Below are 72089 nucleotides of genomic sequence, written 5' to 3'. Positions count from 1 at the left end.
TTAATGTGCCTGTCGGACCTGTAAAGGGACAAAACATGGACCAAAATTAACAATATGTACTAAATTAGGTTATGGTGTAAATGAAAAAAATGTCTTTAGTATAGATCGAGCACTATAATATCCAAGAATCAAGGATTTATTTTAATTTGACACTGAAATTGCATAAAAACAACTGAAGGGATCTCTTGCGATGAAACACTGTCATCATCCCTGTAACCACGTAACCACGTCTCGGGAAAATGTCAATGATTTTTTTAATTGCACGCGCTCTGTTTTTTGACAAGCGCTCACCTTGTTTTATTGTATTGTTACATCCATGATCTCATTAGCAACATAGCAATATTTTGAGTGCTGTCCAGTGTGCCTGTCAATAAACTGAATCCAGCTTCAGCAGAGAGTGGCCTGGACTAAATTTGGAAGTCACCATAGGGTCACGAAGAGTCGGACACGGCTGAACTGAACTGATCATGCTTGACATAGCTGAATTAGCCTGAACGTCTGTTTTGGTCCAAATCAGACGAAGTCAAATTTTGAGGGTAGTTTAGACCAAATTTGGGTATCATCATAGTGTTTGCCATAGCCAAATTTTGTCAGTGGGACAGCTCAATAAAATCTTTGTCCGAGTTGGCTGACAGTGGCGTTGGCTGCTCACTTTGAAACGGCGGGTGTGTATGCTTCATTGATTCGAAATAAAAAGAAAAAAAGACAGGCTTTCCGGATTTACAGCGTGGGCGGAAGCCGCATACTCATGAAGAGGATTCTGTCATTTTTCATGCAAGATAAAACCTGAATTCAGATAATTCAAACTTTAGCAGAGCAAGACCGCAGTCATTTGGTATTTTCTTTTCCTTTCATATTTGCGCACTTTGTTTAAATGCTGGAAAAAATCATGCAGGAAGTATGTTAGTAGAAAAAACTGGGTCATTTGTACTTGAACCCCATCTAGAACTTAATGAAGAGTACTTGGGCCTAAACTGAATATTAAAAAAATTAGAATTAATCTCAGCTAATTAACCAATTACATAAAATATAAGGAATACTCCAAACAGAACTACACGAAGACGAATAATATGTCGTCTGTTTCAGTCAGCTGCAGTGCTCCGCCTTTTTTTTTTTTAATCCTTGGTTCACATTACATAAAACTGTGTGCGTGCGAGTGTTTGGTCTATTCACCAACATGACAGTGGCCACCATTTTGCTGTTCATGGAGTGTTGCAAAAAACTGCTATGCATGTCTCATCGGCTCACCACAATTTACTCCGGATTTCTGCGCAAAAGCCATCTTCGGGGCAATAAAACGGCACATGTGAGCTCATGTAAATACCCCTCCGTAAGCTTGTCCCCCCCCCCCCCATGAATAGCGAACAAAATAATAGACAAATTATGAATAACCAAATTTATTGCTATGCACAACAGCACTTGCAGTCTTAAAATTTGAAAGTGCTAAGAAAGATAAGGACGAGAGAGATGGACAGGACAAACGCTTTTGTCTCGTCCACTTCTCTTGTCCTTGTCTTTCCAAGCACTTTCAAATTTTAGGATTCTGTACTAGTTAACCCAGCAAACAACTTTGTTAAGCACATGCAATGCAGCTCTAATATAGACCTTTTTCCAGTCACGCCTCTTCTTGCAGACGTCAGGCAAGGTATGTTTGGCAGGGCGGGTTACCGAGGCTCCCTCACATAATTTCTGCAGAAATTCTTTCACAATAGTAGGGTGGGTTTATTTTCCAAGCTGCACTTGATCTCTTAGAAGGCAAACCTGGCAGCGTCTTTTCGTTTCTTGCAATAGCAGGCAGGGACAATGTATGTGGTCCTGAGGGCTGATTAATTACATTACATGCTTTACATACATACATGATTAATTACATGCTAGCAATGCATGTAATTAATGCGCAACAGTTTGTCGCGTCAATGACCCAGAAGACGTCTTTTATGGTTTTCGCACACGCAGTGAACTTGTGCCCCACTATGTAGAAATAGAGAAGGAGGCTCCACACATGTGCAGTAGCATTACTGAAAATAAGTCCATTGGACCTTTTTCCATTTTATCCTGTCTCCAGCAGCCACCACTTCTGCAGCAATGTACTAATACTGGTTTCCATTGGACGAACAGGAGCACTTCTAGCTGCACTGAAAGTGCTCTCGCGAGTTTTGGCACCTACCAGTGGTTGAACAGGAGCAGTAGCGTTGTGTTCTGTTGGCAGAAGAGGCACGCTTTTGGGGTCCCGAGAGCAGCCGGGAGCAGTCCTCGGTGCTCCGTTGTCAGCGGCGGAGTACAGGGAGAACGGAGGAAGTCACGTGACCTTTTTGACGTCACTTCTGGTTATTCGCCCGGAGCCCAGGCACATCCCAGGCAGGACGGACGAGAAAAATGGCGGATGACGGCATCGGTGTCGTTCGGCCGGCGGATACGGGCAACGCGAACGCGGGAAGAGTTTCATCACATGACGCCTAATGTCACGCTCCACCTCGCTACGCTGCTCTCCGAGCAGAATGTTCCGTTGGGGAGACGAGAACACGCGTCCCCAGTGCTCTTGTGCGCTGCTCTGGCTGCTCGTTGCTCTTACTCCTGTTCGCCCAATGGAAACCGGTATAAGGTCACTCAGGATTGGAGTGCCTACTGAAGAGATCAGAAGTGAATGGCCCACATACTAGGGGCAATGCCTGACAACCCTGAGTGCTGGGAACAGTTCATGAAGAGCATTTTCATAGGAAGTTTTGTTGTAGGAAAAATAAATTGAAGGATTTAAGGACGGTTAGTTCGAGTGACTGCAGAAGAAATTCACTCACCAATGTATTACTATTCTCATTGTGCACTGTGGTGGCTTGGTTATTGGGTGCTTGACTACAGAGCCTGGAAACCCAGATTCGATCCTTGCCATGTTACAATGGAGACAAAATGCAAGGTGCCCACGTGCTGTGCGATTTCAGAGTGCATACATTCAAGAACCTCACTTAGTCATAATTATCTGCAGCCCTCATAGCCCGAGTCACTTTGGAACATTTCAACCAATCCAATTTTAATTCCATCATTTTTTTTCACTCTCCAATTATTCCAATCCTGATTATATTCTATTTCTATTCGTCATGGCTTTTGGTTCAACTTTGCTGCATCTTTCTTGTCCAAATATCTCCCTCCTCTCCCATAAATGGAAGGCAGGAAATACCTCTTAACATCACCTGCCACAGTTACAAGGCGAAGGCTTCGCATGGACACTGACACTGAATGCCTGACATTCTTCACGGTCAGCAAATGCTGTCGCATCAGTACTCGCATTAGGCGGATGGGAGAAGAGATGCCAAGTAGTGAGGAGAAGTGCAGTAGCATGCCAAGAGAGGGTGTGCATGTTCTGCCCCTTGAACGATTACCACCGCTAGGCAGACCGCAGTATTGTGACTGGCATGATTGTAAATGAAATGCTAACCTCCATTTCCTCGGCTTATCACAGCTAAGACATTGAAGTTGAGCCCATGTCCTCTGTGGCAACAGAGGCACCATGTGTCAAATAGGTATGACTGCACAGGGCGGTAATGCTTTGTCACTACCATTTTAATGCGTCAGCATTATGTAGGTATGTCGGCAGTTTCATGTCACCAAAATTGTCATCACAATTACATGTGAACGAAATAAGTTATAAGAAAAAGAATGGTTGCATTAGATAGAGGACCAAGAAATCTTGCTGGGGAAATAATTTGATGCATGTGGGTTAACTAGGTAATTAATTAGAGGGGTAATGGCGACATCCAAACGGGTCACGTGGTACTGACTTCCAGTGGCGGTAAATTTGAAATGTTTGAAACGTGAACGAGCAGGAAAGGGCGTGATTTGCGTGCACAAATGGTAGGAATGGTTAGAAAGTGTGTAAATGTTCCATTCCAGTGTTCGATTGAACACATCACAGTTCATCACCCTTCTATAATTGGTTTACAGGAAAGGAAAGGCGCAGTGTTTTCGAAAATGTTCTGCTAAAAGGAGTGCAACAGTAATTATGCAGTGTTTTTAATGTCAGGCGACGTCCTTCAAACTTGTTTTTGAAGTGCAGCCTGGACTGCTCTTGACTGTTCTTGGTGCTAAGAAACTGCACTAGTTCTATCGCTGGATGAAAGTGTTCCAACCCCAATTCTCCCATTGGAAGCAGCATCTCTTGTGAGAGAACTTTTGGGAGTGCTCCTGCTCATCCACTGGAATACATCATTAATCTGTCCTCTCCCTCTTCTCCTATACAAGTGGAGAGGGGGGATGCCCAGTGAAGGCACCTGATTGCTCAAATGTAGCAACAGGATATTAAACTCTTAAACATCTTATTTTAATTCAGCACCATTAAAGTCTTCGTCCCCCAGAAAAGCCATTGTCCGCATTGTGAGCAAAAATTCATGGGCATGGCTCTGGCAAGTGGTAGCTGGCAGACGACATGGTCATGCATGACTAGTCATTGAGTTGTGTGATGGCATGAGACGTGGCATGGCTGAATTGGTAGGCGCTGCCAACACAGGCTTCGCCTGTGACATGGAAGGGTGAAATCTGAATCCAGCCCTTCAGGACCCCTAGATCTAGAGTTAAGACATTCGAGCCCTAGGCCACGAAAATACCTTTGTGTGGCTTGGTTAAAATGGTGGTTTAGATCTTTGCCGCGGTGGTTTTATAATGTGGTATCTTGCGACTATGTATGGGACAATGCAGCCACAAGTTAAAAGCTTCTGACAAGTGATTGGCAAGGTCTGTCTACACGACGGTCCACAAAGAAAACCGGCAACTGGCGCCATTAATGCTGTCATGCCATGACCTTAAAGGCAGAGTTTAACTCATCGCACGTTCATGTCATGACCATCGAGGAATGCAATTTCCTTTTCTGACAGATTCACTGATGGAAGTACCAATTAACGCACACAGCTGCATTCTTGAGAATCAAAGGTGCCTCATCGTATTTTTTTTTAGTGCTTTCCTCTATATATATGTTTATTTGCTCCAAATAAACTTGATTTGCAAGTTAGCGTTGTGTCTCTTTCACGTCACTGAGTAAACCCCACTAACTAGTCCAAGAAACAGCCCTGAGGAGTTATGTATTCATTTCCCTTTTTTTTTTTTTTTTATAAATTTGTCTCGTTCATGCAGAGAATGCAGAACTGTAATAAAAAAATTTGTTGAATGCTGCGACAGTTATAGTACTCTCCTCTGAGTTCCAGAAATTTCACAGAGTACAGGCTCAACATAAAATATCAGAAAAAACAAACTGGAACAATTGGTTAGAAAAACTACCCTTGCAGCATCCTCCTTTGGCTGTGCCTTAAGCGCGGCTGCACAAGAGGAGGACAACAAAGAATGCACTGGGCCGGAGACACGTGCTGCCACAGCTCAGTTTGGTTATGCCTTAAAATGTGTGGGAAGCTTATTTTTCCTTGCGGCCTGGAGCACCGCATCTACAACTGATTACCTAGGACTAGAGGATGACTGAAGCCGGCACCTGCTCTACAGAGCTGCCCTTACTCTCGCAGAACTTTTCATTGTTGCAACTTTGCCTTTCACCCTTCTGACCCCAGAACCCGCAAGTGTGGTTCTCCAGATTGAGGCACAATTCGGCCCTCACCGCTAAAGGTGTGCGAGGGCTCGGTAAAGGCACGAATACGGTTGTGGTGTGCTAGGAGTCACAATACAGCAGTTTTTTGCAGCATCCTTTCCAGACAAGAGTGTCAGAATTCTCTATACAGATGTTATGCACCTTTACACCACACACCCCTGGCATGAACAGATCTTTGCTAGCTGTCAACGACCAAGCAGAAGGGCTGCTTGTGGGCTATCGAATTTTTAATTTTGTCTCTTCCTCTTCGGCAGATGTTTAGGTATCAGTTTCCAGATTCGCGGTATGCTGTCAGCTCTTCCACGTCTGTGTTGTGCCAGGCCTCGACAAGCCTCAGTAGAAATGGGCCGTAGCACCTAGTCAAAGCATCTGCGGTCCACGGCCTTGTCGGTGCCATGAAAGGCACACAGTGAGCAAGATAAGCTTACCGAGTACTTGGCCACAAAATCAACCAGGCAGGCACGAAGTTCCTGTGGTGTTCACGGCACCCAAAAAGCTATCGGGGTTGTGCGTAAAAATAAACAGACTCGATGAAACACCCAAACTACGTTGGACCACCAACCATGAGAGGAAACACGTCGAATGCGATACAGGCGTGGTTTATTCCATCCCCCCTCTCATGCGGATTGAAGTATGTCGGCCAAACGGGTCGGTGCATAAACAAAAGGCTAAATGAGCATGCTAACAATTGCAAATCAATTGCGCATCCAGGGAAGCTGGCTACGCATTGCCAGCACTGCAAATGTAAGCCTCAATTTGAAAAAACCGCTGTTATTTCGCATTCTGATAATAAAACCGAAAGAGAGATCACAGAAGCGTTTGAAATAAAATCCGTCGGGGCCGATATGTGTATCAGCAACGTATCACTGTCGTTGTCTGCGAAAGAAGTTGATTTGCTTAGATTATCGCGATGAGTGTGTCTAGCTGTATGCCTTTGTTACCTGCGATGACTGTTTCCTCATGTTTCCTCGTTGCTTATGTTTGTTTGATGACGACCACGTTTTGTGTATAAAATGACTTCCGTTTCATCCATTAAAACCAGTTGTTAGTTCGCGCTCCGTGGTGTTTGTCTTTTCTGTCGTCCAATGTGTTAGCGCGGTGAAACCAAAATCAACCCCTTGCTCAGAGGTGAAGTGAGGAAACCATGAACCCAAGTCTCGCCTTTCTTGCTAAGAACACATAATTCATTGCAGCCACAAGTTACAACAGTGAAAAGAACTTCAGCGTTGCTGGATTCACAATCCAGGAGTGCCACAAATGTCTTAAGCATTCATCAATGATTAAATTGTTCTTGCATAATAACATTAAAAAAAATAATAATTCTATGTTGTGCTGTGCCTCTATATATTCTACAAATTTCAATCTTAAACGCGACAACTGAGCATTTCAAGGTCTTTCAAGGTCAACTCATTATTTGGAAATTATTTCTTTCCTTCTTATCTTCTTCCTTACACTGTATCATTCTGGGCCGTAAAGGGCCATTAAAATGATATTTGCTCTAATATTCTAGTGAAAGAAATCCATAGAGATGGTCTTTGTGAGTATTCGAGTCAAATTTAAACACTTTGCATGGAGACAATTAACTAATTTTTAAAAAGTGCTCCTGGTTAAAGCTCTCAACTGATTAGGGCGACACGTTCCCCTGCGCAAACCTCCCAAATGATGTCATCGGGGCTTGCTGGTTGTGCCCGCTCACTGGATGCTCCCAGGTGACCCGGGCGGAATGGAACGTGGTGGGGTGCAGTCTCAGCTTTTTTTTCTTTTTTTTTCTTCCGCGGTGGCGTGCGTCGGGTTAAGCGTGCAGAGGACGAGCGTCATTTTCAAGCGCCAATATTTTCGGTATTACTGACACTAGCGTAAAAATTTGCGTGTTGCAAAGAGGACTGATAGGATACCTATATCTAGAGTGCGTTTTCTAGCTTTCATAAATAGCTCTTCGTGGGCCCTTTAAGTCTGAACACGTTGCCATGCCAGACTCTGGTCTGGCATGGCAGCTATCCACTGCTTCACATCATATCTGAATGGCTGCACCATTTTTAACAAAGTGGACCTGGTTAGGTACATCACCAGATACCCACTGTGTTTGCCAGCATACCTAAAGCAGCCCTTCGGACTTAGAACCCAGCTCAAACCTTTCAGCAGTTTATTGCTAAGGTCACAAGAGGCCTCCCAGCTGTGTTCACGGTGCACAAAGATTCCAAGCTAGCTCGGGCTCAGAATTTCCGCCCGTGCACATCTCTACTGACTGCATCACCTCACCATTTTTAACAAAGTGGACCTGGTTAGGTACATCACCAGATACCCACTGTGTTTGCCAGCATACCTAAAGCAGCCCTTCGGACTTAGAACCCAGCTCAAACCTTTCAGCAGTTTATTGCTAAGGTCACAAGAGGCCTCCCAGCTGTGTTCACGGTGCACAAAGATTCCAAGCTAGCTCGGGCTCAGAATTTCCGCCCGTGCACATCTCTACTGACTGCATCACCTCACAAGGTGATTTAGTACAATCATGTCGTATCTGCGCCCTCTCCTGACATGATCAGTGACCTGTAGGATATTCTTATAAACTCATGGGAGATGCCCTCATCAGCACCTCAAGACCAAAGTACCCGAGAGAACTATGGCATAAGAACGCTCTCACCTACAGCAGCTCCTTACTGGTGGACCTTGGTGACTGTCGCCTTTCACAACAACTTCACCGGATTTGGCAGCTCCTCGGTGAGGACTCACCACCCATGTTCCGCTGCTTCGAGAGCTCTTCTTCAGCTCTTGCTGATGCCCAAGCATCTGCATCTTACCTTCCCAGCGGCCAGTGACACAACCACGGAGCTGACCAACCAGGTTCATGAGGTGGCCTTCCAGCTAGTCACAGCTGTCTCACCACTGGCAGACTCGGCAATTTCCTGCCTCGAGGCCTGTACTGATGAGCTTACTACCTCAGTTGACACACTCAGGAGCCTGTCCCAAGAGACCATTCACCATATTCCAGTCACCACTTTCCATCGTGCACAAAGAGCCATAACTTAACACTGCTGGTATGACTGGCAATTCCTACATCCTGCCATGAAGTGCACGTCTCGTAGTTGGGAAAAACCCCTCAAGACCATTAATGGCAACTCGTGGCTCCCCAATGCGGCCACCTTTCGTGGTTTGGTTTGTGGGGTTTAACGTCCCAAAGCAACTCAGGCTATGAGAGACGCCGTAGTGGAGGACTCCGGAAATTTCGACCACCTGGCGTTCTTTAACGTGCACTGACATCGCACAGCACACGGGCGCCTTGCTTTTCGCCTCGATCGAAAAGTGGCCGCCGAGGCCGGGAGTCGATCCCGCGTCCTTGGGAACAGTAGTCGAGTGCCGTAACCACTGCGCCACCCTGGCGGGGTCCTTTTGTGGTAATTGACAAGACCTGTCATTCTCCGTTCCTTGTCAACAATGGTGCAGAGGTCAGCGTGATCCTTAAAAAAAAAGCCATCGTGCCTAGCTGGCGGGGCAATCTCAACGGGCTGCCATCTCTTCGACCATAGTGACATATAGACTTCGCTCCCTCACCCTCAACTTGGAACCCTGCCACACATTTTGACGAGTGTTCGTCATCGCTGATGTTGACCCAATCATCAGCGCATATTTCTTATCATACTTTCACTTGGGCTTCATTCAGCATGCAGCCCGACAGACAGCTTCACTCGGCTATCTATATCTGGCGTTGAGTCTAACCTTGTCCCCACTGGCATCGGCATGCTGATACCATCGCCTCCTTTGAGAACATCCCGGTGTGATTTCAGTAACTGGCAAAGCTTTTCAATCTCACCCAGCCACCAAAGCATATGGTGTGACCACCAACAGCAGCACGATCACACCTCTTGTTTGGTGGTCACCCGCTAAACGGGAGTTCAATCATGATGCAGCTCGACATTATACACCCATCATCCAGCGCATGGGCTTCATTCCATCTCATATCTAAAAAAAGATCCAAGTGACTGGCGTCCGTGCGGTGACTATGAAGTGTTGAATGCCAAGACTGTCCACGACAGCTATCCACTGCTTCACATCATATCTGAATGGCTGCACCATTTTTAACAAAGTGGACCTGGTTAGGTACATCACCAGATACCCACTGTGTTTGCCAGCATACCTAAAGCAGCCCTTCGGACTTAGAACCCAGCTCAAACCTTTCAGCAGTTTATTGCTAAGGTCACAAGAGGCCTCCCAGCTGTGTTCACATACATCGATCATTGATGTATGCGAACACAGTCAGCAATATGTCTGTAGATAACGAGAACTACCTGCGTGCAGTTTACAGCACCTCCAACAGCACGGCCTGGTTGTGAATTCCGACAAGTGCGTATTCGCCATTTCCATGCTCACTTTTTGAGCCATCACAACTTATAGCTTAATTGCCAATTGCTAATATTTACTTATTTTTCAACTTTTGCAAGAGTGAAATTCTCGCGGGAACAAAAAAAAAAAAACAATTCCTTTGCAGGTTTCTTTATTGCGGGGTTCGACTGCATGTGCTCTACATTTTGACCGTTGAAAATGAAACTTGCAGTGCTCCGCAACCATTATGATCTGCTGAAGTGGACTAAAGCATAAGTCAATGCAATGGGTGCCAGAGGTTTATATGTGAAATACCCCATTTTTACTTTCAAATGAGGAAGTGCTTGCTGAGGAGTTCGAGGAAGAGAGAGATGCGTGCAGACTGTTCTGGGCTTTGGGCCGTTTGCAAGCAGCCTTCATTATTCAAACGTTGCCTACCCATTTCATCTGCTACATTTGGTGGAGGTGCTGGGTAAAAACATCCTGGGAATCCAGCCAGTACCTCGTCGCAGCCGCCATGTGGCAGGTGTTTGCCACCTTTATCTTCTCAAGAGTACCTTCCAATAGCTACCATCCAAGCGATGCAGACTCGGGAACAGTGAGCTGAAGAGACGACGACTTAGAGATCAGCAAAGCGGCTCATTTGAACGGCTCAGCTTACTGAAGTGAGCCGGCTCATTTGAACGGTTCACCGGCTCACTTAAGCCTGGGTCGCTCAGGAGCGAACAGTGGTCTATTGGAGAGAGAGAAAGACAACTCTGCCTCTCTCTCGTTCACTGATACGCACCCATTCGACCTCCCGAAACTAAACGGAACCGTGGAAATATTTGTGTGTCCATCCTATCTCCCCTCATGGTGACTACAAAATCCCAGTAAACAGCAACATCCATATTTTTTTAGACTCGATTCTTACTCTTTATGTCCACTATATTTACTGGAGGTGCACCCATTCCCCAAGAGAGGATTTCGTTCTTTTGGTACCCTATCGTTTCAAAATTATCTGAATAACACTGGCCATCATTCAACACACTGAGAATTAGCCTTAATAAATACTTCGGGCCATCAATCTCTAGCCCAAAATCTTGTGTGGACTGTTAATAAATATTGATAGTGACAATGTAGACAAATATAGATAGTGAATTATAAATATAGAGAAAGCAGATTACCTGATTCGAGGTCCCTCTTATATTCCCGGAGACAGTGAATTCAGGAGGAGCCTAAAGTATAATGTAAATGCATCATTATTTTTTAATGCAGTGTTCGCTTTGTAGCTCGAGTCCGCGTTAGTCCTTTTTCACTTTCTAACCCCCCCCCCCCCCCCCCCTCCCCCCACACATGCTTTCTCTAGCTGATTCGTTTTTCGTATATTCTTATAACCCTGTTGTTCAACTTTGCGACAGTTTTTCTCAATGCCCACAGCTCTCAGCACCCCGGCTTCTCCCATTGCTTCTTTTATTCCTGGCAACAGGTTTCTGGCCCGGTCCCCTAACCCAAACTTGTTCAACCTTCCCGTTTTTGCCGCCACATACATACGCAGACCGTATTTAATTCGTTCATTTTGTGTCTACTTCAAGCCGAATCGCTCCCATTCATGCTGTGAAGTGTGGTTTTAATTTTCTTAAAGCATCTGTTCCCATTTAGAGCACACGACGTGCTGCAGTCGGTGCTGTTCGTGACTGAACCAGATATTTTTTTTCTGCTGGGCTGGCTGCGGAAGGGGCTATGCATTCCACATTCACCCTGTTGTAATGCAGCTTGAGAAAACTATGCATAGCAATTATTGAAAGCAAAACAAAAGACGCACAAAAACAGCGGCGACCACCCGAAGCATACAAACATTGCGGCTGCCAGGTCGCCAGCGTGCAGCCTCGACACAGCACCGAAACAGCCGACCGACGACGTGCGAAGGATTGTGTAGAGAGCACACTTTTTTCTTTTCTTTATATGCCGGCCCAATCCACCTGTGCCTGCCCACTGGAGTTGCTTTCTCGTACTGCTAATAGATGGTGCTGAAGTTGCAGCAAACAGAAGATCTAACTCTGGCAGAACGGTTCCTAACAGCACTCCAAAAGAAACGCTGCTCACAGTTCCCGATGGCTCACTGAACCAGCGGCTCTCCAAAAGAGTGGCCGCTCAGTGAGTCGCCACTCATTCTCGCTCTTTTGAAAAAGCGGCTCAAAAGACAGTCAAAGGCGAGGAGATGTTTGCGAGGAAGGGCGGGAAGCACGGCCTCAGAAATCACCCTCGCAAGCGTGGCGATGACCTCGGAGGCAATGTGGGACAGCAGACTCTTTCTCGCAACGCTAATAGATGGCGCCGAATTCACAGAGGATAGGGAGCCTACATGTTGCGCCGCGGCGCTCGGCTTAGGGTGGTGACATCTCATGCCAGGGTTGCCTATTGTGGCTAAAAACGGCAGTCAGGCTTGGTGGGCCGCCATGTTGGTCCCCAGTTAGTGCGGAAGCACTTAAGCAGGTATGACAGCGATACCACTTCTATAAAGGATGATCATGCACAATGAAGAAAAAATACAGAACTCCGTGGCGCCGCGAAGGAGTCCTTTGTTCTCCTTACTTTTTCTTTCGTGTGAGTGACGCGACTTCCCACACATAGTGCAAGTCTTAGTGCAGCAATCTCAGTATTTGGTTTCTAGGGAGCTTCGCAGGACGAAGGCTATCGATCGAACAGAGCTTCAAAGCAGTGGAGAGAATGCTAAAGGTTTTGGAGGATATGCAGGAGGTGCGCCTGCCAAAGACACACCCTAAATCTGTGTACCAGGCTATTAATGGAAGGCTGAAAAGAGTTGACATGCTGAATAGGGTTAATAAAATCTGTCGTGCTCCAAGCAGTTAAAAAGGCAAAAACAACCTCTCCCAGGCCTCACAGAGCAGAAGCGGCTTGGTGCCTGAAAATCCAAAAATGATGAGCGGACAGCACACAGGGGTGCAACAGCTGCGCCAAGCTGTGCATTAAGTGTGAAATTTGTGCCACACTGTGCCAAAATGGCCAGACTATCCGCAAAAGTTTGCCATACTCAGGGACAACTTTCTGCGGCCGTGATATAACCAGTCACGATGCTACAGACACTGTAGCATGCGTCACTGGCCTTTTAGTTCTATTTTGAGATGGCGTCATGGCATTCTAATGCCTACTCATATTTTTCTCTGCGTCCATGTGCTTTCTCCGCTTTCCAGTTCGGTCACTGTTTGTGCGCTGAAGGAACCCCATAACGCAAATGGGCTGTTTGTGACAAGGCATCACTGCTATTGCTTCCATGGTGGGCCGTGGTGGTACTTGTGATTTTGGAGCAATACTTCAACACTGTATTTTAAGTGCTGCATGTTTTTATTGGATGTATCTTAGTTTTTTATGCGGCTCATGGAAGTTTTCGATATCCTGTTGGGCCATTCATGTACAGAAAGGTTATTTTTATGCTGCCTTGTCGATAGACTCACTTTCCCATCGTCAGATAGTGTAGGAGGTGCATCAGTTATGGCTTCTGTGTTTGTGCTAATACAACTGGAGGTGGAACATGTGAAATTTATTTCGAACATCAGAAGGTCGAGAAACTTACAGCAGCCTAGCTATTGAATTCCATAATGCCGCAGTGGAGCCAAGGACTGCCAAAATTAACATTTATGCGTGCTGCAACATTGAAACACTATAAAGTATGCTTTGTGCATGAAATACATAACCTAATAATCGTCCACCTCTCCTTAATCAAAATATTCTGACAAAACCGCCGCCAGTCCACAAGAAGCATAATTCACGAGCCGAAGATGCGCTCGTTCGTCAGTTTTCTTTGCTTAAAACTTGCTTTCGGCATTTGCCATTTCGCCTTTTGGTCGGCGTTTCTTTTTGTCTTTGTTTCTGTATTTGCTTTTCAATCAACATTTTGTCTTTGCACTGCGCTCGCTTCTGGACAGAGGCTGATCGCAGTCACTGCTTCAAATTAAGCTCTTTTAGAGTTGCCCTCGCACGACACAAGCTGTGGATTTCGCAGAGTAAAACATTGTTTTTTGAGCCTTGCAAGCAACATAAGATCCCATGATTAAGGTTGTCAACCACACTAATTGAAAAAAAAAAAAAAAAACAAAAAAAAAAACATTCTCTAGCTTTTTTTATTTAGCCTCTTCCATTTTATGACTCATTTTTTTTTTTTTTTTGTGTGTGTGTGATAGCATGCCTAGCAGTACAAAAAGCTTATTTACAAAAATAAATACACGCAGCATCGGTGATAATGGCCCTCGCTAGATTTTCTTTGGATCACATTCATACAGTCCGATATTCACACCTCTTCATTCTTTTGTGCCGAAAGTAAGATTTCTTCCTTGTTTAACAGCTCCAAAATTTGAATTAATCTTTTTTTTTTGTGAGCTGATCCAAATATGAATTTTACTGCTCTAAAACGAAGATTTTGCTGCTCCAAAAATCGCTACAAATCTTATTTGAGCTCTTGCACCCCTGAGTACAACCCTTTAATGAACCACAGTGTGAGTAATCAGTAGTCTTTCTTGAATGGTTAGTAATTGGGCTGGCTCACTATTTCCTTATCTCAGCATCATTCCACATTACAGCAATGTGGTGGGTTCGACTTCCACTCCCAATTTTCTCAAATGTGTACCAGCTATGACCCAGACTGGTGCTTGGCTTACCAGGGCTCATGGCTTAGGAAAGGAGGAAAAAGGAACTGCATATGGGCTTCTGCTGCACGAAGCGGACTTAGGGTTGTCTAATGGTGGAACGAATTGTGAATTTTGGTTCATGACCCTTTTCCTGGAGTGAACTAGAATACCTTTCCCAAGCATCTTATCCCAGAAGAGCCGAGAATCAGGCCAGGAGCAATCTTGTACCCACCGGCACCAGGATCGAAACTGGTACCTCCTGAATGCGAGGCAGATTCTGTCACAAGGCCATCATGTCTTGTCATGTACAAGATACAAGGCACAAGGCCATCATGTACAAGATACAAGGCCATCAAGGCCCTCGTTCTAATGGTGTTCAACGTGGCCTTGGAAGATCTAAAAAAAGCTTAATGATCATTCATGAATTCAGAAAGGCCGTGGTCAAAGGTGCGCTGGTGTATGCAGTACATTTTCGTCTCTCTCTCTTTTTTTTTTCAGAGCGCTTAGGGTGAATTCACACACCAGATCCGTGATGATTATGGTTAAATGATAATAAGTTTGGTCTTGAAAGAACTGACCAAGCTAGAAAAAATTTCATTGCAAGAAGACATCAATGCTCAGCGTACTCACAATGTTCTTAAAAAAAAAATTATATACACTGGGACGAGCTGTCTGAAAATTTTCAGGAACCTATAACTGTGCTTTTTATTTCTGAAACTTAGCCTTTGTCAAATATGCATGTAGAACAATGTTTCTTTAACACTGATAGTCTTTACCGAACACACACACACACACACACACACACAAAAAGCTAGATCGGTGATATTGTGCTTAGCTCTACACAAATTTAGTTAAGTGGCAACAAATTTCATGGATATATATTTTATAGACAAACAATGATATGAAAACTAAAATAACAGTGGGCAATTAGATTATGTACTGACCAAAAATATTTTGTAATTTTTGTTTTCTTGGGGTATTGTACTAAACTTAAATTTAACATATTGGACCAGCCAAAGACACGGGAACACAAGAAAAAGAAATATAAGGAATAATATCTGCTGTGCATTCAGAAGGTACCAGGTTCGATTCCAGGTTCCGCCAGGTACCCAACAGTTTTCCAACTGGTACAGGATTTCCCCTGACCTGATGCTTGGCTCTTTTGGGGTGAAATGCTTTGGAAATGGGTCTCAGACCAAACAGTGTTGTCCCATGTACTTCTTTGTATTGAGTTCCCATGTCCTTGGCTTCCCATGTCCATGTCCAGCAAGTTAGGTTTGCACCAACTGGTCTGCATGGCCACTATGTAAAAAAATATATATCAGGAAGCACTACAGATATGTCGCAATAATATTAGCTGTGCCCCCCCCCCCCCCCCCCCCCAACAGAGTAGGCACCTGCTACAGTGGTAAATATGCTCTCAATGACCTCATTGGATTTTCTCCGTCTTTATTGCCCGGACAGACTGTTTCCATATTAATGGGACATAAATACATGCTTTAGTGAAGGCCTCCAGAAATTTCTACAACCTTGTCTTTAAATGTGTGCCAACATCACACAGTTCACGGCATTGCTTTTCGCCTCCATTGTAAAGGGACTGCCGCAACCAGGATTTCATTCTGTGTCCTTGGGTTTAACAATTGAGCACCCCAATCCTGAGCCACCGCAGTGGCTATTACCTATGTGGAGACGAAATCAAGATGATGGACAAAAGATGCAAATCGCCTCCAAGAGATTCCTGTTCCAGCACACGCATCAGACAGGGAAGGGCCTGGAAATCAGAAAAATGCAATAAATGCCGGCTCCTGGGAAAGGTAAGACATGAATGATCCCGCTGCAACACAGAAGGAAAGTATAATGCTAGTAGCTGTCACATGGCACTCATATGGAAACATTTAATGTTCTATCAGTAAAAGCAGTGCATTTGCTGCTTGCAAGATAACATATAGGAAAGCGTGAATATGATTTGGCAGTATAAACCGAAGAAGCACGGAGATGAAGAAATGATAAAACAAACTTGGCATTTCCATGCGCGTTCTTTTCGTCCTTGGCCTGTTCGCACAGCCAAACCACACTGCAGTGGTGTGCCAGCTAGCCCATCAAAACATGCTACTGGAAAGCTCTTTGAGCAATTATACAATTCTATTTCCTACCATGACAGGCCTACGTGGGCACTCCATATGGAACAGACTGGCTCAGCCTAGTTCTATTTTGTGCACCTGAATGCCCTCTCACTGTATTTGACAGCTACTGGAAAATATGCACCAGCATTTATTTTGGTAACGCGCTACAGCTGAAAAAAGCGATTTCACCTGCTCTAGTCAGGAATACAAAAAGGATCTATATAATGGCCACAGAAATAGCACTGTCACCGAGTAGATTTGCTGGTGAATATTGAAAAACTTAGTTTTTTACCGTGCCCACGAACAGCAATTATCTTGTATGGTACACAAGACAATATACAGTCATAACTAGAAACAGAATTTGAATTCACCTAGAGTTGATGCAAAAATGTCAACATTAACATCATCACGGTTAGCTAAAATGTTATACAAATGTAGTCGTATGGCCGGGTTAGTCCTTTCTAGTGGTTAGAACAACCCGGCAGATATATAATACAGGCACGCCCCCCCCCCCCCCCCCCCCCCCTTCCTACTGCTTTGGCTGCGACGGTGCTGACCGAAATGCACGCCCAGTGCCCCAGCTTCATAAATAAGGTAACTTCTATTTCATATAGTAGCGCTCTTGTGGAGCAACCTGTTTTTGCCAGCACACATTTTGTACCCACCTTTCATGAGGCACAAGGCATTCATGGTGCAGGAGAGCCCATGAGCAGAAGCTGCGACGTAGCCAAGATCCCAAAATCGCTGTGCAGCAAGATTATTTCGGCACACACTGAAACAAAAAATAGAAATGGTTGCTTTTGCTAAGACAGGGCTATTCGGGAGCAAAACGGAGGCGCACTCGAAAATGAGCCGCCGGCGACCGATCGAAGCATGGGTATTGAAGGGACTGCTTCCTGGCGCACGGAAAAGAGCTGCGTAGATCCTCTACGAAGCCACCGACTCACAGCAAGATCACTAGCAATAGCGCATCGATGCAGAAAAACTTTGAGGAGAGCGGCGCCATGAGCTCTCCTAAATTGGCGAGGAAAGTACGGAGTGCCGCCGTAAGTGTTTTGCGCTGCGTTTTCGCTGTACTTACGAAAGTCTGGAGAAACTTGCAAGGATGGGTGCCACCCAGTCTATTTTGCAGAATACATTCCAGTCCGGTCAATCTGAAACAACGCGGCGCGAACAAGCCTCCCGCTTGCTTGTGCCACTGCGCGCCAAAATTGAAAAGGAAGAAAAAAAAGCACCTGGAGGCGGCGATAAAAAAAAAGCGTCTGTGTCCGAGAGTACACGCAAACAAAAAACAAAAATAGGCAATTCATTACGTCACATCTGCCAAAATACAAAAAGTTCCTCCTCGCCTGCCTTCTTTCTTCTCGCGCATGCGCAGCTTAGCAAGATCGCGCGGTGGCGACCGGACTAGACCTTCTTTATTGGAATGCTCCGTCGCTTCTGCGCATGCGCCAGTTGAAAGAAGTGAGGAGAAATAGTTGCCGGATGTGACGTAGCCTTGTTTTGTTTTGTTTGTAAAATGGCTGCCGCTTCTCGTCGCCGTTTCAAGCGATAGGCCGATAGCTGGTCGCCAGTGTCGCCGGCTCCGTGATCGCTCGCAAGCCGGACATGGCTGTGGCGATGGTGGCGGACGGGTTTCTTGGCATTGTAGTTTGAATATCGTAGCCGTGTGGCCGTACGTGTTCCTTTCCACTTGTTATAATACTCCTTGAGCTTCGGCCTCGCGTACTGCTGTTCGTCAAGCAGCAAGCTGTGATATTCCCATGCGTTCTCTTAGTTACAGATAGCACCATCTCCGACCTGTGGACTCTGCGACGCTAGTTCTGCAATGCGTGTCAGCCCGCCCTTGTCGATGGAACATGCCTGCAGTATGTCGCAAGTACTTACTTGCATTTCCCGAAATTTACACGAGTCACTGCCTTTGGATCATGCGGAAGTAAGGTGTACAGCGCAAGTAGCACAACACATGGGATGCGAAAAACTCGTATCCGATCGAGTACGTAGTTGAATGGAATCTCGCTGTCATTTTTATCGTTGTCCTCGACTTCGACACCACTATTTAGTAGCAGTGGTAAACTTTAATCACCTCGAAATACCAGTATAAAAAGGGGCGTCGTTCCGGTTGGTGTTCCTTCAGGAAGAACGTTACTACTTTCCTGAACGTTCTTCCTGAAGGAACGACTGTTCATGTCAGTTCTAAATCCCGGATCCTAAGACGTGTGTATCGTGGAAGCTGGCCACCTGCCGATAATGCTCAATGTATACATATGGCTGGACCTTGTTTGCAACATTTCTAAAATGTTTTGTTCGTTGTAAAGTTCTGCATGAAATATATGTGTATAACCTTTCTTGTATTTAAAACAGCATTTCGTGCACCAAAATCATCTACTACAGGTCATTGCTCCATAGATTCAAAATAACAATTCTCTCACCTTTTAGAACACTGCAGTGCCGTACATTTATGACCTGATTTATCTGCAGCTATGAAAATAACTGCTTTGAAAGGGCTCGTTTTGTTATATACCATTCGCGTAGTCCTGTGTAACTTTGATGTCACAGTTCCTTATTGCACATTTTCTTGACTCCTCCTTCAGTTTAAAGCATCTGAGCAGTTAGTGGCGATGTATGTACCGAACCATCGCGACCCGCCAAAGCTTATTAAGACGAATAAATGACTGAACCTCATTTTCAGTGAGTAGGATTGTTTTATTTTCTCTCAAATAGTCTGTCTGGTAAAAAAAAAATAAAAAAAATGCACACCTCATTCTCCACTTACCAGAACTACGAACTAAGAAGAGAAAACATTCTCCTCAACATTTTTTAGTCACAGTGGCTGTTGGCTACATAAAGAGCTGCTGATTTCCTTTCCGTTGTCTGGCCAGTAACTTAATGACAGCTTCTGTTCTGGTAGTCTTGATGCCATTGGCACTATAAGGAGGTTCTCACACTGCTTCGCTGTTTCATCACATTCCACATGACAGATACGGTAATGCTGGTAATTCTGCATCCGTTGCTGTAGTCAAGGGTGGCACTGATGAATACGCTCAGTGTTAAGATGGATGTCTCCATAGCTCAGTTGGACGATCCATGTCTGCACTTTGGACTTGGATGTAGGACAAACTGTTTCTCAGGATCGAATGCAGTCGGTACTCAGGCATACTGCCTTTGGCAGCATTGCATGTTGTGTATGAAATGGCATAGTGTGCAGAAGTCCAAAGCATTTTCTGTACAATGTAGCAAATGCTTCACATCTGAAGGACAGTCTGCTGACTTTTTTCAACTATATTTTCTTTGTGGCAGTCGAACACTCCACGTCCAGATAAAAAAAGTATACCTAGCTTTAGGGGTAAGAAACACGGCAGGACATTTTAAAATGTAAATTTTCGAAATAGGAATGTTGCTCTGAATATCTTTGAAACTTGACAGTAAAAGATGATGTAACTGCCCGCTGCCTAGATAGCGGGCAGTAACGAGCCCACCATTAAAATGAAGGTCAGTGATGCAGTGATGCCCAACACACAACCTAAGGGGTATGTACAGCCCCCTTGTTTTTCTAAGATATTTTTTTTTTGTTTTTCACACTACTGAGAATTTTATTAATAGCGCTGGGAGACGAGCATGTATGCAAAGGGACACATTGTCTTTAGCTGGCTTATGGTGGAAGAAACTATGACTTCCTCATGAAAGAGAGTACGGCGAATACAATAACAATCCTAACTTCAAAGCGACAGAGCCACGGTGCAAGTATAACAATCATGCCACAAGATGGAAGCGACGCTATGTGATCCCCAGCGGAAGCCTTATGCCTTGCTGTTTCACGGCGGCATAAGGCAGTATGTTTGCAGTTGTAAGGATTTCGCAATGTCACGCATACAATATTGCATCATTGGATGCTCAATGCACCTGCGTGAAGTGCCCACCAGGGGTGAAATTCTACCGTTTATTCCAATAGCAGCAGGAGCACTGGGAATTTCTGTGTGCATTGCATAAAAGGCTGCACGTGTATAGCTTTATGTTGATCTGTTATATCATGGTGCAAAGGTGCACATGTTTTGCAGCATTCTTAGGTTTGCTAGTAACCTGAAATGCCATATAGTTTCTCAACACATTTTATGTAATCCTTGTTCTTTAGTTTCTTTTTTTTTTTTCATAAGTACGACCTCTGCCCTTGTGTAAAGTGTTCATTTGCAATTTCTCATCAATGTCGGAGTCATAAATATTGCTTGTCCTATGCGACACATCAACAAAAATAAATATAACAACTGCTTCCCCTCTATAGTCTGGGATACAACTTAAGTCTGCAGCAACTGCCATGCACAATTTCTTCGTCACAGAAAATAGTCTGTTTAATGTCTTTCTGGTTACCTAAATAAGAAGCTAACCATCAGACAAAATTACCAGCTGAAGAATACCATCAATGCTTCTTGCTTGTTTGGTGTACTTACACATCAAAAACTGATTGTTTACCGTTCAGTGGAGTAAAACACATGCCGGGAAACATTCGTTGTTCATTGTTAGCAACTGCTGTTTTCTTTAAGTTCTATCCTACTTATACCATCCATGTCACGCCCCCAAACCTAGATGTTTAAATGAAATCACAACAAAACAAAGTCTACCACCCATCACAAAAAAAAAAAAAAAAGAAAAAAAAAAAAAAAAAAAAAACAGGCGGCCGATACCAGAGCTCCGAGAACTTCTGCTCGCTAAGAGGTGACATGCCCGCTCCAGGTGGAACCAGACCTCCGTCCATACTTTTGCAAGCACTTCGTGAATTCCCAGGTTTTGACACCTCTCCTCTCCTCCAATGTTAGTTCGTGGGGGAGCCCCTGAAGGTGATTTAAATAAGACGAATAATGTTTCATTACAGCTATAGTTTAAAGCACTCAGTTACTAATTTAAAAATAGCTATTAGTTAAATAAGGCTGGTGATATCTATCACAGCTAAGAAAAATATTTTGGCCATGAATGCCGTCACCGTCCCTAGCTTAGAGAAAATATAATTCCTGCAAAACAGATATTCTGTTACTATTGTCATCACAGGGAAAGATCTACAGAAATGTGCCAGTATTTTTACTCTTCTCCAGCAGCAAACTTCCCCTTGTTGTATGGCTAAGTACTATTAGAAATTTCATATGTTTAGTAAGAAAGCAGACAGAATTAGAGAAAACACACCCACAGTTGCATTTCTTGAGAAATTGTAATGAAAGGAATGCCTTCACTCAGTTCCTTGGCTGTGCTGTACACAGCTGAGAAATTTCGATGGGCAGTATGTAAACAAAAAAAAAAAAAACAAGAAAAAAGAAAGAAAGTAGTAAACTTCGGAGGTTCACCGAAGTACAGATGCCTATGGGACTAATGTGCAGCAACTCAATTTTTTTGTCTAAGTTATCGATTAGATATAGCATAGCTTCTCAGCTTTTACATCCTTCATTTAAGTTTTGCACTGCTGCTTCCCTAAAGGGACGCTGCAGACAGCTTCATCCTACTCATCTAAAAAAAATTGTTATGTGCGTTCTTCCAGGTTGGTTGATATTTTTTTGGCAGCAAGAGGTGCATTTATTACTCCGAAAACAATCAAAATGCAACATTTGATTTGCACCTGTGGTGCCATGACCAAAAGAACTACTTGTAGAGTAAAACCCATTCGCAGCACGAATAAAACAACGACAAGAAGGCAGTAAGCTTTGCTCTCACAGAAATGGCGTAGAACAGTCTGAAAAATTGTTGTGGCCTGTAGCACAGCATGGCTGCCCAAGAAGACAGAGTTACGGACTCGGCCGATGGAAGCCCCCGGCGTTACCAAACTACCCCCTTCCCCTCTGACCTACAAGACTAGTGGAATAAGGGAGTAATTACTCATAAGCATCCACCAAAGCACAGCGATAAGGCTGCAAAGGAAAGCTATGCAGCTTTATCAAAACCTCTTTGGTTGAAAAAGCTGCATATCTTTTCTTGTAGCAATAGGGCTGCCATCGGTTGGATGGCAGTGAGTAATCACTTTTTATTGCAAGTCTGCTTAACCTTGGAGGGTTTCCCTAAGGCATATGAAATGAGCATTAGACGATTTTTTTTTTTTTTTCAGTAACCACATGTTGAAATGTTTTCTGTCTGCATGGTCTTGCTTTGTGACTAAACTGTGCACAAGTGGAAGTTGATGAAGACAGTGATGCGCAGCATGAGAAAGTGGCTGTATAATGCGTGCAATGTCAAGGTGAAGCTATAGCTTAGTTGTTTAATGCAGCGCCCAGAGAATCTGACCTGTGTAGCTTGCCATGGGTACAAATCACATTCGTAGGCGTGTGCCATTTATATGCTTTTTATTATGCACCCATCACATGGTGCGTGGCGTCACACTCCTACGACAAGAGAGTGGCTTTAGTGCCTCAGACCAGAAATTTGCTTGCAGGCAATTTTTATTTCTGCGCATGCACCATACTGTTGTACATGCACAGACCACATGGTCACAATTCAGAAAATGTCATGTAGCCATCACAAATTTCTCCAGGAGAGTCCCCTTAATCCTTACGAGATGCAGCTCATGCTGCAAAACACTTATCATCAATCAGTAGTGAACGGCTGTGTAGTCGTGCATTGGAGATCTGCCGGAGTAAACATTAAGCAACGTCACCGCGGTTTACTTACAAAAGTGGCCATTGGTGGCTTAGCTGTATTTTAGTTTCCATACTTTTGTAATCTATAAAACTTTTACCATAGAAAAAGCCTGTGTTTCATTATTAGAACACAGTAATTTATTGGTATAGACCAAGTTCATTTTGCCCTCACTATTCCCTTAAGTTGTTCTCATTTGGATGTGGATAGGTCAAGAGAGCTGTGCATACAGTACAGGCAGATGATAAGAGGGGAGGGTAAGAAACTGTAATGACATTCATGGTGAGCTTTATCATATTGATCGTATTTATATGCTGTGAGCAAGAACGTTCTGATGCATTCTAGCAATGCGAGGAGGAGAAAGCTGTCTTATTGAAAGGTCAGGACACTGATTGTGGGAAGGTGCTGCTGAAAGGTTTGTGATGAGCAGAGCCTGTTTAATTCATCAGCAAGCCTCACTGCACCTTAATTACGATATGACATAAACGGCCAACACTGTTAAGTTGCGCTGACATATTCATGCGTTGTATGCATGCACAGTGTATGTCATTTTTGGTTGCTGAGTGGGCTTACACATATTTTTGATGTGATACCCAAAATGTGAGCTCCTTTTTTTTTTTTTTTTTCCTTCTTTCGTGCAGATGTCCGTGCTTAGGCTACACATGACCACCTCTGTTGCATATGCTCTGGTCGACGGCTGGCAGAGATGCCCGTTTAGGTAACTTTTGGGTCGTCGAACATCGGACCTTCACGTTTGGATGAATCCACCGTCAACTGGTTACAGGAGAATGATTCTCTCCTTGCTCCTCCAGGAGAAAAACCTAGCACATCTAATCTGACCTCTTTCCTGGCACCTACACGCCCTTTTTTTTGTTGACCAAAGGTGTTGCCGTATATACGAAATAAATAATTGAAGCAACAAATAAATCTCGGCAATCTGCAAAATATGCTTGCACATTTAATGCTATTACATTTAACCTAGCGACCACATTTCGTGACATTCTGTGAATTGCAATGCATGTCTGCTAATTATTGCGATTGCTGTATGTGCTGTACCAGTGTACCTGGGCAGCTGTTTTCCCTCTTTGTGGTGAAGTTGCCAGTCTTCTCTTGGAGCAAAGATTGTGTTACCTCAGAATATTTTCTCACATGCATCAGTGCATACTTTGCTTAAATGCTTCAGTGCACCCTTTTAAAGGGACACTGAGAACAACTCCATTGAGTCATTGGTCTCAGTAAATATTTGATTATTTCTCTCATTATGGCTGTGTTGTCCGGCAGCAATTGTGGCATATAGTATTTATTGGTGAGAAAATTTAAATTGGAAGCCTTCCCAGAATCGATTCATGATGACCTTGCTGAAAAGGACGTGTCACTGCCACATTAGAGTGGCTCACGACACAATATATCTTGCAGTAATCTGCACCAAAACTTCTGTGTGGAAGCATGCATTTTACTTGCAAAATTGGCCGGTAATGGCAGCATCTTTGTTCTGTTTCTTGGTCTTTCCATCCTTTTAAAACCTCTGCTTTCATTTTAAGTGGTCTCTTTAATGGTTTGTGGGGTTTAACATCCCAAAGCGACTTGTGTGGTCTCTTTAGGATTAGAACACTGTATCTTAGCGATACAGGAAAACTGCTTTCCATCCTCCTTAGTGTCCCTTCAAAGGAATCCGACAATAAAACACAATTCACAATAAGTATTTCAATATGTATTGCCATTTGCCTACTTTGTGCCTGTGGATAATTTTAGCTTGTTTTACTCCACAAAAGGAGCTTTGTTTAACAAAATAAATGCAGTGTAAATTTCACTGGTGACTAATTAACCATATTAACAACTCCCTCTTGTGTAAACTCACTGAACATCTGAAATATGTTTCGTCAGCACTTCTTTACTTCTGGGCTGCCATGAGGTTTTTATGGTAAGCAACCACCTTGGCAGGAATGTTGCTTTGTGAGCTGCGTCGATTAGTGTCTGCCCAAGACTTGGACATCACTTAGGAATATACACGGTCAGCAGTAGGACGGTGTACATCGGACCTGTGTTGGCAGTCACTTTTTCAGAATTGCAGCGTTGGAACCAAGGACCATATGGCATTACCTTGGCCTGCATGCATGACAACACAACAAAAACAGGACATAACTCCGCCTAACGGACAGGATTAAAATCTCTATGCAGGCCTTGTGCTCAACACATCACTAAAGGCAACAAGCACTGTTTGCCATGTCAGTCACAGCAATGGTTCTAGCAAAACTACTTTCGCTGTGTAGTGTTTAATATTTTTAACAGTGCAAATTTACGCAGTTTTGTTACTCTTGCAATGATTTATGTCCATATACCTTTTTTATCCCATAGCTGCAGTTGGCTATCATGACATATGGAGTATTTTGTGACCACCCGAGGGTATTGTATGACCTGAAATCGAGATGCATGTGTGCATTTTGACACTACACAACTAATATGCAGTCTGCAATAAATGTTCCGTCTTGCGCTGGCAAGCAGACTGCTTAGATCTTTGAAGATGCAACACATCATTAGCATGATTGTGTGAAAAAATATGAAGGGATATCAGTCCATATCTTTGCAGCTTTCACAGCTGGCCTTTTTTCCCTAAGGCAGAGGAAATAATTACTTGGCAAACTTTGTTTTTGGTGCATGCTGCAACTAGTCACAAGGGCAATGACTGGACAAAGATGGAATCACGAACGCAGCACTGTTTATTTATTGTTTTAACACTAGTCTACATGCTTGTCTACAATGATAAGCACAACAGGGCAGGTAGAAATAACATCGATCGAATAGGACGTCGTGGGATGTTTTCTGAGACAAAAAAATAAAAAAAAATACAGGAATTAGATACAAGAACTGTCTAGAGCTAGAGCAGCTGGAAGATAATGTGCAAAAATACCAGGACTTTCACAGCTTGCGCTTCGAGCCTTTAACTTTAGGAGCAAAACTAGAGGCAGGACTGCGTCTGGAGATGTCGAGAGCATTTTTTCTTTACGCGGGCGGTCTACCTCCTGGCACTCCTAAGTACAGAAGTTTACTTGAAAATATACCTGGATTCCACGGTTGCATGACTAGTCCAGTAGGCCGGCAGCAAGTCGCTTGAGAGCTGTGATGAATAGCTGGCCTTCCCGGTTGAGGTTCTATTTCCCGGTTAGTCCCGGGCTGGCTACCGCACCGGAGCTTCATAATAGATTAGCTGTGCCAAGCTGCCTGCATCAATTGGACACCGAATTCCGTGTTTGTACATCCGATAAAGGCAACGAAAATGGCAAAACAATTGCCCTGCGGATACACTAACCGACCTCTTGAAATCCAGGATAGAGAGGCAATTTTGTCTCCAACCGGCCTTTTTATACTGGTATTTCCAGGTGATTAAAGTTTACCACTGCAACTAAATAGTGGTGTCGAAGTCGAGGACAACGATAAAAATGACAGCGAGATTCCATGTTTTTTCGCATCCCATGTGTTGCGTAACTTGCGCTGTACACCTCAGTCCGATTGTTATACGTACTACTTTCGGATGATCCAAAGGCAGTGACTCGTATAAATTTCGGGAAATGCAAGTAAGTATATGGAATGCTGAATACACCAGTTACTTGCAACATACTGCAGGCATGTATCATCGACAAGGGCGGGCTGACACGCATTGCAGAACTATCGTCGCAGAGTCCACAGGTCGGAGACGGTGCTATCACAGCATGCCGCTTGACGAACAGCAGTACGCGAGGCCGAAGCTCAAGGAGTATTATAACAAGTGGAAAGGAACACCTGGGAACACGGCCACACACGGCCACTCGGCTACGATATTCAAACTACGATGCCAAGAAACCCGTCCGCCACCATCGCCACAGAAAAGACCGGCTTGCGAGCGATCACGGACTCGGAGCCGGCGACACATGGCGACCATCTGTCGGCCTATCGCTAGAAACGGCGACGAGAAGCGGCAGACATTTTACAAACAAAACATAAAACAAGTTTTACGTCACGTCCGGCAAGTTATTCCTCCTCACTTCTTTCAGCTGGCGCACGCGCAGAAGCGACGGAGCATTCCAATAAAGATGGTCTGGTGGCGACCGGCAGGTGCAGTGTTGCCAATTTAGCTACTTTGTAGCTAGATTTAGCGACTTTTGGACTCAGCCAGCTACCAAGAAAGGTAGTTTAGCCAAGGGCAGTGATGCATTCGCAGCTCGTCTTTTCTTAGCGCGCAAGTCTTAACGCTTTGCGAAAACTACGTATTATAGGAATCGAAACCTGAGCACATTTATCATTCGTTATTCGTTATTTAGCACTTGTCACAAGCTTGTCATGCGTAGTCGCGTGCAGGAAACCATGTCGACCATGTCTTGATAGCTGCGTTTAATTTTTACAATAATACTGCTGCCAATAAATGCGTTATATATCCAAAATATAAAGTAAAAATTCTTGGGGAAAAATTAGCTACTTTTAGCTCCTTGCTAGATTTTTTAGCTACTTTTAGCCACTTTCACGCTTCCATTTAGCGACTTTTGCTCACTGACATTTGGCAACACTGGGCAGGTGTCCCATGCTTTCAAATGTTGAAACGGTTAAAACCGTTGCAACGGTGTGAGCGTGGAGCGTGTGTAGCGCGTTTGGTCGCACATTCTGTCAATACAGGACAATTTGTGTTTTCTGTGGCGTCATTACTCTGTCGTGTACGTGATTTTAGTAACTTTGACTGTAATGAATCGGCATTCGCGTGACTGCTAGTGCGCAGTCTTCGCCGATTTCGCGCGCTCTGCAGCAAGAGTCGCAGAGTTCTTTTGTTTCAGCACAGTCATTGTAAGTACAAGTCCTGCATCCGTACTGCATTTTGCTGGAGAGTGGAGGCGAGTGTGGGTGCTGTTCCTAGCTCCTGCGGCACATTATTTCCTAGCGTGAGTAAAAGTGCTTCCATATTTTCAGTTTGACCTGTGTTCACTCTCATATGGGGAACTTTGTAAGCTGCGCTTTTTCCCCAGTCGGCCCGTTGTGTACGCAGCTGAAAACACAAGTCTCGTTCGCAGTTGACGCAAACAGCTTTAGTGGCTTACAACTCCCTTTTGATTAAGGCGAAACTACGCAGCGACAGAAAGGAAAGCCTATATAATCGCTTCTACGCATTTTTCTTTTCACAAGCTTGTTTCGTCACTAGGCATGCAAGATTGCAGCTAGTATTGCTTTTGTCAGTCGCTTGTTCAGTGAAGGTGAATAGTGGGCTTGACATACATGTGGAAAAGCACTGGAGAGTTGAGAAAGGCAGACAGCAATTCATGCTAACTGCATGCGGTTTATATTTTGCATGATGAAAGCTGCTTGTCAAAGGGAGAGGTCAGAGCTATTAAGTCTTTCTCAATTTTGATTTTCACTATAGCGTTGGTATGTTAGGAGATTATTTTGCTTGTCACATAAAGGAAAGGACTATGCACCGACTAGCCCAGCAGTTAGTTTTAATTTACTGTATCTTGCTTGGTTTCTTACATATTTTTGCTTTCTGTCTTAAGCAAATATCAAGGTATGTTACAGCGTTATATTGTGTCCTTTGTAGATGCTGTCTGGAAAAATGCCGACATGTATTCGGCATCAAACATGGACCTTCGTTCTGCGGTTATGGCTTGGCCCAAAAGTTGCCCCGACATGTTTGACTACCACCATGAATAGGCACGTTTTTCTGTTTCTCATAATTTATTTCTCACTTGTTTATTTTATAGTGATTTGTAAGCCCAGCCTTCATGTTCATTGTAAGCCTGTTCACAGTGTTATAGTGTTTATCAAAGTCTGGAATGCCCCGATAATTAATTTATTATTTATTTAAAAATGCTGCATGCAGTTACACATAGGGTTTTTCAGCGTAGGGGCGGGAATATAAGAAGAAATAGAAGTACAGGACACGAAATGTCAGGGCGAAAATCAGAAGTAAATGTAATAAACTCCTCTTTGGCAGTCAACAGAGGGAATAATAATTTAAAAAAAATGCAAACTAGGGCTATCACAGTCAGTCAGTGACAAATGTTGAACAAAATGAAAAGTACAACCCAATAATACAAGAATGCAGTTCTTGGCAAAAACTTCACTTCTTGTAAATGAATCCTAATATTGCTGTAAGGTTTCATTGTTGATAAGCTTATTCCATTCTGTTACTACTTCTTAGAAAATGACTGGTCAGACAACAGTAGCGAATAAAACATAGCTCTTGTGCTTAATCATTTGCAAAATAGGCTTTTAGATTCTGATGAGCATTTAACTTTCTAAAAAGTGAGAAGGCAGTGTACTACAGAGCTAATTAAAGTTCCATTTGGTAACTGCATTAAGTATGATGAACTGAGTTTTTTTATTTATTTATACTGTAAGCCTTTTGACAGGCTCATACAGGAGTGGGAAAAAAGTCACAATTTCACAGACAGTGTACAATATATCCTAGAAGACAAAAAAAAAACAACAACAAAGGAATAACAAGGAACATTGGACAACAAGGAACATTTTCGTACCGACAATCTATGCACATGAAATACACTCAAAGCACTCCGTGATTTGCTAGGGCAATCCGCATAAATGCCTCTGCTCACATTGTTGCAGTTTGCTGGGCAAAAAATATTTCCACCTTGGTGATGAATTCATTTGCAGATGGGGAGACAATGTCGAGTGGCAGATTATTCCAGACTTCTATGATGGACGGAAAGAAGGAATGTTTAAACGTATTACAGCGGGTGATAAATGGCCTAATCGTCCTGTCATGGTTTGTTCTGGCTGAATGTTTGTATGGTGGTTTTAAGTATTCTTGTTTGTTGATATTAATACAGTCATGATAAAGAAGGTAAAAAAATTTTAAAGAAGCAATGCTCTCTAGAATTGAAGTGATTGCAAAAATTTTTTGGAATAGTTATTGACTTCATAGGGCTCTGCTCCACTCCAGTTGTATGTGCTGTACTACGGCCGATGAATAGAACAAAAATCAGGTTTGCTTCAGAAAAGATTTTTTTTTGTATGGTGGAAGTTCATTAAAAAGTTGTTCTGGCTTTATTCACCTTAAGTATAGCAGACTTAAAAAGAATATGTAAAAAATTGCTGAATATAAATTAAAATAAAATAAAGAATACTGCATCCAGTGGAGACGTGTGTTAAACAGGGTGTCAGCAAAGAAAGATGCTGGTGTCATATTCCAGTTATGAGCAGAGGGCAGTTTGTGTGTTTATGGCTAGTAATAGTCGAGACCTGGCTACCTGCGATGCCAAATGCTTTAATGCTTTCTAGTATCTGCCTGTGGAATTGTCAATGAAACATCACTGTTGAAATGCATGCTTGTTGCTCAGTCTATCATGGTCTACAAAAGTGCTCGATAGACTAGTAAAGTGTCGTGTTCATTTTCACTTTTTCAGTTATTTTAATTTGATTTGGGACTTCCAGCTTCCAAGAGCATGGAAAGATGTCCGACAATGATGTACTGCAAGGCAGCAGGGCCGCCGTGTGCACAATTCGCACAATTCATGCTGAAACATATATATTGGACGATTGCAGCAGCAAGCCTTCATTTTTGTTTACAATAGGTAAGCAGGCTCATGCATTAATTAACTTTTCGTTATTACTTCATATTCTTTTTCATGTGTGCAGGCATCTTCGTAGTTAGAGATGGAGCAGAAATAAGCAATTTATGCAGAAACCCTCATATTGGATAGTATCTCCTGTACCAAGGCTTCATTTCTGTTTACTTGAGGTAAACCAATTCATGTGCATTAATTAGTTCTGTTAGTACCTCGCATTCTTTTACATGTGTGCAGGCATCTTGGCGACAGCTGCGTCCTGCTTAAAGGGACACTAAAGAGAAAAATAAAGTGGGCTTGCATCGATAGAATGTCAGTTCCCAGTTACATAAAAGCCACTCTTTCTCAAAACAGAGCTGTTATAAGGTAGTAAAGAGAAAGAACAGGAATACAGGTATTGCCGCCACAGCCGAAACGGCTGAGGCTCGCAACTACCGTATAAACTCATGTAAGGGCCGCACTTTTTTTTTTTTAAATTCGGGCGAGTGTTTTGAAGGTGCGGCTCTTACACGAATAAAAAATAAAACTTTTTGCGTTGCCAAAAGAAAATGAATGACGATTGTATGCATAGGATTGAAAATGCCTTTATTTTGGCTTTAGGCTCTTCCTCACTCACTGTCCGTGTTCTCGGAGCTCGAGGCTGGCTGGTCCGTTTCCTCAGATGCTCGGTCTTCAAACACGAGGTCATCTTCGGTGCCGTCAAGTTCGTTCGAAATTCCGGTTACTTTGAAACTCTTAAAAATGACTTCAGGAGAAACAGAGCCCCGTGTGCTGACAATCCACTCTGCAACAGTCGCCAAGGGAGCTCTCTTGAGCCGTCCGGTAGGAGTCTTTTCATGAGTAGCGTTCGCCATCCATTCCGTATAGCACCGACGGAACGCAACCTTGAAAGGCCTATTGACGCTCACATCCAGGGGCTGTAGCATACCAGTAAGCCCCCCTGGAATGACTGCCATGTCCGTTCTGGCTTTTCGAAGCTCGTCTTTCACCCCCTCAGTCAAGTGCCCGCGGAAGCTATCCAGCACAAGCAGGGATTTTTTTACCAGCATGGCACCGGGGCGCTTATTCCACACCGATCGAATCCAATCGGACACGAGGGTGTCGTTCATCCAGCCCTTTTCTTGAGCGCGTACGACGATGCCTCGAGGGAACTGCTCATTGGGAATATTCTTCCGCTTGAAAATAACATACGACGGCAACTTGCGGCCGTCTGCCGTAATGCATAACATCACTGTGCAACGCTGCCGCTCTGCACCAGTTGTACGCACAGTGACACTCTTGCTCCCCTTGAAGTCGATTGTGCAGTTTTCTGGGCTGTCAAACCATACCGGAGTTTGGTCTGCGTTTTCGATTTGCGATAAGCAATATTGATTCTGCTGTCGCACTGCGATAACATACTTCTGAAAATTCAGCAGCTTGTCTTCGTATTCGTGAGGAAGCCGCTGACACATTGTTGTCCTTCGCCGAATGGACAAATTGTTGCACATCATAAATCTTCGCGCCCAACCAGCACTTGCTTTAAAATCTTTGCGAGGAATACTCTTTGCACGCGCCAGCTCTAGTGCCTTGAAACGCAGCATGTCGGTAGACAGAGCATACACGTTGCTTCGCACCTCGGAGACATAGCTGGCGAGCTCTACTTCAAGCTCCGGGAATTTACAGGGCTTACCCCTGAAGGCGCGTCTAGTGCCCGACGTGCTTGCCAACGAATCTTTCTGGTTGCACCAGCGTCGCACATTCTTCTCGTCGACGTCAAAGTGCCTTGCTGCTGCGCGCTTACCGTGCTTCAGGGCATAGTCGATGACTTTTAGCTTGAACGCTGCAGTATAACTGTTCAAGTACTTGCCCATCCTGGCCAGGTAGAATGGCTATGCAGACACGCAAGTCGAGCAGGCTTGAGCCACCAAGCAATCCCCAAAGGTGCACGATAAACACGAGGATGACGAGACGAGGCCTGACGAGGTGCCGATGGGGCTGACAAAGCAAGGAAGAGAACAACCGGTTGTGCCGCTGTTTAGGGTCCGCTGTTCCGATGCGCGCGCCGCGTTTCGGACTGCCACGTAAACACGGCGAGCGCGGGCAACGTTGAGCGCGGGTGCATCTGGCGCGCGCTTTGAAAAAGTGGGGGTGCGGCTCTTACACGAATAAATTCTAGAATATTTTTTAGCAATTTTATCTAGTCAAAAGTGGGGGTGAGGCCCATACACAGGTGCGGCCCTTACACGAGTTTATACGGTACAAATCACGTGACGCGTAAGGGATCCCGGAGGCTGACAAATGCGAATTGTGTTGACCGCTTGAATGCGTAGTCTGTTTTGTCTCGAATATGGTAACATGGTTTTATCGCACGTAAACGACTGCGAAAAGACGAAAAGACAATGTAAATGCTGCAAGGCAAATCTAAAAATATACTAATTTCGTCCGCTTGTTGGTACATGCCGCTAGTCTCTCGTCATCACGTAGTAGGAGAAAACAGTTTGAATTCTACTGGCGGGAACAAAAAAACCTAGACTTCTTATCGGAATATCTCAGCAATAATTCAATTTTTTGCTTCCGGATATGCGGCGACAGTGTCACCAAAAGCCGTTTATTAGATTTTGATAGCATATTTGGGTGTCTTTAGTGCCCCTTTAAGACTGGAGCAGAGAATGGCAGTTGTGTTGATTGTTCCTGGTAAGCTGGTGTAAATGCATTTCGTTTTTATTTGTTCACTTTCTTTTGCATCTAGACAGGCATCAGGCTGAGCATAAGTCTCCTTGTCTCCATTCTGTTTGGCTAATGATGAATTCTACCATCGTTCTGGTTTAATGAAGAGAGCTGCCTGCTAGTTCTAATTAGCATTTTATTTAAAACATTAGTGAGTGGCAAGTTGGTTTTGCATACTCTAGATTGTAGTGCTCTACTAACAGGGATGAGTTAAGAAGAGCTCTGACTAGCAACTGTATTTTATTGCCCTCAACCAGATTATATAAGCACTAGGTCCAGAACAACAAAATGAAAAACCAGCGCATCACTTTACGCATCCATGGTATGGTTATCACATTTTTTTCTCATTCCTCCAATCTTGCATCCTATCATTGGCATTCAAAAATCAACTTTTTTTTTCGCTAATGCACACAGAGGGGTTACTGACACATTTATCTGCGCATTTTCATATCGCCAGAGCGCCTACTATCACCCTTGCGATGGTGCCCCAGCACTTGCGAAGAATAGCTCTTTCAGCAGGGGTTCAGCATTAGCACTGGCTACAGTGTAAGGCAAGTTCTCCTAAATTTGGGCCCCTTAGGTGTCTTTTATGTTCTTGCAATCGTGTTCAGACACCTCCCTGTTTGGTCTGTGTAGATGTTGCCGCACAGCAGGGGAACTGAATACACCGTATCTTTGCAGTCTACGAGACGCAGATGGTGCCTCATCACGCAGTCAGGCTCATATTTGATGTCGGAATTCACACCTTTGCACAACTGATGCAGTTTTTCAGGGCCAAGAGGAAAATATCTGCCTGCTGTATTTCTTATCTTTTTAAAATTGCATGATACCACATGTAAGTAAGGTATTCAAATTTCAACATTATTAAGGTATCACAGCTACCTTTGTTCAAGATTCATTTGTGGTGGGCCCCTTTTGCATTTGTTTAATTATGCTGTCAACAATAGCAATTAGGGGATGAGGTGGATATCCAGCTTGATCCATACAATGCACTTGCTTATGAAAAGCCTCTTCTTTATGCTGTCCACGACTTTTCAATCACAATGGCTCTTTACAAGCTTCATGTGAGCTGAGGCATATGGAAGGACTGGTTTGTTACCCCTCGGTTCACAGGCCCAGCACATATGTTGAGAGCTGAAGTACAGTCCCAAATTTAAGGACCTAATGTGGCTATCAGCCGGGTGCTCGTGAGCCATCGTCAACGATAGAAGACACTGTGAACAATGCTAAAACTTCGGACACTCGTGTGTTCACACAACTGTTCTTGTTATTCAGGAGCTGCTTGGAACTTACTTGAATTCCACCTTTTCACATTTCGAAGACCACATTATTTCTCAACGAAACGGGATTTGCATTGGTTTTTGTGTCGTGCCCATCTTGAGTGATATATGCCTTACGGTCGACGAAGGCAAGATACAGGAATGATGCGTTAAGTTTGGAAGAGACTAAGTTCTAGGTTTGTTGACGCTTGTTATCCTCAATGACGACAACGGTTGTGCGAACACACGAGCTTCGACCACTGACGGTGACTCACGAGCGCCTGGCCTACAGTCACATTAAGTTCTAGATTTGGGACCATACTTCGGCTCTCAACACGTTTGCTAGGCCTGTGAGCTGAGGGGTAGAAACCAGTCCCCTGTATGCCTCAGCTCACTCAAAGCTAGTAAAGAGCCATTCTGAAGACGTGCTTCGGGAGCACTCTTGAAAAGTCGTGGGAACCGTAAAGAAGAAGCCTTTCAGAGGCAGGTGCGTCGTCTGGAGCAAGCCGGATATCCAGGTCATCTCCTAATTGCTGTTGCGGAGAGCATACTTACACAATCGCGAAAAGGGCCCACCAGATATGAATGTCGAAGAAAGGTAGCTGCGATACCATGCTTACATGCGGTACCACACAAATTCAAAAAGATAGGAAATATAGTGGGGGTTGATATTTTCTTCTGGGCCCAAAAGAAAGCTGCATCAATTATGCAAAGGTGCAAATTCTGACACCGAATGTAACCCGGCTGCGTGACAAGGCACCGTCCGTGTCTCATAAATTATGAAAACCATGTGGTGTGTTCAGTTCCCCTGCCATGCGGCAACATCTACATAGGCCAGACAGAGAGGTGCGTGAACACAACATTGTCAGAACTTGCCTTACATTGTAGCCAGTGCAAGGACTGTACCCCTGCCCTTGACAGAACAACTATTCTTCTCAAGTATCAGGACACCACCACAAAGGTGATAATAGAGGCTCTGGTGATCTCAAAATGCACAGATAAATGTGTCGTAACCCCTCTGTGTGCATTAGCAAAAAATAAATGTCATTTCTGAACACCAATGATGAGATCAAAGATTGGAGAAACGGGACACAAAGGTGATAATTGTGCCACAGATGTGTAAAGCGATGTGTTGGTTCTATTTTTTAAACCTGCTGCATATGTAATCTGGTTCAGGGTAATATAGAATAGAGCTGTTAGTCAGTGCTTGAGTTCTTCTTATGTCGTCCCTGTTACTACTGCGCTGCAATCCCCATTGAGCATTTTATAATGACCCAGCAGTGAACACTCAAAACGAGTTATTAATAGCCCTTTTACCATTTTTATGTTTGCTGTGTATACATATTTGTCTCAGCAGCAGCCTCGTAGCAGTTTCACAGTGCTTTTACAACCATACAGTATGCATGTTATAGATGAAACCAATTTTCCTGCCCTCACCAACAGACGGTTTTAATGGTGCTTGTTTTAAAACATGCTCTCATAGTGGTTTTCATACTGAAGTGAAAATAACTTTTAAGCATTTTTGTGAGCAATTATGGCACTGTGTATTGCATGTTTCTGAAAGGAATTGGCAGTTTAAATTTTAATGTCACTGGATTTTAGGACCATGCTTCACTACTGTCATTATTTAAAGTTCTATTTGAGGCTATTTTGGAAAGAGTAAAACAAACAATAGTTGGCATTTTAACCAGTACTACCTTTTAATATCATGTATGGGTTTGCAGAAAAGGGAATGATGGTATAGATGAAACAGAAGCAGACTTCATGTTCTTTAAGGAGACAGACTAGTGGAGTTTGCATAGGTGAATTTTGTCAGTGTATTCCTGCTTGAATTTTGTCATCTCTTTTGGTTGCAGCTCATTTTCTATGTGACTATTATCTGACTGTCGTACCTAGTCTGGCAATGCAGGTAGTTCCACTCTCTTAAGGCAGTGCTTGCTAAGGACCATGCAGTGCAATCCTCCAGTGTCAGTCTTTAACATCGTGGATTGCTTGGGTTCCCAAGATATAAGTGCTGAATATGAAGCAGAGTCTGCGTCTATTATTGTTCAGGCTTTCTATTCTTGCATCGGTGCTTGTTAAGTTTTTAAGTTTTCAGTGCAGAACTTCTTGCCTACATTTTAGGCAATAAAATGTGTGTTCACAAAAGTAAATGTGAAGTGTTAGTTTTTTTATGCTTAGTTGCACTCAGTGCAATATTTACACTGGTATTACAGCTCAACTCTCAAAGTTGTCATTTATTTGTTAAGCCATCATGTAGTTTGCATGTCTACATCAATTGCGACTGAAGCGTTTATCTCCTGCCTTTGTCACAACCTCTTGGGACAGCACTATTTTTGGGATAGCATTATGAATAATTTTTATGCAAAATGTTAATGAGAATTTTTAACATGTTCCAATACAGGACAGCCATCCAGCTATTTAATGAGTGCAGAGGCTGTGTTTTCTGTGCTTGTGTGCATTACAAAGGAGCTAACCTGCGAAAAGATTCAGATGTTTGATCCACCGTAAGGCATAAGGACACAGAAAATGTGGCCGTTGTGCATGCTAGGATCACTGAATGGCCAGTATAGTCGAGATAAAACCTTGCTTGGCTGCAGAGGTGCACCAAATAGTGCATGATTGCTTATTGCAGTGATCAGGAGAGGATTTAGTGAAAAAGCTATGAACGTTTAGCTTATGTCTTGAAATGTTCTTGCAAGATGTTTTTTAGCCAACTTTTAGCGTAACGTTAGCAAGTTACAGGAACGCCTCAGGCCTGCTACAGCTAGATAACAGCTATGACTAGACTTCTACTAGGTCAGAAGTCAAACCGGCATCAGACATTGGGTTTTTGCGAGAATGCGGGTAATAGTGCTGCAGCACTAAAAACAGCTGCGTCTCAATTTCGATCCTATGTCACGTGTGCATGCAGGAGGATGTCGGTACATTTCTTGGGTACATCATGTGTGCTCCAAAATCCCTCTGGACGTGGTGCCCGGTTAGCATATCCTCGGGCTGAGGCATTGGCGGCCTCATTTCCTTCCAAGTGAGTGTGTCCCGGAGTTTATATGATGTAGGTATCCGGGAGGTGATGAGTTGTGGTGCGACGGAGGATTTAAACTGCTATGCTGGAAATTCTTCCCTTTTGGTAGTTTCTGCATGCAGACTGTGAATCGGTAAGAATTTGAAGTGCTATGCTGGAAATTCTTCCCTTTTGGTAGTTTCTGCATGCAGACTGTGAATTGGTGAGAATGACGTGTTGTTTGCTCGTCGAGACCGCCAATGCGATTGCAGCCTCTTCGGCTGCGTCAGTGTCATTTGTTGTAATAAACGGCAGTGGTCTTTTCTGTAAATGTGGAATCCATGACGCTAATGGAGTGGGCTTGTCTTCCCAGGTATTTTGCTGCATCAGTGTACCTCGTTTCCGGATTTGTTCCGTGCACTTTGCTCAGGGCCCGAACTCTTACCAGGCGCCGGTCTTTGTTGTATGTAGGATGCATATTTCGCGGGATGGGGGCTATGGTGATGTATGAGCAGATTTCGTCCGGGAAGCGCTGCTTGGGGTTTTTTTTTGTTCTAAGCCTTCTCTGTATCCCAGTTTCTTTAGGGTTGCACATCCAGTTTCTCTTAGTTTTAAGCGTTTCAGTTGGTTTACTTTGTGGGCCTTGGTAAGCTCCTCCCACGTGTTATGAAGGCCGAGGCGGAGGAGGCGTTGCGTAGATGCACGTTCGGATATACCGATGCTGATTTTCATGGCTTTACGAATGAGTGTGTTGAGTTTTCCTACTTCTGCCTTCTTTAGATCTAAATATGGTGTTCCGTATGTTATGCGGCTTATGATGAGAGCCTGGACGATGCGGAGAGTATCTTGTTTTTTCATTCCGTGTCTTCTGCTGGCCACGCGGTGGACCAGGTGTGCCACTTGAGTAACAGTAGCCTGAAATCTCGGGAGTGTTGCAGACCCTGATCCATCTTTCGGGATGTTTAGGCAAAGAATGCGAAGAGAGTCTGCTTGAGGGATAGGGGTTCCGTCAAGAAAGATTTCTGGATCAGGAATGTCATCTTTTGGTGGTCTTCCTCGAGTCCTGGCTTTAAGAACCAGGAGTGCAGATGAGTCCGCAATTTCTTAGGTAGTTATTCATGCAGTCGACAGCTTCCTGAAGGGCGTCTTGCTGCAGTCTTAGGCAGCCGCCTCGAATCCATATTGTTATATCATCGGCATATAGAGCATGTCGTATGCCATTGATTTTATCTAGATCCCTCGGGAGTTTCATCATAGCGATAATAAATAAGAGGGACGATATAACAGAGCCTTGCGGATTGCCTTTGTCCGCTACTAGGAATTTGTCCGTCTTGAGATTCCCCAGGCTTATGGTTGCGGTACGATTCATTAAGAATGTATGAACATATTTATATGCTCGCTCTCCGCAATTGCTGTCCTGTAGGTTGCGAAGAATTGCGGCGTGTGGAACGTTCTCAAACGCTCCCTTTATATGCATTGCAAAAATGATGCTCTTAAGAAAAAAAAATCTTTTTAAACACATAGTACAACATTATACAATGAGATGGTGCTGCGTGCTCAAAAGCAAATCATCATCAGCCTGATTATACCCACTGCATGGCGAAGGCCTCTCCCATATTTCTCCACTTAACCTGGTTCTGTGCTAGCTGCATCCACTTGACCCCTGCGAACTTCTTAATCTCATCCGCCCACCTAACTTTCTGCCGCCCCCTGCTATGCTTTCCTTCCCTTGGAATCCAGTTTGTTACCCTCAGCGACCATCGGTTATCCTCTCTTCGCACTACATGTCCTGCCCATGTCCATTTCTTCTTAATTTCTACTAGAATGTCGGTAACTTAAGTTATTTCTCTGACCCACTCTGCACGCTTTCTATCTCTTAATGTTACCCTTACCATTTTTCATTCCATAGCCCTCTGGGTTGTCCTCAACTTAAGTAGAACTCTCTTGGTTAGCCTCCACGTTTCAGCCCCATAGGTGAGTACAGGCAAGATGCAACTGTTGTATACTTTCCTCTTGAGCGATACCGGTAAGCTGCCAGTCATAATCTGCGAGTGCTTGCCAAATGCTCTCCATCCCAATCGTATTCTTCTTGTTATTTCCTTTTCGTGGTCCGGATCTGCGGTTACTACCTGTCCTAAGTAGACATATTCGCCTACTACTTCCAATATTTCGCTACCTAATGCAAACTGCTGTTCCTTCCAGAGGCTGTTAAACATTACCTTAGTCATCTGCATAATGATTTTCAAGCCTACCTTTCTACTTTTCCTGTCTAGATCATCAATCATTATTTGCAGTTCATCCCCCGAGTTGCTTATCAAGGCAATGTCATCAGCAAATCGCAGATTATTGAGGTATTCTCCATCTACCCTTATCCCTAACTGCTCCCATTCCAAGTCTCTGAATACTTCCTCTAAACAAGCTGTGAATAGTACTGGGGAGATTGTGTCTCCTTGCCTAACACCTTTCTTTATGGGAATTTTGTTACTTTCTTTATGCAGAACTATGGTTGCTGTGCAGCCAGTATATATATATCTTCCAGCACTTTCACGTACGGCTCGTCTACCCCCTGATTTCGCAATGCCTGCATCACCGCCGAGGTTTCAACTGAGTCAAATGCTTTTTCGTAATCAATGAATGCTATGTATATGGGCTGGTTATATTACGAGCATTTTTCTATCACCTGATTGATGGTATGGATATGCTCGATAGTAGAGTACCGTTTCGAAAACCTGCTTGATCCTTTGCTTGATTGCAGTCTAAGGTTGTCCTGATTCTATTAGCGATTATCTTAGTAAATACCTTATACGTAACAGATAGTAAGCTGATTGGTCTGTAATTTTTAAGGTCCTTAGAGTCCCCTTTCTTGTGAATGAGAATAATGTTTGCATTCTTCCATGGTTCCGGTACCGTCGATAACACCAGGCACTGCGTCTACAGGGTGGCCAGTTTTTCTAGCACGATATCCCCCCCGTCCTTCAGCAAATCTGTAGTTATCTGATCCTCTCCAGCTGATTTCCCCCTTTTCATAGTTTCTAGTGCTTTCTTGACCTCGTCCTTCGTCACTGCTGGAACGTCTGACTGTTTTTCCCTACCGCCAATCTCATTACGGTCCTGACTACTTTGGCTACTGTAGAGATCTGTATTGAACTCCTCGGCTACTTTGACTATCTTGTCCATATTAGTGATGACGTTGCCCGCCTTGTCCCTTATCGCATACATCTGGTTTTTGCCTATGCCCAATTTCTTCTTTACCGCTTTAAGGCTTCCCCCGTACTTTACAGCATGCTCAATTTTCTCCATGTTATACTTCCTTATATAGGCCACCTTGCGCTTATTGATTAGCTTTGATATCTCGGCCAATTCGATCTGGTCTGTTGGATTGGAAGCTTTCATACTCTGGTGTTTCTTAATCAAATCTTTCGTCTCCTTAGACAGCTTACCGGTATCCTCTCTAACTATCCTACCGCCTACTACCACGCACTCAGTAATGATATCTCTGAAATTATTGTTCCTTGCTTCTAGGCTAATGTCGCCATCCTCAGTTAAAGCTGAATACCTGTTCTGTAGCGAGATCCTGAACTCTTCTGCCCTCCCTCTCACCGCTAATTCGTTGATGGGTTTCTTTCTTACTAATATGTTGCGTTCCTTCTTCAGATTTAGGCTAATTCGGGACCTCACCATCCTGTGGTCACTGCATCGCACTTTCCTGATTACCTCTACATCCTGCACAATGGTGGGGCTTGAACACATTATGAAGTCAATTTCATTTTTAGTCTCTCCGTTAGGACTTTTCCATGTCCATTTCCGGTTCTTCCGTTTGCTGAAGAAGGTATTCATGATTCGTAAGTTATTGCGCTCTGCAAACTCAACTAGTAACTCCCCCCTGCTATTCCTAGAACCAATGCTATAGTCACCTACTGCCTTGTCTCCTGCCGGTTTTTTCCCTACCTTGGCATTAAAGTCGCCCATTAGTACAGTATACTGCGTCTTTACTTTTCGCGTTGCCGATTCTACATCTTCATATAAGCTTTCAACTGCCTGGTCATCATAGCTACACGTAGGTGCATAGGCCTGTACAACCTTCAGTTTATACCGCTTATTAGGCCTAATTACGATGCCTGCAACCCTCTCATTATTACTATAGAATTCATCTATATTTCCCGCTATATACTTATTGACAAGGAAACCTACTCCTAGTTGTCGCCTCTCTGGTAAACCTCGATAACACAGTACATGCCCATCCTTCAGTACAGTATATGCCTCATTCGGCCTCCTAGCCTCACTAAGCCCTATGACATCACATTTCGTGCCCTCTAGTTCCTCTAACAGCACTGCTAAACTAGCTTCACTAGCTAGGGTTCTAGCATTAAACGTTGCCAGGGTCAGTTTCCAATGGCGGCCTGTCCAGCGGAGCCAGGCTTTCTTAGCACCCCCTGCTGCGTCACAGGTCTGACCGCCGCCGTGGTCAGTTGTTCCGCAGCCGCTGGTGACTGAGGGCCGGGGTTTTATGGAGCTTATCATGGGAGGTTGCGGCCAATTACTGCACCAGGGTGGCTAACTCCTGTTCTGGTGAGGGAGTGCGTTGCCGGAGGTGTTCATCGGCATCAGGTCGCACCCCAAACCTGTTTATGTAATTCCATCGACACGCGGATTTTTTTTTTTTTCATCCGGTGGAGAATTGCGCGGCACCGAGATTTGAACCCCGGTCCTCTTGCATGCGAGGCGGATGTTCTACCGCTACGCCATCGCTGCAAAAAGCAAATGAAAACAAATAAAAGAAATTGTAATGTCACATGGTTCGCACGGTAGAACCTCCATTAAGAGTCTCCCCGATTTTGCGGTCGGCATGTTTTTCAAGTGCAATGTTTGAGTATACTTTGTGCACGCGCACTAACACACTATAGATCGGACTTCGAAAAAGCATAATTTATTTACTTCTTTCATTGACGCCGCACTCGTGCAATTTGAACCTGGTGTACAGGCGTGGCGTGATATGGTTCATAGGGTCACAAAGAGTCGGACACGACTGAACTGAACTGAACTGACATTAAGGCTACCTGCTGTACTCGGGTCCCAAGAGCATTTCTGCACAAGTGCACAGCTTTTGGCAACGGTGCCGCCCGCTGGCGCACCGGGACACGTGAACTGTGCCGCCCTCCCTGCCTAGTTGCCTTTCACGTCGCTGGGCCTAGCTGGTTTCATATCGAAGCGGCAGCGGACGGCGCTTTGGAATAGGCTAACGCTGTAATAAATGTTGGACTTTCGCGCCGCTTTACTGGGAAGCCTTTCGCATAAAAAACGCATTCTTGATTCGCAAGACGCCTTCAGCAGCGGAGCTAGCAGACTCCAGGCTAGTCGCGCCGGGCAGCAGCAGCAGCAAAGTGGATGTGGAAAAAAAAGCTCGCTTGTATCGCTGTAATCACTCTACCAGCACCTCAGTATTGGTCAAACAATCCTCCCAATTTATTCGTATTCATGGTCTTTTGTACGGAGTTGCTATGCACGCGAATAAACGGTAGATTTGCGATAGCGGAGGCTATCTGAGCCGATCGTGGCGGGTCGTTTTGCATGCCCAGATCGCCTAAAAGCACAGATGACACCACATGCTTGAATTGAGTCACTCAGGCCTGCCGCGTCGGGACCAGTCAGCTAGTGAGCGGGCATGAGCATGGGCAGCTCTAGCGCGGTATCAGGTCACAATGGCTGACGTCTGATCAGGCCATGGATTTTATTTTTTTACGGATAAAACATTTTTTTTTTCTGACGCCAGCTTGGAGCTCACAGCGCCGGCAAACCGGGCTGAGAAAGCAGCATCTTCATAGTAGTCAGTACCTTTGTTCAACATGTCTAATCAGCTGATATTTCCTGGACACTCACTGCCAAGCTTTCGTTGCTGCTGTTAGTTCTGCTTTTTCACTTGAGTCGCTGGAGAGCGGGTTGAAGTGAAAGCGCTCGGCAATATCAATAACATCCGCGCCTTTGGGCGAAACAGCGTTGAACTAATTATGCTACGCTGAAACACTGCTCAGTGACGATATCATCTTGCAAGTGCAATCGCAAGCAGACGAAGAACGCTACTCGTATGCGTCATTAGATTGTGTGTGTACGTGTCACCAGTCTTGCCAGCAGGAGGCGCTTGTGTGGCGCGCTCGCATCTTTGACATCATCGCGTGCTCGTGCTCAGAGAGTTCGAAACCGAAAGTGGTCCTGATAAATGCCCTAATAAATAAATTAATTGAGGCCTGTTGGGGCTTTTTGGGTCGCAGTCCCTCAGTTTTGGACCACCGTGGATCGCTTAAAGCAAACATCCTGAAACAGAAAATATACGTCTCTATACTCCTTTAAACCTTTACCCAAGAATATGTCCCCCGTCCACCACGAAGGGCTACGCATAGCATGGGCTCACGTCCTACATGCCAAGTACGGCCGATACGTCAATCCAGCGTACGTGGACACTGCGGAATGTCGGCATACCCCGAGGCAAGCATTCGCACTGGCTGCTGTGAACGGGAACGGTTCCCCGTTGGTGGCCACTTCAACCGCAACCACATCCTCCAAGACGGCGGAGGAAGTGGCCATAGCCTTAGCTATAGGAAACACGTCCGCTGATATTGTATTCAGTGATTCTAAAGCAGCCATTAGCAATTTTGCTAGGTCTCTGCTGCCATCGTGTCCCTGTGTGTCAGGACGTGACATTGGTGGAGCTGCTGGGTAAGGATTCTCATGCAGTGCACCCCAACATGAAACTCGAGCCCAGTATTAAGTACTGGCCGCCGGATTTTCTTGGGGTCCGCACTGCACCTGAGATCTGCGCTAGCCGACGTCAACAAGGCAAAGCTCCGGAATTTGGACTCCTCGCCGAGCAGAACGTGTCTCGGGCTAACTTCACCCTGGCCTCCCAGTTGCAACAGCATGACAATGCGACTGCGACACGGATAGTCTACGTGCCTGTAACACCAAGGACTATCTCCCCTTTCCGTGGCGATGGCCTGGATGACATTGAAGACTGGGTACAACATTATGAACGGGTTGCTCGCCACAAAGGGTGGACACCGGATCAATGCCTGCAGAATATTTACTTCTCGCTGGAGGCACCGGTGAAGTACTGGTTCAAGAACCACGAAGCTTCGTTGACATCTTGGGAGACGTGCAAGAGCGAACTGTTACACACGTTCGCGAACCAATACCGATGACAGCATGCAGAAAAGCTACTGCAAACTCATATTCAGGGCCCAGCGGAGAGCATGAGAAGTTTCGTCGAGGACGTTCTGCACTTAAGCTCTTGCGCCGACCCTAGGGCTGCTGAGGAGAAAAAAGTATGAGCGTTGATTCGAGGCATACGAAGTGAGATTTTTGGTGGACTTATACGAAATCTACCAACTACAGTAGCGAGTTTTGTCACCGAAGCTACTACTATCAAGCGGACGTTGGCCACAAGGAACACCCACTATCAGCGATTGGGCAACAACTTCCCGAACATATCGAGCCTTACCTCGCCTAGCTTTTGGAGGTTTTGGCATCGCTGATACAGTCGAACCCGGATATATCGAACTCGAAGGGGATCGCGATATAGTTTGATATATCGATAATTCGATATACAGAAATTGGCTTGTGACGTACTTACGATGCAAAAAAAAACAATACCATATTTGTCGCGTAATCAACCCACTCGCATAATGAACCCACCCTCCACTTTTGCACCGAGAATTTGAAAAAAAAAAAAGAAATGCGTTAAGGCCAGATCGCTAACATGCAAGCGATTGAGCGATTTCTGCGACAAGCGGCAGCGACAGAGCCAAAAATTTCAAACTTGTTGGAAATGGGTCCTTCTCGCTGCTCGAGCCACCCTGGCAGCTCAAAACAAAGTTTCTGTGTGGCCGCGGCAGAAATCGCGAGCGTTTTCGCTTGCATGTCGATGGCGCACGTCACTCCGTTTCGGTCATCTCATCCACAGCTCATTTCTTGGCAGCGTGCCAAGATGCTGCGGAGTGATAACGTCAGGGTGCGTTTATCTTTTGATAGCTCCTGCGGCGGGGAGCGAACTTGGCAGAGTGCCCGTGATGGCTTGATCACACAAGCCTGGTTCGATTTAGCACGCCGCGCTTGGGAGGGGCGTCATGATCGCAGCAGCTGACCGCGTGCTTTCGTTCATTCATACATGCAAGGATAAATGACTCCCGCCAAAAAAAAACAAAAAAAAACCTGCCGCTTAACGCCCGAACAGCACAACGATAAGAAAGAATAACTCTCAGAAAGAACAAAAAAAAACAAACAGAGCTGCTGCTTTTTAACGACCGCAGGCGCCATAGTCATGTCAGCCGTCGCGCGCAGAGGGTTTGCAATACACGCTGGAGAAAGCGTCCGGTACCTGTCTGAAAACGGGCTGAGCTGGCTTGGCACATGCATAGCGCGTGCTGAAGGAGAGAGATAGCTTGGCAAAAGGATGGGCACACCCACGCACGTGGCTTGCAAACGTCATGTGTTGGCGCGCGGGAAACGATAACTGCAGATGCGAGCGCTTTTGGGGAATGGGCACGGCACTGCCCAGACCAGCCGTCGCCGAACTGCCCCTCTCATTCCTTCCACGCATGGCTTGAAAACGTCACGCGGATATATGACGCGGCTTTCCTATACTTTAACATGGGATTTTCAAGGGGATATTCCGTGAGTTCGATATAACCAAAATTTGATATATCCGGGTTCGATATAAACGGGTTCGACTTTATTCGCAATATCATCCACGAAGTCGTGCGAGAAGAGCTCAAGAGGGTTTTTCCTGCTTCAGAGCAATGTTCCCCAGCAACTATTACTACAGCCGTTCGGAAGTGCAACACGCACTTGCTTCAGGAGTAGTACCCGTTGTTGCGCTACACACACAACCACCGATGGTGAGCTATGCCGCTATGGCCAGTAGGCTGCCTCCCGCCCCTCGCCAGTACACCCAGGCTGAGGATCTCGGCCCTCGGCGCCGCGAATATGTGCCGCAATATGAAGCACCCACGGAGCCGTGAGGGCGAAGGAAGTCCGACATCTGGAGGACCACTGACAGGTGGCCATTGTGTTTTAACTGCAGTGAGCCGGACCACATGTATCGTCGTTGCCCTTATCGAGAACTCTGCCTTCGAGGATTCAGCCGACGAGATCCGCGCCCCCGCTACGGTGAACAGCCGCAGGAGACCTAAGAGTATCTTCGAAGTCCACCATTGTCGCCAGTGCAAGCTTATCAGTTTTTCTTTATTGAGTGGCTTGCCCCAAATGCAGGGCTTGGCTTGACTTACAGGCCACACCTTTGGAGACGGTGAAGGAGGTGCGGGAGGCAAAGAAATTTGAATGCAGGCAATGCGTCTGTATCAACCTGTTGCAGGGAGAGGTGACCCAAGCCATCTGCGACTGTAAGGAAAGCTTTTCTCTACAGATACAGGACTGGAAAGCGACACCTGAGGCTAAGGAAATGGAGATAAAGAAGTTACAGGTGGAACTGCAAGAGGAAATCTCCATCCGCAAGGCACTCGAGTCCCTAGTGAGTAAGCTCCAGCTGGGGGTCTGTGGGCCAGATACAGGCAACTGACCAGCAGGAGGAGAAGCTTGGTTATGACAAAGCAGCCATGAGCCAGGAAGAAGGCGCTAACAAGTTTGCACAAGGTGACCATCAGCAGAAGTCTGAATATCTCGATGCGAGGTCCCAGAATGGGTTGCTGGTGGGGGCTAAGTCTTACTGCGAAGCTGCCGTGCACGGATACCAGGACCGGGTAGAAGACAACATAGCCGATCCCAAGTCTCCTTATGAGCAGCCAAGCGACAGCAGCAGAGCGTCGGAGACTAGCCAGGACTTAGTGGACCTAACAGAGACTTTGACTCAAGAAAGTGGAGCAGCACTCAGGCAAGGTGGCCCAGCTGGGACTTTGTCATTGGATGAGTCTTTACCTGCCATTAATAGTGCCGCAGATGAGAAACCTAAACTTCTCATTGTTTCAAGTGTCTGACCTCGAGGCCCTCGAAAACTGAAATTTGAAACCGAAACTCAAAGGGCGTCTGCTACATGCTGTCTGCTATGGTTTCCAATTGTTCTAGATCATTCCTTTACGACCAAGAAGGTTCCTGAAAGATGATATAATGTGCTTGAAACTTGAAAACAATGTATAGAAATTTCCTACAGTTGATTTATCTGCAGCGGTTTTTAAAACTTTTGTTCGAACCTTTATTCATTTTTGACGCAGTGAGCAGAAACTGTGCTGGCCACAATAACGAATTTGATGATGGCGACGAACCAGTGGGAAGCTCGTTTCCCTGCCCAGCTTTCCCTCTAGAGTCTTTGTATTAACTCTATGCGAAAAGAGACCAGAGCTTTTGGTAGTATTGAAAAGCTCTGGCATAAACAACGTGAGTGGCGCGAGCGGCACAAACAGTAAACTCGCTTCGGACAGCTTGGTGGAGTGGTTTATAGAAGCGAGCAGCTGACTTGTAGTAACACAGAAATTTGAGCTAGTTAATTCATCTTCGATATTTTACCGGCACTGCGACAGGGGACGAGGAACAAGAAGAGACGACAAGACAAGTGCTCGGGCTAAAAACTGAAGGTTTAATGAAACATACAAGGAAATATATTCTCACATGACAACCAGAAGTGCATGCACTATCCCTTTCCACCAAAAAAACAGAACATACAGCTATGGATCCAAATATGACAGTTCACAATCATTGATGATTACTGATGGTGTGCTAACGTGCGTGTCACTATTTTTATGGATGTGATAAGCATCACTGAGTTCCCTGGTCAATTTGTTTTGATTCCTGAAAATCTTAGCTTTATCAAGGACCGGTGTGCATGCTTTTTTCGACACCGACGAATCGGGATCATTAAGATTACAATCTCTGTAATGTAGTGCTAAGTTGGATGAGGGAACTCCTTTTAAAGACGTTTTATGCTGGCGCAGCCGCATGTTGATGCATTTCCCCGCTTGCCCTATATACCTCTTCCCGCATGTAAAGGGAGTATCATAGACTACTCCTTTTGCGCGTGGCACAAAACTCAGCTCATGCTTTACTTGACATCCTTTGCTAGTTTTTTTGTTTTCGTTCTTTGCGTCTCCTATCTACCATAGCACAAATTTTTCCCAGCCTATTGGGAGCCAAAAACAACACTTTAACCCCATATCTATTGCCAACTTGTTTGAGCCTGTGGGATAGCTTGTGAATGTATGATATTACCGCATAATTCTTTTCATTTTTACTTGTTGTGCCCGATAGATCCCGCTTACCATAGCCTTTTCAGGATTTTATTGCAGGCCAGTATTATCACTTCCTTCAGGAAGCCTGCTAACCTTAATCTCCGAACCTGCTGATTGAAGCTGCTGTCGATAGTCTGGACACAGGATTTTGTGATTGCCGAACCCAAACACGACACAGCTATGCCGCACTTGACTATCTTCGAATGCGCTAATTTGTAATTTAATAAGGGCTTTTCACACCTCTGTTGAAATGACCAGCACACATGGTCCCCTTTTCCTTCTAGTCTCATATCCAAGAACTGCAGCTGATTTCTTTCCGGTGTTTCATAGGTAAATTCAAGGCCGAATCCATTACAGGTAAAGGTATTTAAAACATCTTCCACCCTCATCTTTAGATCACAGCCTCCAACAAAAACCAGATAATCGTCCACATATCTGAAGACGTATTTTACATCTTTGCCTAAACAGTTTTCGATAGCTTTGTCCACTTAAGAAAGAAATATATTACTTAGTACAGGTGCTACTTTTGATCCAATGCACCCCCCCCCCCCCCCCCCCCGTTTTTTGAATATACAAACTGCCATCCCATTCAACAAAAGTGGATTTTAGATAAAAAGACACAAGCTCCATCATTGTCTTCTTCTATACACTTCCTAACAAACTGGAGGAGCCTATCATGGGGTAATGGATAGTATAAATCCTGTACATCTATACTAAACATCCCACACACACCTGGGCTACACAGTTTTAAATATTCTACCACTGCCACTGAATTTTGCTCAAGAAACTGATCTACAGTAAGTTAACATAAACAGCTTTGTAAAAACTGAAACAACATGTTGCCATGTGCCCCGTTCGGTAACAATGCAACGGGAAGGTATACCAGTTTTATGTGTTTTTGTTGAAAAAATATATCTAGAACATTTCTTTCTGCTTTCATGATCAATGATCGTAGGCCTTCCAAATTCATATCTTCCGCCATCTTTGACGCTTCGCGCTTCTGCTTTAGTGCATTAACGTCTGTACATATAACAAATAAAGTGTTAGGTTGGAAACAATAAACTGAAAAATGTTGATACCTTCAAATATTTAGGAGTCACAATTACACATAACCTTCAGTGGCATAGACGCATTAAAGTTTTTGTGAAGCTGTTGAGCACACATTATTACTTTTTGAGAAAGAAATTAGAATGTGCAACAAAAGATGTCAAATTAACAGCCTACAATATGTTCATACGCCCATCCTTGGAGTACGCCTGTGATGTCTGGAGCCCCCACCAAAAAGTTTTAAAAGATAAACTGGAACATATTCAAAGAATGGCCGCTCGTTTTATTTTGTCAAGGTACAGAATAACGGACTCAGTGACTGAAATATTAAACACATGTGAACTCGAGTTACTTGAAAATCAAAGGCAAAAATCCAGGTTAAAGCTTTTATTTCAGATACTCCAAGGATATTTAAAGATAAGCAACGATAGGTATATTCACTCCACGGGAAAATGGAGCGCCAGAACAAACCACACGAGAGCAATCAAGCCTTATGTCACACGTGTTGATGTTTTCGGCAACTCCTTTTTTCCTGATGTGATTGAATCTTGGAATGCTTTGCCAGTTGAGGTTGTTGAGCAGACGGATGTGCACAAATTCGAACGATCCATTGATGTTTTGTATAGAGAGCGTACAACTTGACGTCATTATAATATGTTATGAATTGTATTTTATTTTATGCCCTCCATGTATCGACCCTCAAGTGAGCGTTAACAGTATCAATGAAAAAAAAATCGCATCTAGGGAAGCAATATGGCTATTTCCTAATTCCCAAAAGCCAGTTGACAGTTGTAACGAAATTACAATTTATGCGCTTTCAGGATTTCTTTCACTTCTTAAATAGTTATTTTGTTCAAAACTTCATGCTGCTATTAGACTAAAAGCAAGAATTTGGAAATGGCATTAAGATGTTTGATAGAGATTAAAAAAAATTGAATTCTTTATTCTTCAAAGAATATTTCTCGCTTTTTTGAAGCATTTGAATTTTGCTCAACTCACAAAAACATTTTGGAGCCATTTTAGGCTTTCAAACGTCTTTGGATGAGTCATCGGGAATTTGTTTGGACAAATCAGGTGGTTGAGTGCAACTTCCGGGATGTTTGGGGCAGAACGACCCTTATTAGTTTATATATCGGAAGAGCTCTGGTCAACCTGCCTGTACTCAAACAAGAGGACCTTTCAAGAAGGAAGTTTTAACTCATTTTTGCCTGTATGCTTATTGACAATCATATGTGGAAGGGAAACAGTTTCAAGACAAGACACGAGCTAATATCATGTAGTTGCACATATTTATCCCTTACCGCTTATAGTTTTTGTGATTGCACATTTGACCTAATATGACAGAGCCTGAATTCATAACTTTGCCAATACGAACAGCTCAACAAACTTGGGCAATGTGTTTTTTATTTTTTATTGTTTTTGTTTTTTATTTTTTAAATTTTTAAGGCATCAATAAATGAAGATTGGCATGAGAGGGCGGCGACTTGGGGAAGGCATTCCAGTCCACAATTGCTCGGGGAAAAAAAGATCCTGAAAAAGTTTTGGCGCGAGCAACAGGCCGAGTTATCTGAAATGGATGCGAAGCGCAATGAGATATGTGGGTGCGATGCACAATGTAAGGTGCCTGATTTAGTGAGCTGTTTAGAATTTTGTGCAGTAAACAAAGACTGGCAATGCGGCGACGAAGTAAAAGGTTATCAAGACTGGAATTTTCCTTTAGAGAAACGCTGATGGAATACGAGTATGCGTGATGCACGAAACGGATGGCGCGGTTTTGAACTGATTCGATCGCATTTGTTAAGTATATCTGAGATGGATTCCATATTGGACTGGCGTACTCAAGCTTTGATCTGATCAGTGTTTTATATGCCAAAAGTTTTACTTGTTGGGGCGCATGACGTAGGTGACGTTTTATGAAGCCTAAAGATCTGTTTGCAGATGATATGATGTTAGTTATGTGTGTACACCAAGAGAGGTCGCTGCAAAGTGTGATTCCAAGGTACTTATATGATTCCACGCGTTCTATGGAAGAGTTAGCAACCTCATATGAGAAAATAACGGGGTTATGCTGACGAGTAAAAGAGATGAGTTTGCACTTCTTGGCCTTCTTGCACTTCTTGGAGTTTGCACCCCCCAACTCGCGACCCCCTTTGGGCAAAAAAAAGTTCTACTCCGAATTTAGGTCGATGCTGCCGCACCCTACGGTCCTAGCTCACCCAAGAAGTATTTCAGAAGGCTGAGTCATAAAGAAACATTTATTCATTCACGAGGCATCTGTCGTCTCTTGTGAGGACACAGTCGCAATCATAATTTTATGAGCCACTGCTGCTGCTGGTCGTCGGAAGCGTTGCCGAGATGCCGCACGTGGAGAACGCCGCGGAGACCATGTCTGTTGGTAGCCATACCAGGCATCGTTGACCCATTGAGCCACTTCCCCTAAAGAAGCTTTTTTCAGCAGCCCTGTTGGTGTCTGGGTTTTCTTGCTGGAGCCACTCGTCGTAGAATCTACCAATGCGGTCTTTGAATGGCTTGTTCAGCACCACATCCAGTGGCTGAAGAATAGGTATCAATCCGCCCGGAATGATGACCAGGTCGCATCCCGCGTCCGCTACCGCTTTAAGGGGGGACACGGTTCTTTGAGACGAAAAAAATCGATTTTTTGAAACTGACATTTTCAGAATCTGTAGCTATTATTCCTTTAATTCGCCAGGTTTTATATCTCGCGGTGCAGTATTTGGGGCCACAGAATCAGTTTATAGCATCACTGTCAGCTGAAATCCGCAAAAAAAGTTTTTTTCCGAGGCGCGTAGGTCGTTTTCTACACGCGCGATCGCAGCCATCTTGGTCTCATTGGAAAGAGCGGCTTTTCTTTTCCCATTTCCCGCCACAAGTGCTTCCGCCGGCTTACTGGTGACGTTGAAATCCGAGCATAAAAAAAGTTCAAACGCGCGGTTCTATTCGTCGAGCTCTAGCACACACGATTGAAAAGCACGCTGTGACTGGCCGCGCAAAGTTCCCGTCGTCTGCTCCTCCGCAGGCGACACGTCTCTCCTTGTTCAGTCGTAGGGTTGTGACAAGTGCGGCACGATGTCGGAAGCAACGCCGAAATTTGCCACGAGTCACAAGTTTGGCAAAAAGAAGAAACGATCGGCCTACATTTTCAAGACGCTCAGTTCCTTTGGCCGGCGTCGAGAATAGTCCGCCGCCAACAGCAAGTGATGCCGAAGCCGCGGACAGTACCTAAGTGGACTTAGGCCTAACCGGATCGCCGACGAGTGAATGCATTCCTGACAGCAGCCGCATTCGGCGCGACACCGAAATATTGCAGCGTACGGAGTTAGTTGCAGAGAGAAATGGAAGCCCAAGAAAAGCACAAGTTCTTTCTTCAACACCGGCCACCAAGCGAAAGATGGATTTTTTCACTCGCACTGACGATGTTGCGGCCGTGCCATTGGACATCGAGACGGGCTTCGTTGTCGTCAGTTTGGACTCAATGAATGCGTTGGTGTCGTTTTTGAAGTGCAAGGTGTGTGGCGGTAGCGTCACGGTAGGGAAAGGTGAACGTGAATATGGCCTCGCCATAAAGATTATTATCGAGTATGCGTGCTGCGGTGATGTTGCGTCGGCGTGGAGCTCGCCCCGTGTGAACGGAAAAGAGAAGTGCAACCCGTTCGTTGTGAACGTCCTTGCTGCACGTGTGATGCAAGCCACCGGGAATCGACAAACGGCACTCAGTGACGTTTTTGCGACCATGGACATTTCGCACCGTGGCCTCCACTACAAAACTTGGCAAAGGCATGTGAAGAAGCTGGCGCCCGCGGCAGCACTTGCTGCCGAGAAGCAAACGTCTCTGCACGCAATCGGTCCGGGATCTATATGATAAATTGCAGGTTGCAAATCCCGGAAACATCGCTGTGTCATACGACGGTTCCTGGATGACGCGCGGCCACTCTTCCCATATCGGCGTCGGCACGGTCATCGAGCTGTTTACAGGAATGGTTCTCGATTACGTGGTTCTGAGTAATTTTTGCGTTAGTTGCGAGCTTGCCCCAAGCGAAGATGACCCGGCATACAAGGCTTGGAAGGAGACCCATGCATGCCAGAAAAACACCACCACGAAGGCTGGTGAAATGGAAGTTGAGGCTGCTCTCACCCTCTTCCAAAGATCACTGCAACTGCACAACCTGAGATACACCACCCTACTCTCAGATGGTGACAGACCACCGCCGAGCAGTGGCATCTGCAAACAAGTGCAGACCACTGCGGACATGCAGCAAGCTTTCAAAAAACGCCATTTGGGTGGCCATAGCCAGTCTGACTACATCCCTGGTGCCTTCTAGTCACTTACATTCCAAAATATTTCAATATTTTCTCTACATTTTTGATTAAAAGAGAGCCAATCTCTTTTTTCTCGTTTTCTCAAAACACCAATTCTTGACTTCTTGCTTATTTGCAGAAGCAATATCTCTGCCTTCAATGGAGGTAGAACCATAATTTTTGTTGTGGCATGTAGCTTAAAAATTTTTAAATTTTGCTCTAGGCCAGACAGTAGGGCACCCACATTGAATGGTGGACTTTGAAATGATATAACATCGCTAATATTAGTTTTATCAAAAAAGTTCTAACATTGTATGCATTATGCTTTCTAGTACCTAGCAAAGTGTCAATATGAAATTTTTTTAGTGTGGTTACTTTTTCATTGTTTCGGCAAATTGTGAACAATTAATTTCATCTATCTTTTGAACTAATTGGCCAATTGGAAAAATAGTTACATATTTGAAATGAGCGCAAGAAACTGAATCAGACTGCCTAGTTTTGTCAAGTTTGGTCGGAAATTAAGAAAAATAGCTTTAAGAGCAATGTCCCCCCTTAAGTAAATGGCGGTAACTTGTGCCCATCATGGCGGTAACAGCATAACATGACCGTGAAGCGGTTGTGCGTGTTGCTCGTTGTCAGCAGGCAGACCTGGCGCTCCCCTTTTGCGGACACGGCCCTATTGCTAGGCATACAAACCAGACTGGAGTCTGGTCACCGTTGCCAATTGACCAAGCAGAAATGAATGTGCTGCCCGCAGGTCACTCGCGTACCGCAAAAAGGCGCTCAGTTTTTCTTCGTAGGCTTCGGGCAACCGTTGGCATACGGTCGTTCATCGCCTTAGGCTTAGGCCGTTCCTCTTCATTAAATTCTTCACCCATTTTTTACACTCTTTAAACTCGGTATGCAGGATGCACATCTCCGCGACAGCGCGTGCCTTTCTTTCAATGCCATTGTAGCAAACACTCAGGCTCTTGCTTCTCTGGTTGTGAACCCAATCTTGACCGCCTCCTCAACGGCAGGGTATTGTCCGGACTTCGGCCTGTGAAAGGAACGGTGTGTAGCAGCACACGCAAAAAGCTTACTTCTTTGTTTTCTCCAGCCTCTCACGCACTTTTCTGAGACTTGGACTTCCGCTCTGCTTCGACGTTGTTTTCAGACTCGGCGTAGAGGATGACTTGCCGCTTGAAAGCAGCGCTGTACTTTTGCCGAGGTTGTGGCGGCATCTTGCAAGGCGTCCGTCGAGTGACACAAACCACATACATCGCTGTTAGCTGTCACGTCGGCTAGTGTTCAGGTGGTGCGACGAGAAGAAATGGCGAAATGCACACAACGTTGCACAACACGCGGGAATGCTTCTCGGCTCATGTGACTGGTCGCGTGTGGTCGTTTTGGATTGGATTTGCAGCTGTCCCATTTGTATCAAACATTGCCAGCCCGCCCGGCTGTGGCCGTTTTTCTGTGGAACGCCCACGGTTTGGTGCAAATCTCGATTAAAATTAGTTTTTTTAAAGCAGATCCACTTTCGCATTGTGTCTGACAACTTTTATGGAATTACGAGTGCACGGGGCGTGATATTATCCGCGACTCGGTTGTAATTACTTTTGACCCTGCATATAAGCAGACTTTAAGATTCCGCATATACGTCGACCGCTCAACTTTTGGAAGGACATTTAAAAAAAAAAAAAGAAAGGTAGACTTATATGCGGTGTAGTGTGGTAATCTTCATCGATATAACCACTGACATGCGTCGCGTGCTGCCGCTCTCAAGGACGAAGAAGTTGTTCGCTGCTTTGCTCTTTCGCCACGCCTGACGCTTCGCTGCGAGTCTCCCCTGAGCGGCTGGAATCATCTGGGTTCACCGAATAAACACACCCCCTACAATTGGTGGAGGTCCGGGGTACGTTCCCGTCCACCCTGGAACTAAGAAGCCGCACGTTACCCTCTGCTTCCTCGCACATCGCTGACGTCCTTCCGCCCAGCTCCATGCTCCCGCCCAGCCCTGTGCTGCCGCCCAGCCCCGTGCCGGCGCAAGTAACGGCACCACTGACTTACGCCCAAGTTGCGGCCAGGCCGCTCATGCCATCAGCATCTCTTTCCTACCAGGCCGCTCCTTCCAACCTTCCTTCACCTTTGCCTGGGTCTGCATTCCATGTCCCTATTCCAAGGGTACGCCAACGCCCTACGAACCCTTGGCGTACCGCGGACAACCGGCCAATCTGCTACTCTTGCGGGCTGCCGGGCCACGTCGCACGCCTTTGCCGTCAACGCCTTCCACCTTCTCGACCTGAACTATGGAACTACTCCTACAATACAGACCAGCCCTCGCCGAGAAATCCGCCCAGTTCCGAATTTGTACCTCGTGACAATCAAACGTACACAACTCGCCGATCACCTTCCCCTCGTCGCCGTTCCCCGTCCCCACTCCGACGTTCTACCGGCACCGTTGAGGGAAACTAACAGTCGCAGTTCCCGGGGCAAGAACTGCGCTTGGTTCGAACTCTTCAAGTCCTCGGTGTTCTCCCACTAACGTAATTCAAGTGTTTGTCGACGGCGTCGCAGTACTCGCTCTAGTCGACACGGGCGCTGCCGTATCAGTCATCAGTGAAGCTCTTTGCCGTCGTCTTCGTAAGGTGACCACCGCACTTTCCGACTTTTCGCTTCGCACCGCCTCATCACAGCGCATTCATCCCTCAGCGGCGTGCACGGCCCGTGTTCTCATCGAAGACGTCTTATACACCATTGAGTTTATTGTACTGTCTCGCTGCTCACACGACATCATCCTGGGCTACGATTTCCTTTCCACTCATCATGCCGTTATTGACTGCGCCCGCGCGGAAGTTTCCTTTTTACCTCTTTGTGATACCGTCTTGTGTGACGTCCCTACCCGGCCTGCAAAACTCCTCGTCGCCAGTGACACAGACGTTCCTCCATTTTCTGCTGCCCTCGTTCCACTCTCCTGTGAAAGCGTTATTAGTTCGACTGTCTTCTTCACACCTTCCGACGCCGCTTCACGCCATCCCTGCCTCCTGCTTCCATTTGCTGTCCTCAAGTTCGAAGATGGCCTTAGTGCAATGTACGTCTCAAATCCATTTTCGTGCCCGTCCGTCCTCGAGTGTCTCGGTCGTATTGAAGAACTTGATCTCGCGCTTGTAAATACTCTTCCTGCAACGCCTACTTCATTAGACGTTAATGTGCTCAGCTCTTGCGATACAGCGACCGCTTCGACACCACCCGATGTTCTTCAACAAGCTATTGACGCAGATCTCCCACCCGCACAACGCGATCAACTCGCTGCTCTTCTACAGAACTTCACTTCTGCCTTCGACCTTCCTCACACTGCTCTGGGTCGCACGTCTGTCGTTACGCACGCAATCGACACTGGTACAAACGCACCTTTACGACAGCGTCCTTATCGCGTGTCGGCCTCTGAGCGCCAAGTCATTGCTGACAACGTGGACGACATGCTTCGCCGGGGCGTCATACAGCCATCTAACAGTCCATGGGCTTCTCCGGTTGTTTTGGTCACCAAGAAAGATGGTTCCATCTGGTTTTGCGTCGATTACCGTAGGCTTAACAAAATCACGCGCAAAGATGTCTATCCTTTGCCGCGAATCGACGACGCCTTGGACTGTTTACAGGGAGCCGAGTATTTCTCCTCTTTGGATTTGCGCTCCGGCTACTGGCAGGTACCGATGGCTGATAATGACCGCTCGAAAACTGCCTTTATAACACCGGATGGATTATACGAGTTCAACGTTATGCCCTTTGGCCTCTGCAATGCCCCGGCTACTTTCGAGCGCCTGATGGACACTGTTCTTCGTGGACTCAAGTGGCAGACCTGTCTTTGTTATCTGGACGACATCGTAGTTTTTTCTGCCGACTTTTCTTCTCACCTTCTCCGCCTAAAGGATGTCCTCACGTGTCTCGCCGGCGCTGGGCTTCAGCTGAATTTGAAGAAGTGCTACTTTGCCGCTCGAAAACTCACAATTTTAGGCCACATAGTTTCTAAGGACGGCATTCTTCCCGACCCCACCAAACTTCGCGCAGTTGCAGAGTTCCCGAAGCCAACCTCCCTGAAGCAGCTTCGGAGCTTTATCGGCCTCTGCTCCTACTTTCGACGTTTCATCTTGAACTTCGCCTCTATCATCGCTCCCCTGACCCAGCTCCTTGCCGGCAGCTCCGACCTTTCCGCCTGGACTCCAGCCTGCGATAAAGCCTTCGACACTTTACGCCGCCTTTTGGTTTCGCCGCCCATTCTACGCCACTTTGATCCGGCTGCGCCTACGGAGATCCACACTGATGCCAGCGGTATTGGGCTTGGTGCCGTCCTTACCCAACGTAAGCCTGGTTACAGCGAGTATGTTGTGGCATACGCCAGCCGAACATTGACAAAGGCAGAATCTAATTATTCAGTCACAGAAAGGGAATGTTTGGCCATTATTTGGGCTATCGGAAAATTTCGTCCTTACGTGTATGGTCGACCGTTTTACGTTGTGACCGATCACCACGCTTTGTGCTGGCTTGCCTCTCTGAAAGACCCGTCCGGTCGCCTTGCTCGCTGGGCTCTTCGTCTCCAGGAGTTTGACATTCATGTAATTTATCGATCAGGCCTGAAGCATACGGACGCGGATGCTCTTTCCCGCTCGCCATTGCCTAGAGATAATTCGTCTGACCACGTCTGTGCCTACGATTTGTCGACTCTTACAAGTATCGACATGGCTACCGAGCAGCGGAATGACCCCTGGATCAATGCACTTTTGGATTTTCTCTCAAGTCCTACTCCCGGTCATTCATCCAAATCGCTCGTCCGCCAAGCCCACCACTTCTCCATTCGTGACGGTCTTCTCTATCGCCGCAATTATTTGCTTGATGGACGGAAGTGGCTTCTAGTCATCCCGCGTCATCTCCGTGCCGACATTTGTGCTGCGTACCATGGTGACCCACAATGTGCTCACGGTGGCGTATTGAAAACCTACACGCGCCTACGTCTGCGATTTTACTGGCGTGGAATGTACCGCTTCGTAAGACATTTCGTGCGCGCTTGCGAATCTTGTCAACGCCGAAAAACTCCTCAGAAGTCCTCTGTTTCGTTGCAGCCGTTACCCTGCCCTGCTCGTCCGTTTGACCGCGTTGGCATAGATCTCTACGGCCCTCTTCCGACTACTCCTGCTGGAAACCGGTGGATTATTGTGGCAGTAGACCATCTGACTCGCTACACTGAAACATCACCGTTACCCTCTGCCTCTGCAAGAGACGTTGCTTTGTTCATTCTCAACAACTTGATTCTTCGCCACGGGACTCCGAAGGAACTGCTCAGTGACCGCGGACGCGTTTTCTTGTGCGACGCTCTCGAGGCCCTACTGAAAGAATGTCGCATCATTCATCGCACCGCTACTTCTTACCACCCTCAGACGAATGGCCTGACAGAACGCTTCAACCGTACTCTCAGTGACATGCTGGCCATGTACGTCAACGACGCTCATTCCAACTGGGACCACGTTCTTCCCTTCGTAACCTACGCGTACAACACTGCAATACAGACCACCACTGGATTCTCTCCCTTTTTTCTTCTTTACGGGCGCGAGCCAACCTGCACAATGGACGCGCTTTTTCCCTACCGCCCTGATGTTTCTGAATCGACGCCACTCTCGGACGCCGCCCAGTACGCAGAAGAATGCCGTCAGCTCGCTCGTTCGCTTACAAAGGAAAATCAGTGGCAACAAAAACACCATCGTGACACTGGTGAGGCGCCTTCATATGCGCCCAACTCCCTGGTGTGGCTCTGGGTTCCTGCCACAACCGCCGGCCTGTCAAAGAAGCTTCTTGCTCGGTATCACGGTCCATACCGAGTCCTTCAAAAAACATCTCCTGTGAACTACGTAGTTGAGCCCGTTACGCCATCTGCGGACTTGCGTCGTCGTGGACGCGAAATAGTTCATGTGGACCGAATCAAGCCCTACTACGATCCGTCTGTCCTTTCGGCACCATGAGTCGCCAGGATGGCTCCTTCTCTGCCCGGGGGGGAAACTGTAGTGTGGTAATCTTCATCGATATAACCACTGACATGCGTCGCGTGCTGCCGCTCTCAAGGACGAAGAAGTTGTTCGCTGCTTTGCTCTTTCGCCACGCCTGACGCTTCGCTGCGAGTCTCCCCTGAGCGGCTGGAATCATCTGGGTTCACCGAATAAACACACCCCCTACAGCGGCAATATATGGTCATGAAATTGTGTTGTGTCTCGGGCAGATGCTAACAGCAAAAAGCTATTACGCTCAACCGTTTTGCATGCAGACTTCTCTCTGTAATTAGGAAATATAAAACTTGTTTTGCTTATACTCTGCAGACAATGCAAAAAAAAAAAAAGATGACTTATGTACGAGTCTTTTTTTTTTTTTTTGCATTGTCTGTACTCGTGGAATACCAACTCGCCCATGCATCTGTTATAGTCGGACTTACACTCCTGTAAGGGGATATGCGGGTCGAAAAACTAGTTTTTTTTCGAAAATGAGTGCTTTTTTGTTTTTACCTGTTTTGTCAAGTTTAGTGTCCTTACTTTCATGAAAATAAAAATCAAAGATGAATTTAACTGGGAAATGGGCTGAAATTGTGTTTAAGGGGAGATGCGCGTCGAAAAAGCGAGTTTTCCGAGTAATTTTTCAGTTTTGAGTTTTTGCCTGTAAAATTATCTTTGAACATTTAGCTACAACTTTCTAAAAGATCAAGGCAAAATTCAATCGTGAAGTTAGTAAAAAGTCCATTTTATTCAACCACGGTGGCTCGAGAAAGTGCTATTTTTCGCGCAAATCGTCAATTTTCGTGCGCCTATACATCGAGTACTCCGCGTCGCCCGCCATTGCCGTTTGCTGCGAGAGGTTGAGTAAGCCTTTCTCTTGTAGATAGCATCTCTCGCAGTTTCGTATCTCGGCTGCAAATAATAAAAAAAACGTTTTCCGCGCACGCTTCGAGCGTCCCTACTGGACCTTTTAAATCACGTGGTGCTCTAGAGAGGCCGCCATTGGCCTGGACTGATACGACGCTGTGGCGAAGCCTACCTCCTGCTTTCGTTTTGTGCAGCGTCTGGATCGCGCTACATCGTGCTCTGCTAGTTCTTTTTAGCGGCCTTTTAGCATTTGTTGAGTTCGCGATGAACGACATGCAGAAGCGCAACTTCCGAGCTTGAAAGTCTCGGTCGAAGAACCCGTACCGAGGACGCCGTCGCGAACCTCACCGGAAAACTGCAGCGGGAGACGCAAGCTAGTCCTAACCAGGCCAACGTGCACTCGGACGAGATCGATGCCGCGGTGAACTTTGTGAGCGCCTCGGAGGTGAAGATTGGACTCTTCAAGGAAGATAGGGCAGCATGCGGTCATCGATATTCTACGAGTGCTGCGATATGCGAGATTAGCATGCTTACGGTGCTGGTAAGCGGTGCTGCTTGCCCTACGTGCCGCACCTGTACCCTTGCGGTACGCGAACCGGTGGAAAAGCGAAAGGGGCTTTCGGCTTTTTTTGAGCTGCACTGTGAAAGTAGTGAGTGCCCAGCATCAGTGCTTTCTGCTGTGCACACCTCGAGCCGTGTTGTGCCCGGTGGACTTGCCAGTGGAAATCGGGACTATCGGAGTGGAAGCTCTCACGACAGCTTCGCCGTCAACGTGAAGGTGGTGGTGGCTGCGCGCGCGATTGGCATCGGACACGAACAGCTGTCGCGATTTTGTGCAATTCTTGACCTGCCGAACCCATTACACCACAAGAACTTTGCTGCGATCAGCAAGAAAGTTCATGGTGCGGCCATGAAAGCAGTGGCAAGAAGTTTCAAATGCTTTTGTTGTGTTTATGAAAAAATGCAGATGTTTGAAACTTTCAAATGCAATTTTCTCCATTCGTAGTTTTCACCATTTTTTAAGTTTTGTGCAACAAGTTTTGAGTACTTTCAGTAGTCAGATTTGGATGAAATTTTGCACACAGCCTCTTCAAAGTGTGTAGAATGTTGTTATCTACCTGGTTATAAAAAATCTCTTCAACTTTTTTTGAAAAAAATTCAGAATGTTGACACATGGTGCCCAAAATATACACATTGGTGTTCCTGAATTTTTTTTACAATTATAGGATAAAATGAACAAATTTGAAGTAGCTTTTGACATACTATATTACCAAAGCAACAGAATGAGCTATTGCAAGCTGGTCTAAACATGCATTTCATTATCAAAAAAGTGTGCACAAAAGGCCCTATATTGTGCTTTTGCAGACACTTCTACACAAAAACTAATAAAGATATGTAGAAAGTAAAAACATATCTGGAATCAGCATTAAAACTCTATAAATGGCCAATGTTTCATAACCTTAGGTTCAATATTAAAGAAAAAGTGTTTTCGAGGAGCATCTCCCCTTAAAGAGCGCACGGTGGCAGTTGAATCACCATCATCATCATCAGCCTGACTATACCCACTGCAGGGCGAAGACCTCTCCCATATTTCTCCACCTAACCCGGTTCTGTGCTAGCTGCATCCACTTGACCCCTGCGAACTTCTTAACCTCATCCGGCCACCTAACTTTCTGCCGCCCCCTGCTCCGCTTTCCTCCCCTTGGAATCCAGTTTGTTACCCTAAGCGACCATCGGTTATCCTCTCCGCTATAGTGTTCTAGAATTGAGAAGTGTGCTGTCTGCCGCAGGCGAGCTGGTCGTTTCAGCGATTATAGGAGAGAGGGCGCTGTGTGCAGGAGGAGCGCAGTGAGTGCGGAGCAGACAGCTGGGTGAACCGCCTTCGTCACCGCTAGTTCAATCGGACTCCGAAGGCGCCTAGCAATAAATTGTGTCGCTTTAGCTCCCACACGCTTGTCTAAATGTATTAAAACTGTTATGTTCATGAACAAAACAACTAGTTCCCTATAAAATAAGCGGCCGTCGTCAGGGAACGGCAATACAATTACAGGCAATGTAAGATACAGATTGCCGACGAACTGACAAGCAACGGCAAGATATATTTCCTGAACGTATTGGGTGCTTTATTTCTCGAACACTAGTGGGAGGTTCAATGACGAATGTCTAACGTATTTCTATGATCATGTAAATTTTTATTATTGGATGCACCGGTTTATACAGGCTAGACTGAAGTCTTCCATCGACGCTCGCACGTACTGAAAACGCAGTGAATGGTGTTTAGGCTAGGCTAGCATACTTTTTGCGCCACATGTAAATAGAGGTATGCGAAGATTGCTTTGAAAGGTTATGTATACTTGCGCAAAAAACGGGACACAAAAAGGCACATAAACGACATGTCATTTATGTGCCTTTTTGTGTCTCGTTTTTTGCGCACGTATACATAACCTTTCAAAGATGAACCAACTCGCCCAAACAAGAGCATTACTTGAAGATTGCTTGAAGACAGAAATTATGCCAGCGCTTACTGATGACTTTATTTAAATGTGGGCAAATACATATGAACTGGCAGTCCTACTCAAAACGAAATGGATGAATGAGAGCACATAGCAATGAACGAAACCACATAATGGACGACGTGAAAAAAAAAAATCGCGACTTAGTGCAACAATATGGTACAAACATATAAAACTGTACAGAACTATATGAGAATATTAATGAACTGTACTAGGCCGTGAATAAATTAAGCTGCTAAATTTTGAAAACACACAAGAGAAAGGCAGAATGATTAAAGTCCTCAAACACGATTACTTGCACCTCCTCAGCTTTAGGTGCTTTACCTGCTCTGCTTTAGAGGTCTGCTCTTGGTTAAACGACTTGGCATAAAAACGCAATTGCATGAGGACGTAGAACTTCACTATGTTAAGTGTCATTTCTTTGTCATGAGTAGGGCAACCAAACTTGGAAACCTCTGCGCTTTGCAAAAACAAAGCAAATTCACGCATGCTATTTGCTTTAATCTTTCTTGAACTAAAAAAAGAACTGCGAAAGACTCTTCCAGCGTGTGCACGAGCTTTGCAAGCTCGGAGGGCGGATAAAGAAGACTTCCGTGGTCGAAGTCTGAGATAAATTGATTTTCTTCTTTTTGTGCCGCACACGATTAGCTTGAAATGAGATAAGCAGAGCAAGTACTGCATTTTGACTTCTTCATGAACTTTCTAGCGACATATGCTGCAATATAAGCTATGAGATGGCTAGAACTGTGCCTAGTGACATATCTGTGGTCATCTGAAGGAAGGGAATTCAAAGTAGCTTCGACGTCCTCGAGCCTTCCCTCGTCAACCAAACGGTCAAGCTCATCAGTAGGATTTGAAAGAAGCTGGGTAGGTTTCTCGCTTGTAGGGCTAATTCCAAGTAAGGCATTTACAATTTCCTGTCTTTGGGGGCTTCGCTAAGTTGTGAAATGCCAGGGCATTAACTGTCACTAAAAATTAGCCGGCGTGGGATGATCGTTGCAGCCATTAAATTGCCTCACGATGCCAAAGAGGTTTTCTAGTTTGTCTTGGCTTAGTCTCGATGTGATAATGTATGTAAAACCACATTTTGCAGATAAGTAGTCAACGAGATCGACTGTGGACTGCAGTTACCAGAAGGCCTTCTGCGGTGCTGTTGCTTAGGAAACCATGCCTTGAGTCAACCATGCTTTGAGTGTATTTTGACAAGGGAAGGGTTGAATAGGGAAGGCAGCAGAAAGAGCGCGCAATGAGCAAGAAGAAAGAACGAAAGGAAGGAAAAGAGCATTCAGTAAAAGAAGGGGGGGGGGGGGGGGGGGGTACGAAAGTCATACGAGACGGACGAAGCTGTTACTGTGCTCTCTGCAAACGTGTTTTCCTGCTTGACCAATCATCGCTCTTGCTCAAGAACGCGCCATAGTACAACAGCCAGAGAAGCAACGTGATGCAACAAAATTCATGCAGGAAACGAGCCGCAGAAGCAGACGCCCCAAGCGTTTCCTCTGCGGCGCGTGCGCTTGTGATGCGCTCCTACGGCTGACAGCGCCACCTACACTTTTCATCGCTACGGCGACCACGTCGCTCCCATTGCCACGTGCCAAAGACGGCACACTTCCCAATTCTAGAACACTATATCTCCGCACTGCATGTCCTACCCATGCTATTTCTTCTTAATTTCCACTAGAATGTCGGTAACTTGAGTTATATCTCTGATCCACTCTGCACGCTTCCTATCTCTTAATGTTACCCCTACCATTTTTCGTTCCATAGACCTCTGGGTTGTCCTCAACTTAACTAGAACTCTCTTGGTTACCCTCCAGGTTTCAGCCTCGAGTACAGGTAAGATGCAGCTGTTGTATACTTTACTCTTGAGCAATACCGGTAAGCTGCTAGTCATAATCTGAGAGTACTTGACAAATGCGCTCTATCCCGATCTTATTCTTATTTCCTTTTCATGGTCCGGATCTGCGGTTACTACCTGTCCTAAGTAGACATATTTGCCTACTACTTCCAGTACTTCGCTACCTAATTTAAAACTCCTGTTCCTTCCGAGGCTATTGAACATTACCTTAGTCTTCTGCATATTGATTTTCAAGCCTACCTTTCTACTTTTCCTGTCTAGGTCATCAGTCATTATTTGCAGTTCATCCCCCGAGTTGCTTAGCAAGGCAATGTCATCAGCAAATCGCAGATTACTGAGGTATTCTCTATCTATCCTTATCCCTAACTGCTCCCATTCCAAAGTTGAATGATCGAAACTGCACTATTTTCGAGCGTCCCGCGGCCGGCATGGCGCGGTTCCTCGCCGCTGCGGATCGCGTGAGATCAGCCAAGCCGCAAGGTGCTTGGCTGATCTTGGTTGGATCTTGGATCTTGGAGGCTTGGTTTGTTTGGTCCCTTCGCACAGAGGCGTCGTGAGGAAGCGAACGGCAGATGCACCCTTATCAGCCAGGAACAATAGCGGCACGCTTGTGCGAATAACTTTACGGCCGGCTCACCCAGCGATCTCCCGTGGCACCAAGCATGGGTGCAGAGAGACGCCGTTAATGAAGTCTTTTGCACTGCCACAAGCGCTCACTAAATGTCCTGCAGAAGGCAACAATAGGCGCGACCCTTGGCCCTCCCAAGTAGCGAATCAGCCCAGCTGCCTCCTGCTGTGTTGCCAGACATCGGGTGCGAGCAACGACGACTGTACACTGCTCTGGGACAGTGCCCCCCCCCCCCCCCCCCCCCCCCTTTTCCTCGAATGGGACGGCCGGGTGGCCTAGTCTCCAGATCCCCCGCGGCGTTTCTTTCACAAAGGCGTCAGCTGCAAGGTCGCGTCGCAAACACGCTGGGGAGGGGCGGGAAAGACAGGCGCCGTGTGAGAGGGTTTTGGGACCGGCGAGTGGAGAGAGTGTGTGTTTTCAATGATGTATTTTTATTTGGCGTAATTAAGGACCTGGGTCCAAGATTATTCCCAACCCACTGGGGTTGTGGCATGTTTTTCAATAATTTGATTGGCTGTTTCATTTTCGGGGCGGATCACTTAAGGTGACCGCCCTCGGGTCTTTGTTGATGTCCTCGGACTATGTTCGGCCGTCAAGATTTAGGCTCCGTGCTTAGCACGTATCTACAGGCCCTAGGCCCTTTAACAGAAACGCTCGGTAGGAAAGTAAGGGCTTGTAGAGCGACTTCTGTGTGTGAGAGTCTATTCTCCTTTAAGTTACAGTTGTTTGTGTGACTCTTGTTACTGTAATTTAGTTTGCCAATGTATACTATTTTCCTTCTGTAAATATAATTCTCCTCTTGACCATCATCTGATCATTTATTGCTTCTTCACTGCCGAATGACCACGTTTGGAGAGGCTTCAGCCCCTCCGAAGATTGGCAACGAATGAGCATAAAATTACTGGCGCAGCACGACAGGATTCGGCAACCTACGACACCGAGCGGACATCGCCCTCATCCAGCAGTTTCCAGACATCACGAGACGTCCTGCTGGTAGCAGTTTCGGGAGGCCTGGAGGGAGCCGACCTCAGAGTACCAGCAAGGGAACGACAAACCCTGGCGCCTCGACCCTGAGGCGTCGTCCATCCCGCAGCCCCGGTCAAGGCGACAACGGAGAAGCAACGTCAGCCACTACCGACACCAGCATGGGTGAGCGGGATTCCTTATGTATCATTGAGGTGGTTATGGCTCAAGCGTAGAACGGGTGTATGGTGTTGACAAGAAGAATGATGGCGAGCTCAGCTGGCAGACAGGCAGAGGAGGAGAATATGTTACAGGAGAATGGTTTAGAGGGCAATGGTCAGCCGGCTGGGGCATCACAACAGGATGCGACGGTAGGACCAGCGGAGGAAGCGGCGATAACCGAGCCGGTGGCAGGTGCGCTACGGAAAGTAACGGCACTGACCGAGACCGAGGTTATGGCAATTCGCCACATGGAACTTGATTTTCAATTGGAAAAGCTCAAAATTGAGTTGCGAGAACACCTTGAGTTGAAAAGGTCGGATTGGGTGCGACAGGCAGACCCCCGTGATGTCGGAGTCCGACGAGCAACGGCGATCGGGCTTTGTCCCGGTCTCCCAGTGTGCCAAGGTCCTAAAGGGACTCAAGCTACCGTGTCACGCGGACATACCCTTGTGGTTCGATAAAGTGGAGAGGTTATTCACAACGTACAATGTACCTGAATACAGCCGCATACACTTGATCATACCAGCGCTTACCGAGCGTGTTCAGTACCTGCTTTGCGGTCTTGAGGATGATGAGTGCAGCGCCTACGAGTCAGTGAAAACTGCGGTGTTAAGCGAACTAAAGCTCACCCCGCTCAGTACTTAGACCGGTTCGAACGCGCCATTAAATGCAGGGAGGAAACATGGGCACAGTTCGCCTCCCGCGTAAAGACCTACTTTTACTACTATCTTCGTTCGAGGGAAGCAGACACTAAGGATGATGTGATAGCCCTCATCGTTGGTGATAGGATGAAAGCTAACCTAAGTGCAGAGGGCTTGGAATATGTGCGAAGGAGAAAAATGGGTGAAACCGGATGAGATGTCAGATACTGCAGACATTCGAGCAGGCAAAGGGAAAGGGACGCGCGGTGCGACAGGCGGCTCACGGCAAGATAGGAAGAACCGAACCCCTCCCGAAAGGTAGTGACAAGCGAAACGCGCAGTGTTACGTGTGCCGCGCAGTGGGCCATCGAGCCAAGGACTGCCCCCGAGCTGTTCAGAATGCGCAGAAACCAGACAGGTGCATCCGAGCACAAAAAGTAAGTCGCCAACACAGGAACGGCCGAGACCTTAGCGCCAGTTTACCCAGACAGGACGCTGATTGCAGAAATGAGAGCGCTCCGATCGTCCGAAGTGCATACTTCGAAACTACAGCAAGTAGATATAGAATGCGCTGGAGTGCCGACAACGGCGATCATAGATACCGGTAGCAAAATTACGGTAGTCAGAGAAAGTCTCGTTCCTGGAGAGTTTCAGCAGCCTTGCGGCAAGATAAATCTTGTGTCAGCATTTGGAGAAACTAGAGGCTAAACTAGTAACCCTGGTGGTCGGTGTGAGGAGGCGACCGCCAGTTATAGCACAGCCGGAGGCTATAAACCTCGTATGCGCACTTACCAGCAAGCTCGCGAGGGAGTAGACTGCCTGCTTTCACGTGAGGATTGGGAGATGCTAGGGCAGTCGGGCGGCAGTGATGGATTGTTTGTCAATGCACAGAACCATGCGGCTCAGCAAGCGTGCTCTGTATAGACCCTTTCAACACTAGGAGCGCCATCATCCAGTCATAAGCCTCAAACCAGGCGGCAAGAGGCCAAGAGTAACTTGCTGGCAGCGAGATTAACGTGCCGCTCAATGTTGCCCATTCCGTCTGGACTGCATGCGGAGCATATGTCTCTACTGGCCACGGCTATGGTTGCATTCATTGGCATGTGCGTGTGATTGTTTTCCGCTGTGATTGCTTCTAGTTCCGATGTCGGACAGCTACCAAGCTTCCTCTGAACAACACTGTGCTGTTTACGGCTGCACAAACAGCCAGAAAAAAAGAAATGCGGCGAGGAAAGCTCGTTGCGGAGCTCATCGCGTTGTTCAAGAAGACTGGGTGCAACATGTTTCAGCTTTAATCCCATCAGGATGCTCAAACTCCTGATCTATAAAAGAAAAGTAGAAGATTACTTTGGGATATTCATAATTACAAAGTGCACTTTTTGTATACAGTGGTCTCTAGTTCTGTGCAATTAATACCAGTGTTAGCTATCTTTCTTTTCTTTGTGGGTGTATGTGTGTCAAGCATGCTCTGAACGAATATTTTCTGGTCAACATTTTAAATTTGCCCACATAGAAAATAAAGGGTTAACAGCGGTATTTGTCGCAGAACTACTGACAGCACGGTCCGCGATCTGCGCTCCATAATAGCCTTATCACGGCTAGCGGCCGGCACCTTGCAATCAGCTGCCGCTTTGCGGCAACGCTAGCAAGGCGAGAGTTCTAACAGTTAGCGGAACCGTGGCGCCCTTTCTACTTTGTTTCCGACAGCGGCAACAGCCTAATTTCCCCAAGTGGGTTTCGAGGGCCATGCGCTCGTGTGTTCCTGCTCATATTGCCCATGATAGTACGTGCGTGTACTCTGGAAGCACCTGCATTAACCCGCCGCACCGCCTCTTTTTGTTTGTGTGTAGTTCACTTTCCTTTCCAAAGCGAAGACTGCTGGCAGCATCTCTCTCCGGCAGTCCGTTGTCTTCTTCATTTATCTCCCGTCTTTCTCGCTCATCGACCCAATCACACATCCACCTCACACTTTCAATGCGCGCCGCGGGTGACCATAGCGACGCCACTGAACCTAACCAAACATTTTTGTCCCACCGCACCATTAACCTTCCCACGGCTTGACGGTAGCAAGAAAAGTTGCTCAAAAGTGAGGCTTTCCTCGCTAGACGAATTGCGATACAGCCCACGCTATGCATGTCATAGCTTTATTAACTTCCAACGTAGTGATTCGGTACACTCTTCTGATTACATTTGTTAGTTTGGGCTGTGTAAAATAAATTGCCCTGCCCGCACCGTCTTAGACACAACGGGCTCCTACTAATTACAGCTGGAAGTGAAGACATAAATTAAGTACCGCTAGCTGATGCTCTCTGCTAGGATTCAGAATGGCAAGAGCGTTATTTGCTTATTGGCAGCGACATGCATGTCGAATATTATACGCTGCAGGGAGCTCATCCACTCAAGTGCACTCGCTTACATTTTTCTAAACGATTACGCGTAGGCAACAATCATCTGAAGTACTCAGTGTCACGGGCTTAAGATCACAAATTCTCTTGCTCGGCTTCTGTAAAAGTAGGGGTTAAAAACGCCATATTGGAGACTCCACTGAAATGTGACCGCCGCAGCCGGGATCAAACCCACGTCTTTAGGGTCAGCAGCTGAGTATCCGCGACATCTGTATCGGTCAAACGAGATGCAGAAAATTGTATAGAGTGAATAGCTATCGAAACTAAATAGTATAAGCAGTAATCTTACCTCCGATATTAATAAGCCGGGTTGGCTGGGTCCCTGTTGAACACGACGGATGAGTGACCTGAATACACAAATGCCATGAAATAAAACGGCCCGTTTTTGATATATTTACACCAGCCAGTCTCCTTCAAAGTCTTGCGGAGTAAAAAATGCTCGTACAAGCATTGACGCGGAGATTGTTTCTCCCAAAACACGGCGAAAAGCGGCAAACCACACGTAAGCAAGCGCAGAGAACAGCAACGCGACGAACTTCTTGCAGTCCAATATTGGGCGTCGCCCTCGTCCTTGCTTTTCTTACCGGGGATTTAAAAATGGCAACTCCCCTGGAGGCTTGTTGAAAAGGTCTATAGCACCTTCAAATTTTTAATCACACCCTGGTCCATAGGTTGAAGGACGCTCGTGTTTGGTGCCAGGAATTTCAACTGAATGGATTCCAGGTCATCAATGTGGCCATGTGCACCGCAATTGTCCACAAAGAGTAACCCCTTGCGATTTTGGGCGTTGCATTTCCGGTCCAGCTTGCGTACATAGGCAGCGAAAAGATGCTGCGTAATCTAAGCTTTCGAGTTGGCTTCATACCACACGGGCAATGTTTTTACCCCCCTTGAAGCATCTCGCACTCTTTGATTTCCCAATCACAAGAATCGGGAGCTTTTCGTTTGCCGACATGTTGCTGCCAACCATCACTGTGACCGGGTCTTTGCTATACCTTCCGCCGTGGCAGGGGTCGCCAGACACGGACAGTGTCTTCTCAGGTAACATCTTATAAAAAAAGGCATGTTTCATCACAATCCAAGCGCCTGCTTGGACCATGTTTGGTCCACAGTATGTGATAAATAAAATAAAATAATAAATCATCAGGCGAAAATCTGTCCAGCAGAGACTCCAGTCTGTCGGTGTGGTAATTTGTTACAAGAGTCTGGTCCACGGCACCACTCTCGCCGCGCATCTTGAAAGTGAGTTCGTACCTCTTCTTAAAATTACGGAGCCAGCCATCGCTAAACTTGAAGCCTTCGATGTTCATTTGCAGTGCGAGGGCCTCCGCCTTTTGTTTCAGAAGATCGCCCGACACTGGGATCCTCTGCAACTGTCGCACACAGCCGCATATGGAGTGCTTTTTCGAGCTTCGGGGGGCTGCCCTCTGAAATTTTTTCTTTCCAGCACTGAAGAAGACCAATGATTCGTTCAATATCTTCATTTTGTTTTTCATATAGTCCGACACAGTCTGCTTCGAGATGCCGAACTCCCAGGCAACTTCGCTCTGCAGGCGGCCATTCTGCACTTGATGGATCACGGCGATCTTCTTCGCCGTTATCCATATTGCGTTGCATATTTTCCGCG

The 72089-nt window shown here is 45.7% G+C and overlaps 2 long non-coding RNA genes across 2 annotated transcripts; one reads left to right on the top strand and one right to left on the bottom strand.

The window, feature by feature from the left end:
• Positions 1-15937: 15937 nt before the first annotated feature.
• LOC146197785 (uncharacterized) lies at positions 15938-17845 on the bottom strand. Its single transcript, XR_014704702.1, has 3 exons — positions 17722-17845; positions 17306-17412; positions 15938-16288 (listed from the first exon to the last, which is right to left on the bottom strand). It is a non-coding gene; the product is annotated as an uncharacterized LOC146197785 (long non-coding RNA).
• Positions 17846-30681: 12836 nt separating this feature from the next.
• Positions 30682-67658, top strand: LOC146197784 (uncharacterized). Its single transcript, XR_014704701.1, has 3 exons — positions 30682-30799; positions 37673-37786; positions 67142-67658. It is a non-coding gene; the product is annotated as an uncharacterized LOC146197784 (long non-coding RNA).
• Positions 67659-72089: the final 4431 nt, after the last annotated feature.

Source organism: Amblyomma maculatum, chromosome 2, assembly GCF_055883805.1.
Source record: "Amblyomma maculatum isolate TAMU_Amacu chromosome 2, ASM5588380v1, whole genome shotgun sequence".
Lineage (NCBI taxonomy): Eukaryota > Metazoa > Arthropoda > Arachnida > Ixodida > Ixodidae > Amblyomma > Amblyomma maculatum.
Note: the sequence above shows the minus strand (reverse complement) of the source record. Positions and strands in the feature narration are given on the sequence as shown.